This window comes from Amblyomma americanum, chromosome 1 (genome assembly GCF_052857255.1).
Source record: "Amblyomma americanum isolate KBUSLIRL-KWMA chromosome 1, ASM5285725v1, whole genome shotgun sequence".
Lineage (NCBI taxonomy): Eukaryota > Metazoa > Arthropoda > Arachnida > Ixodida > Ixodidae > Amblyomma > Amblyomma americanum.
The window spans coordinates 259,263,613-259,335,701 of record NC_135497.1 but is presented as its reverse complement, the minus strand read 5'-3'; positions in this window follow the sequence as shown (position 1 = coordinate 259,335,701).

The following is a 72,089-nucleotide window of genomic DNA, read 5'->3' as shown; positions in this document are numbered from 1 at the left end:
CGCAGTCTCCCTGCCCTGCTGAATATCTGGCAAGCCAGCACCAGGCTGGTAGAAGGAATGCACGAAAAACAAGAAATATAAACTGTAATAAAGCTTGTTATTGGGCTAGTTGGTGCATATATTAAAAAGGTGGAAACAGCGCAGAAACGTGGACGGAGACGAAGGTGACACAGACACGCGTTGCAATCGGACAGATAAGGTGGTTTCACTGTAATGACTACTGGAGACTACAACCAGCGGGCAAAGCAAGCGGTGAGCGACAACCTTTGCCTCGTAAATGACACAAGTCCCAACAAAGTAAAGGATAAGACACTGCAACTCTGTGAAAGTTTGGTCTAGCGCGAATTGCCTTCTGGATTATGAAGGTAAAACACCTTAGTGTGAATGCATTTTCGCAGCCAAGACACATAAGGTCGGCGCACCTTTTCGGGTGATTGTTTCCGAAATTTAAACGTGGCAGATTGAACTGGGCTGCTACCTTCAAAAGCCTCTTGGGGTGCTCGCTGTGGACGACCCTTTCATGGTGCAAAGCTCCTCTGAAGTGTGCGAATTTTTCAGAACTCAATGCCCACGGAACGTTGATGGCTTGTCTATTGACATAAAATATCTTTATTACTCCTTGCCGCTCGTCGTGTGAAGCTGACAGTGAAGCCATAGACACATTCGGACCCGTCAAATTTCAGAATGCTTGTGGTATCAGCACAAAACATTTCCTCGAGCTGCTTTCATTTTACCTGCGGTAAACCTTTGTCAGCTTCGAAAAAAATTTATACATCCAGCGTCATGGTGTGATCAGAGGTTCGTACTTGGCTCCAATACTCATTGACTTACAGCTACCTCGCTATGACATACAACTGAATGAAGGTTTGAGCGAAACATGCGTGGTAAAAGTTTTTCGTTTTGTGGACGATTTTCTCATTTTGTTTAAGCGTGATGCCTCAGGAAACATCGATCGTGTAAAAAAAAATTGCCGAAAATTTTCAATGGTTCTCCATCCCCTGCAGCTGACCAGGGAGATCCTATCCAATGGGAAGATTCGCCTTCTTGATACCGAAATCACTTTTGGACAGGAGCATGGGTGTTGCTTTTTTTCCCCGCTCTCAAAAGAGTCTGCTGCCTTTTTCATCGGCGGAGTCAAAACTACTCAAGAGAGCAGTAGCCACAGGCGTCATGGCCAGCGCACTGCAGAGGTCATGCATCCACCCAGTAACACCCAGTTTTCTAGCTGAGATCGAACGCTTGGTCTCAGCTGGGTATCCGAGGTACCCGCAGACTGCACATCCACGACACCGCTCTGATGGAAGAGCGCGTACGTATTCCATCCCAGTGGTGATGCGCCCTCTTCCCACGAACATGAACTGTGAGGACCATAATGGTCGGCGCCTGGCGCGGGAGGAAGCCCTGGCCCGCCACTATGGATTGAAACCCGGCGTATTCTACGTGGATGCTTCTGACCCCACCATGGGGGATGGTACACTACGCAGTCGTCCACCAATCCAGAACAGAGAACGGCCTTACTTTCGGAGCCCGTGACATAACACACGCGGAGGAGGTCGCCATGGCGTTGGCTGCATCTCAACCCACTTCCAACACAATTAGTTCCGACTCACGAGGGGCCTGTCGGAACGTCGAGCAGGGCTGGGTACCGTACCTAGCCTACCGCCTTCTCCAAAACAGTGTTTACACCGGGGACCCCGCTCACCGGAATATCGTTTGGGCTCTTGCTCACATGGGCCTTGAGGGAAATGAGACATCTGACGCCGCCGCCAGCGCTTTCTCACTGGGCCATCCTTACCGACCCCGACGATCAGGAACTCGAATTCACTCCAGCTTACTCCTTCAAAGACATTGTTTTAGTTTATCAGTCTGGCCACGGCCTTTATCCCCGTCCGTGTAAAGGTATCTCAAAGGCGGAGGAGCGGCTTCTGCTCCACCTGTATACTTATACTTTGCTGTGCTCGGCAGCTCTCAAACACTTCGACCCTTCTTTCTCGGGCAGCTGTCCGCACTGCGCGGAGAAGTCTTCAGACATCTACCACATGATGTAGGCCTGCCCCTCCAACCCTGCTATCCCCCCTCACCCCAACTCAACCCGGAAGGACTGTGAAGGCGGCCCTGCTCGGCTACTCTGACCTGCAGGCCCAATGTGCCATGGTCGGGCGACGCCACTGGGGTTCCGAACTAGGGACCCCCACCTAGTACGTATAATAGAATGCACATCTCCAACCAAAAACTTCAATTTTAACCCAATGTTTCGAAGCCGACTCGGCTCCTTCATCAGGGGTGACTGAGGGCAGTAGCTAGCGTCTTTTAAGTATGGAGGGGAGGGGGGGGGGTTAAAGAAACGACAGCTGTGATGCGAAAGGCGTGGGGCAGGAGGAGGAGGGCGGGGGGTTAAGGCTGTGAGTCACCTTGTCGCACTGTGGGGAGGCGGTCAATGGCGACTTTTTTTCGCTGAGTTGAAGAGCGAAGTCCCTGTGCATATACTGGGGGCAGGTTTCCTTTTGTGCGGTTGATGTTGTTCGGGGTGGTTTGGTGCGCCAGGATTCGAGAAGAAGCCTTTTGTAGTAATTTGTTTCGGTTCCCAGGATGCTGGTTTCTTCGAAGTTGATTCTAAGGCTCAGTCATCGGAATGTTCGGCTACAGGATTGCGCTCTCTAGCGAAGTTGCGGACGTCATTTTTATGTTGCCGAATTCTTTCTTTGAGATTTTTGGGTTTCGCCGATGTAGCTTGCGTCGCAGTCGGCGCAAGGAATTTTGTAGACAATGCCTTGGGCTCTCTTTCTCTCCGCGGTCGGTCTTTGGGAACAGGTAGGCAAAACGTAACAGTGTTTGTGGGCTTGTGTCCAACCTGGAGACCCCCTTTTTTCAGGATTCAGGCGATGGTTTCACTGACACCTCCGACATAAAGTAGTGTGACGTAGAGGTCAGTGACCCTATGTCATAAGGTAGTGACATGAAGTGACATAAGGTAGAGGTCAGGGACCTTATGTCGGAGGTGTCAGTGAAACCATCGCCTGAATCCTGAAAAAAGGGGGTCTCCAGGTTGGACACAAGCCCACAAACACTGTTGCGCTTTGCCTACCTGTTCCCAAAGACCGGCCGCGGAGAGAAAGAGAGCCCAAGGCATTGTCTACAAAATTCCTTGCGCAGACTGCGACGCAAGCTACATCGACGAAACCAAAAAATCTCAAAGAAAGCATTCGGCAACATAAACACGACGTCCGCAAATTCGCAAGAGAGCGCAATCCAGTAGCCGAACACTCTGAGAACTCAGACCATAGAATCAACTTCAAAGAAACTAGCATCCTCGGAACCGAAACAAATCACCACAAGAGGCTCCTTCTCGAATCCTGGCACATCCAAACCACCCCGAACAACATCAACCGCACAAAAGGAAACCTGCCCCCACTATATGCTCAGGGACTTCGCTCTTCAACTCAACGAAAAAAAAGTCGCCATTGACCGCCTCCCCACAGTGCGACAACGTGACTCACAGCCTTAACCCCCCTTTCCTCCCCCTGCCCCACGCCTTTTGCATCACAGCTTTCGTTCCTCTCACCCCCTCCTCTCCTCCATACTTAAAGACGCTAGCTACTGCCCTGAGTCACCTCTGATGAAGGAGCCGAGTCGGCTTCGAAACGTTAGGTTAAAATTAAACTTTTCGGTTGGAGATGGGCAGTTCATTATAAGTCTTCAAACCCAACCAGACAGGCAAATCTGTCGAAATGTTTAGTTTCCACCTCGTGCTTGTAAGGGCTGGCCCCTTCTGGGTCAGCTCATGCATAAACTTCTGTAAGTGTATCTGCCCAAAAATGCTTTCCACAACCACTGCCGCCACCACCAACACCGCCAACACCGCAGAAATCTGCAGAAAACTGCAGAAAAAGAGAACGAACGAAAAAAAAAGAGTTGCTATTCCTTATATTCACTAAGTGGCGCAAGATCTTAGGAAGATTGCTGGCAAGGCGAGAGCGTGTGTTTTGTCCTCCACACCAGTAAACGTCGGAGGCCTATGCAGAAAAGTTGAATGTTTGCGAGGGAGCCAGGGCAAGGTGCACTGCGCCCTAAAGCATGCTTACCGCATGTGGATTGCCGAAGCAACGTTATATACAGATACCACTATCGTGTGGACGTTGCTAAATAAGTCAGACAGGCCGCTGTTTAAACGAAAGTTTCAGTGAGCGCGCTCGCACCTTACAAGGAACGACCCGGAAGCATTCTGACAATTCACTGTCGCAAATGCGAAGACTGCAAGCCTTTCCTTAAAAAGACTGAAACGATTGGAACATTTAAAGACGCGCGCTCAAGGGAGATATTCAAAGCGTTCCGGATACACCAAGAAGTAGACGCTGGCGTCAGTACCCCCCTGATAACGCTAAAAAAAAAGAAGAAATCGGGTACCTTGGAGGTTAGGAGTACTTTGTGCTGTGTTTAGTCTGTTTCGTTTTCTTTCACCCGTCACTTTTTGCTACGTCTCTTATCCATTCAAGACATGGTTACTGCGCGATATGTATTGCTGCCGTTTCATGCATCCTTTCGCGCCATCTTTCCTTCTTGCTGTATATTTCAAAGCGCTGCTAATAAGAGCGATAAGTTGTTAGCGTGTGTCCTTGTCACCTTCTTCTCCGACCACATTTTTCGAGCTTTTTCCCACCTTTTAAGGGATATAAAGAATGCAATTGCTTTGAGAATTGGCCTGAGTCTTCGTAAGAACAGATGGAGTGTGCGGCGCTGTAGCATAGAGTAGGTAATAATAAAAAAGTTGCCTTAACCTGCCTTGTCGCACGCAGCACAGTGATAAGGCATCTTGCCACGGCAGTGCAATGCCGGGCACGTGCACATGTAGTCTTTTTATGTGTGCCTTGTTTCGGACCTCGAAGCGGACTCCGTGCAGTCAGGCGGTTCACACGCACAGTTGGACTGGCACTGATCTGAGTCGGCAACTTGCGCTCACGGCTGTATGAATTCTTTAATACCGCCGCAGAATTTCCTGTGCACCAAATTACTACTAAAAAGCTAATATTGTTCCTGGCCTGTCCCAGAGCACCACCAAGAGCACCGTGCAGTCAACAACTGCTCATGAGACTTGTGAAGGCCCGATGAAAAGAAATCGGGTGCGCAAAAGTTGCCTAAATATAATGATGATAATAGAATGCATTGAATATGAATCAACATCTGCAATTAAAATTTCCGTTTAACGCAGTCGCACCCGAATGTCTCTGTCGAATCTTTAGACTAATACGAGCAGAACCTTTAGTTATCTTGATGTTACGTAAAATTATTAAAGGAAAAAGGAATGCGGTCACTGGCCAAGGCCTGAAGTTCAAGACGTTTTGGAACCTCGTATGGGTTACTTGAGTGATCGAGGAACCCGTACGTGGTTCCGAAACGTCTTGAATGTCATGACTTGGTCAGTGACCGCATTCCTTTTTCCTTTAATCCAATGCCTGACCAGACGAATTTTCGTCGAACCATTGATTACGAAAAATTTTTTAATGAGTAATTAATCTCAAGTGTGCTACTATTATTATGTACTACTGCCACCCGCCATTGGTAGTGCTTGTAGTTGACTATTTATACCAAATTGACACCTCAAATCGCAGTATAAGGCAAGAGCAATATTTTTTGTGTCGCGGCAGGGCAGGTGATGGGGTCACCGTAGATTAACCTACGTCGGAGTGTCCAAAGGCCGTCTATGCAGACTGTTTTGTACAGAGGGGAACCCATGGCTCCGTAAAACAATCATACACCAGGAACGTTTCTGCATATGTCGACGACGTCTGGAGCGAAGACAGACCTTGGCGCGATTGGAAAGCACAGGGCGGAGGGGAACAGAGGGAAAGCCTCTGAGCGCTGTTCTATCCCGCCAAGCACAAAATGTACACCCCAAGAAACAGCGCCGAGGCCCGGGAGCGAAATCGGTGGCCGCACGCGACGCCTTCTTCATCACGGTTGCCAGGCAACGACGTCGGCACTCTGCTGAGTCTAGAAATCTCCACCGACGCACTTGGGTTTCTCGCCAGGCCCGTTTGAATTATGGACATCGTCCATTCGTGAGTCCGTTCCTGCGCCCGACTGCCAGCACTTCTTGCGGTGTGCGGTTGATCGTGCGCTTGGACCGTGTACACGTGGTTGAACAAGTAATCAAAGCGCCGCCATAACATTCGTCTGAATGTTAAATGCTCCGGAGTGTTAGGACGTAGCCTGACCATGGCATGTGGGCTGCTTGGTTGCAGCGCCGGCCACCGACGAGACAGCGCCACAACAATCGCACAGCCTAAACTTTGGAAGAGAGGAACGAGATGAGAGCGGCCTTACACGCTCCAAGACGATAACGAGGCCTCGAGTCCGGCCACTACGCACCCGCGAAATAAAGCGTTGAAGACATGAGCAAAGCCTGTGCGGCTACCTGAGGTGCGAGAAAATTGCCGAGACTTTCTTGATTCTCTTACACGTACTCTCCTTTGTGGTTTTGCCAATTTTTGGCGGGCTGGTTGGCTCATGATTATAATAAGGTTTTCCACTTTTGGGACGGCAACAGCGGTAACAAAAAATTGGCTTGCGATTACGGTAGTCGGTTCTCTTCGATAGAACCACCTGCCACCAGAGGTGGTGGCAGGTGGCGTGTCACACTGCGATCCACCCTCCGAGATCAGTCCGTGGCAGCCACCTTCCCATTGTCCATTCAACCGCTCTCGCCATGGCAGGTGGCGTTTAGCTCTTCTATTACCTGCTCATTAACACGCCACCTGTAACACGCCTACACACGCCACATGTCAGGTCCCTGTCACCTGTCAGGAGCCTAAGTGCTGCACTCTAAAACGTGCGTCCCTGGCTGGTTGTTTCTTTTCTCTCCTCCGTGGCCCTAACTTTAGTGCAAATCTTTGTTACGGTCTGTTTTTAAGTTTTTAAAGTTCAGTGTTTAATTATGGGATGCAAATCCATGGACTGCATTTTCATTTGCATATGCTGTCGCAAGAATGTTCTGCATGCACCACAGGTTAATTAGCTCAGGCTGTTTCTTTTAGCGGCAGCTGCGAGCCGACCAGCTTTTTGCACAAGCTTGAGTCGAGCCTTTCTGCCCTTAGTCCCCCTCCTCTCCGTCTCGAGGTAATGCGTGAGAAAAGTTGCCAACATGTTCTGCGCTGACGTTGATAGCAATTAGTTGACTGATAACTAGTAACCAGCTGAACCACTGTTGCTTCCTTTATCAGAATTCAGTCGCGCTTACATTCACAAAGCGCGACAGTGAACACGAACAACCGGAAGACGTTGTCCGTGTTCATTGTCGTGCTTCGCGAATGTAAGCGCGGAGCACCAACTAGCCCAGCAATTCGTTTTGAGCGAGTAGCGCTGAGTAGCCGCCCGTTCAAGGTGCGAGGTGGTAGCAGAACGTTAGCGCCCATTGCGCAGCTTCTTGTAGTGAACACCTATTGGAAGAAATTTCTCTCAGCCCTAACGTCACTTGACGGTGCCGCCGCCTAAGCGTTTTGCTGACTGCTGGCCTGTGGACCTCGTTCAACTTTTCTGGCGCTATCGCTTGAACTGATGACGTGAGCTGCAGGAGAAGTGGCCATTACAAACTTTGGACTGATAAATTTTATACGATGTTTCGAGCTCATGAGCATGCTCTTGGTGAACCAGCGACTTGGACAAAGGCAAAGGTTGACCTCACATGACGAGTGCTGGCTGTTCACTGCTGTGTGGGCGACGAAAGAAAAATAAGCTCTGTACTAATCAAAACGCAAAAAATGACATTCAGACAGTTAGTGTTATCGCCGCTTCTATGGATACTGCTTTGCTGTTTCGTAGAAAAAGTGCTGTGACGCGTGTGGCCTGAGTACAGTTAGTTGCGTGCTCTTTCGCCAAGCTCCAAATGTACCACTGGTGGCTGCAGTCTTTCCTTCCTCTGGCTGGGTGTTCTTTCGGAGAAGGAAACTTTCCCTTAGAACGCAAGAAAGCAAATACAGCCAAAGGTTTCTCTCATAAAATATACAACCATCTTTGCTGAAGTGAGGTGCTGGAAATAACGAGGAAATAAGATGGCTTCTACACGTAAGAACATTCATGACGGCTTTCTTATAATCGAGATATATACGCTTTATTAAGTACTAAACGAAGGAGCCTCCTCGTCGGACATTCAGTGTGGGCGCACTGAAAAGCAGCGTAATCTTGTCTCGCTTACAAAAAAATGTAAATAAGGTGAAAGTAAATGTTCAGGAGTGTGGGTAAACGTTAAGGAAAGCTTGAAAGTTGAATTGCGGAATGAAAGGATGGAAGGAGCAAATCACAGGCTCCGATTCTCACAGCACACATTTTTTTAAGACTGCGGAGCTGGAAACACGTGTGTGCCGTTTGTTTTGCTCGTTATGGAATAGGGTGGTCATCACGAAACTCTGAGGCGGACCAATGCCTCCCTGGCGGTGGCATTCCGAGGCGGGTTCTGTCAACAGTTTTCGCTACTCAACACGCATCAGGCACCAGGTGGAGTGGCTGCGCTTTAAGGAAGCCCCATCCTTACTTGTTACTTCGCACTCAGCTTTTCTGTCAGTATTGCTGACTAGTAAAACTTAGCTTCAAACAACAGCAACAACGAACTTGACTTGAATGGGCTTTAATTTAAAGCACAGTTGAAGAAAACTTTCGAACATTTGACTACACTAGCTATGACCTGCTGCTGCTTTAAAAAACAACCATGAGCAGCAGCCTATAGTGGGCTTTAAATTTCGCCATGAACTGTTCTATGATGCACGATATCTAGCGGGGTGTGTGTTTCTTTAACGAATACACATCGGCAAAGCTTCTAGCGCTTTATTTTTCATCACGGCATAAATTTAACTTCTTGTGTGGCGTATATGGTTGCCATATACGCTAGAATACGCAATTTGATTGCTGATGTTATAACAACAGTATAAACGAAAATTCTTTCTCGTCGCATCACGAGTCTCCTGAATGAATGATCTCACTCAATTGTAGTGAATAAAATAAACGGCATACTTAAGCTGTCATGAAAAGTAGGTTCAATGGCTTGGGAGAAACAACAGGTTTCAGCTTGTGCAACCACCTGGTCTGCCTAAGGATACCACGAAAGTGCTGCCAGAAATAACGACCAGTGGAAATAAAAAAAAACGAAAACGTGATGATTTAAAGCATCGTGTAGACAGCATGGCTACAAACCCGACTACGTGTAAGAAGAAAGAAGACGCATTAACACGATGACGGGCGCAGTACATTTATGCACGGTAATAGTTGGTACCTCAAGGTGCCACAACTGTCGTCTTTGGCAGATCAGAGTACGGGCGAGTGAGGTGAGCTGCAGTCGGAGACAGGGTTTGGTAAAGGAGATTAACAGGGAACAAAAGCTCGTTTACAGCTCGATCTACAAGTAAACTACCAGATTTCCGGGCTTCTTTCCCTGCAGCAGAGACATGATCTGACCGCTGTGAGAGGGGGCTAAGTGGAGTTGGAGCAACCGCAAGGTTTTACAATCCTTTAAAATTTTGCGCAGAGCGAAAACTCACTGAATACGCAGAATGTAGAATACGAAAGGCGTGAGCACGCGTATGCTTCATATGCGTAAACTCAAAATCCTGTCATATGACATACCAAGACCGGTTATTTTCGCTCGTTTGGCCAAAATAGCTTTTCCTCCACTGCACAGGTAGATTAAACATTATATACTGCGCTTGAAAATGGCGTCGGACGCCATGGATTCCGAGGCGAATGCTACGCCCTTCAATGTCCTTCAATGGTACGCCCTTCAATATCAAGCCATGCAAAATCCTGCTCGCCGTGTGCCGCACCCCATGACTAGTTACTGCACACAGCTATACCCTTACTCATGGGGCTGATGCGAGTGTAGGGGCGTAAACGAAAAATACACCAACACCTAAAGTCACGAAACGCAACTGCATGGCACCAGCATTTTCCCCCAACCCATCTGTTTGCTGAAATTCGCATTACTACGAAGGTCCGTCCGGGGAATTTTTTGAATAGTGGAAGCAATATTGAAACGAAAAGCTTCACTACGCAAGGTAAAGCAGTCTTCGGGTAGGCAGCACAACGACCTTGAACGACCTTCAGCCCAACCGAGGATAGTTGTGTATGGTTGAGGTGTCCACCGAGATGTCGAGATCTGAGAGCTGCTGCGCCCTTTCCTTTCGTCAAAAACGTTTCCATTCCTCCAAACGTATGCTTTCGCATTCCTCCACGTAAGCAGACTTAAGTGCCCTCAGAAAACCATCACTATAGCTTTAACGCGGCTACACTGCGGCTACACACACCACAGGCACCCGCTGGGCAATCACATCTTGCAGACGCCACTGATCCACAGCTTTTCAAAGTAAGGGAGACCCCGTACGGCTTTCATACCTTCTCCTGGAAAAGCTTCACTACGCAAGGTAAAGAAGACCTCCGGTAGGCAGCACAACGACCTTGAACGACCTTCAGCCCAACCGAGGATAGCCGTGTATGACCATATGTGGTAGTGTGATGGTGTCGAACCCTTGGCCCCCGACCTTGACACATGACCTTTAGTTGACCTTTGACATTGGGTGACCTTCGGGTTGATCTTTGGCCTTTGATCTTTAGAACATCTGAAGGGGTGATGGGAAGCCACGTGATGACATTCGACGGAGTGTCGTAAGAACATATGATACCACGTCATAGCCACATGATCGTGCTTGCATATATATAGAACGGCTGTCGCGAGCGCGTAGCGGAGCTGCCATGGACGAGCGCCAGACGCTTAGCAAGCGTGCTTGCTTTCCGCTTGATTCCAGGCTTAGCCAAGTTAAGCCGCTGCCTATTTTTGTCTAAAGCTGAGTGCAGGCAAACACATCAATATTTGATGATATATAAAACTAATGGATATCTCGCTTTGCGCCAACCAGCGAAAGAAAATAAGACAACCTGTGAAGCAGCACGAGGGACCCTCGTAAAACAGGAGCAAAAAAAAAATACTTGAGGTTAAAACATGCGCAGATGGCACGCTAAGCATGTACCAAATCTTTGTGGGACCTATGCACTTGTATCTGGTTCTCTATTTAAGAGTAGTGGACCATCGTATGCAGCAGCTAGTCTTACGTTTCGCGAGCCGGCTGGTTCCGCGAAGCTTCCTTGACTTTCCACATTCCAAATATATACTTCTCGCTTTGCTTGTGTTTCCGTGCACCTTGTCATGTTTTTTGTCAGTATTCTTTTTTGCCCTTTACGGTGGGGCGTGCCTGTAGGTAATCATGGGCAACAGCAGCTTCGTTCTGTAAGGGAAGGCGTTTAGCTCCTTGTTAGTCTCGGAGCGCGGGCCTCTGAACCCACCTGCATCCGCCTGCAGCCTTTGCCGGCCTCTTCATCCGCCCCTTCATTTTCGCAATAGCTCAATGTCCTATTGTGTACGGAAATGCGAGACAGACCAGGAACGCCAGCCAAGCGGTGTAGGTATCTGGTATCTCTGGCGATAGGTCGGCGATTAGACGTCTGTTTCCATCGCAAAAGATTTTCAGAACTGCTCTGAAATCTGTGCATTCAGTCTATTGTGTCACTTGAAACATTTCAAGGATTTTAAGATCAGCGTATCTTTTTTTTTCATTTTCTGCCCCTCTACTTCTGGGGCCTATTTTCTAACTCAACCCCCCCCCCCCCGCCCCCCCCCCCCGTCCCCGATCACAAAAATGCACATTGATTTCCGACTGAGCGCTTACCGATTTCTTGTAGAGCGCATAAACGTTTAAAAACAAACTCAAATGTTACTGGACTGCCTCATTAAGATGTCAAAACGTCTTCTACTGATAGGTGTCAGCAGGAAATGCATTGCCTACGAGGCGATTGAAAATCAGTTAATTTTGCTTCGAAAAATTTTCTTACACCTTAATTCTCATGAAGCGCTCAATAAAAAAGCCGATCATAAGTGTTGGAGGTAGAACGTTTCAGCAATAGGTATTAAATAGTTATTTCAAGCAAAAAAAAAAAACCACAACAACGTTACAGTCAAGCAGAAGTCGGGATCAAGCGTCGGTTTCAAGAACTGATTTAGGCTTTTTTTTTCGCTATTCATTCTGTAAGGAATGAACTAGTCTCTTCTCTTCTATAACGAAAAGCACTGCAAGGACGTGAGTGCAAAGGGTACAACACGGGCCTGAAAGCAGAGAAGGGAGAAGGTGGAGGGGAACAAAGGCTGTGTGAAAAAAGCGAGGATAGCGGAGGGGGCTTTCGGCATTGGTTGCAAGCCCATCCAAGAAAGGCAAGGAAGTAAGTACGCGGCAGAAGAAAGTAGTGTGAGAACATTACGGGATGTCTGATGAGGGTGGTGACGGGCAGGCGGGCATCAGCATATTCGCTTTGTGACAACGCCAAGCGGTAGTACTGGAAGCGTTCCCTCTCTAGAGCAGAGGCTAACGATGCACTTCTGCATTAGAACCCCTTGTGCCATGGAGCTCTCTAGCCACGCTTCCCTTCGTCATCAGAAATTCCCCACCGTCAGCGCAAGTGGGACAGACTTGAACAGATATCTCCACTGAACGACGAAATAGACAGATGAGGTAATTTTTTTTTCAGCTGGAATAGGTCGGTGTTGTTCAAGCATGCAGTCCGGCCGCAAAGAGTTGAGTTGAGTTGAGTTGAGTTGAGTGGTTGTAAACTACCGGTGGGATTAGCCTTGCATTTGCTGCCGGCAATTGCTCCACCGTAGTGACACTTAAATAGAAATCACAGAAACACTGTCCGCAAAAACCCAAATAGACACTCCTGAGGTCACCATGTGGAGGCCAAATCCGTGTCCTGCAGATAAAGTAGAAGAAGGCGAGAAGCATCCCTTCTACTCGACTGGCTCCCGCGCGGGAAAACAATGTCCTGAAGAGAACTGTGAGGAACTCCTGCCTTCTTGAGGGATCCGAATAACACAGCCCGTTCCGCGTTGTACAAAGTACAGCACAAGAGGTAATGTTCTATGTCACCACACACACCACACGTTGAACACAATGGTGACAACGCTAGGCCAGTCTTATACATCCACGCCGGCGTACGAGCAGAATCCGTGCGAACGCGGTGCAGCAAAGTGGCTTGGTACCTTTTGAGACCCTTGGTCACACATGGCTGATGAGGAAAGCTCCACAAAGAACTGAAGTGGCACAACACCACATCTCTGAACATTTGCTTGACTTCATGAGGGACTCCATGTACTGGAATCCCGGAGAGAGCTGTATGGGCGAGGTTGTCTGCTATCTCGTTGCCTAAGACACCTATGTGCGAGGACACCCATTGAAAGCGCATAGAGAAGCCTTTGCTATGTAGATTCTGCACCAAACGTAGGGATCTAAGACTCAAGGCATCAGTGTGGAACCCGTAATCTAACCTTTGAAGGGCAGATTTTGAATCCGTAATTATGACAGTAGGTTGAGGCGTACAACACCGTAGTTTCTTTAGACTTAATGGCAACGCTTTCGGCCATTGTGGAGGACACGACTTTAGTAAAACGAACAGACCAATCATACTTCAAAGACGGAATATGAAAAGCAGCTGCACTAGATCCTCTGACCTTGTCCACAGAGCCGTCTGTAAAAATTTGAAGATGACTGGTATATTCGGTCTCAAGATGTTCCAGTACGAGCGAACGCATTGACGTTAAAGGAGAATTCCGCTTAGCGCGAACGTGGGGAATTGTCAAGGAACAATCGAGGCTCGGAAAGGACCAAGGTGGCTTCAACGTCTTAGGTCGATCTCGAAGGTCGAGACCCAGAGAACGAAGAGTATTTAAAGCCAAGTACGCCCGGGACTCAGATCTCTTTCGAAGGCGCTGTAGAAGCGCTCTCCCGGCAACAGTCTCTCTGAGGCGGCCAATTTGCAGCAAAAGTCTTTGTGAAGCGGCTAGCCGAAGAGGTTTCGATTGAGACTCATACATTACTGCATTGTTTGGAGCAGCCTGCGGAACGCCGAGAGCCCTCCTTAGTCCCATTCTGTGCAAAACCTCAAGGCGTTCCAGCTGCGATACCGAGGGGGAAATTAAAGGGAGCTGGTACATTATGCGACTTGTCACCACGGCATCGTGAAGCCTGATCATTGAAGCAGGATGTTTCCCCATTGCTCACTAGCAACTCTACGAAGCACATTGAGACGCGAAGATAGTGAAGCCACAATCGAGTCCACAGCTCGTCGCCACTGTAGACGTGAGTCAATAGTGACGCCCAAAAAACGTATGTGGTTAACCTGACGAAGGCAAGACTGATCAAGGTCTATGCTCAGCCGCGCATACCGTCGTCCCCTACCTGGAAACAGGACGAAGCCAGATTTTTCCACCGAGAGAGTCAACCCAACACCTTGAAGGTAACTTTTAACTGAAAGCACGGCCTGTCGCGCTAATAGAGCTAAGCGTTTGCGTTGATATCCGGTTAACCAAAGACAAATGTCGTCTGCAGGACGACAGAGCCTTGAAGACAACTTTCAACAGGCTCAACTCTGCCATTAGACGTCATGCGAACAAGCTCTGTAGGTACCAGTGGGTATCCTTTTGCGCTAGTTTGACTGTTTTCTCACCGATAACGAGAATTTGGCGTGTCGTTGGCAGTCTTGCTGGTGGCTCTCGTCCAAGTAAACCTTTCGAGGCGCTTGCATTGCGCACGCAGAAACATCTCGTGTGCTTGGCAGAGGAATTTGCGGATGCATTTGTAAATTCCAGACCAGGCATTCATCCCTGCGCTCTGCCTGCTACGTCTCCGTCTGTTATGGACGCCCCGTTCACACTTCGAGAACTACAGACAGCGCTCCGCAGCCTGCGGCGTCGCTGTGCACCAGGTCCTGACGCCATTACCAATCAAATGTTACAGAACCTGCCTCTGGAACACCGGAAGATGCTCCTAACCTATCTCAATCGAGTGTGGGAGTCTGGTGACGTTCCCCCTTCATGGAAGGTGGCTTGTGTAGTCCCACTGCTGAAGGCCAGCAAAGAGATGACAGACGCGGCCTCGTATCGTCCTGTATCGCTGACGTCGTGTGTGGCTAAGCTCATGGTGAAGATGGCAAGTAAGCGTTTGTCTTGGTGGCTTGAGGACAGAAGGGCACTACCAACATGCATGACTGGATTCCGCACAGGTTTAAGCGCGCAAGATAGCGTCCTGGACTTGATAAGCCACATTGAACATCAGAGTGCTTTTGGACTTTCAACACTAGCTATTTTCCTAGACGTATCAAAGGCTTATGATAGCGTCCTCCAGAGCTCAATACTGAATAGTCTGCAGGTCATAGGCGTACAGGGCTATCTTCTGCGATTCATTCACTCATTTCGAGTGCGGTTAGGCAGTACAATGAGCTCCGAAAGGGCGGTATCGCGAGGGGCACCTCAGGGTAGTGTCCTGTACCCAACGCTCTTTAATGTTGTCATGGCTGGTCTTCCCGCAAAAGTGCAAAAACATTGTAGGCATGTCCATATGTCCGGCCGCAAGGAAAAGCTATCTATCTGCCGTGACCATGCGGCCTTAATGCGCCCCTGCTATAAAACCTCGATTACTCGAGGTAGGGCGCAGAGATGAACTCAAAGACAACCATACGCCCAGTATTTCTTAGTTATCTACGTCTGAAGTTGATTTTACCGCGGAGAATTATTTTTCGAAACTCTAACAGGAGCTATAATGACCGTGAAATCGTCGCAAGGTGCCGCGCATGCACTGTATGGCACTAATGTCCTGCCATTGTGCCCGTATGTCATGCGCGTTGATGCGCCCTTGTGATGTGATATCAAGTATAAAAGCTTATATGCAAAGGGTATCTTTATCAGGTTTATTACCATAAGAGGTGCAGTTGTGATACTAAGCCCACGCTAAACCATGCAGTTGAGGAAACAATTTATTATGATATAAGAATAAAAATCGCATGAACAATGCTCTGATTACTAGTCTTACGCAACATATCTGTCGAATTAGTTGTGCTTATCTCATAACCTAGTGCACTTGTTTGCTGTACTTTGTTGCGATTTTTTTTTAGTTTACATATGTGATGTGTTTTAATCATTGTATAACTGGCAAGTGTCTGCCATTTCAAGTAATTTCCGGCTGTTTTGTATGAAAAATATGTTATGATACGCCTCAGGGCTTAATTACTTGATTTCAATGTTTGATTACATGATTTATTTATTGGGGCTACAATGTTTTATATACTACATACCTTGATTTTTGAGCGCTTCTGTAGCGCACGTGTGAACACGTCGTTTTCGTTGTTCTGCTATGTTTATTTCGAGGTGTCTACCTTGAAGTGTTTTCACGTTCACCACGCCCTACCTTGTAATGCTCACCTGGGCCTCGTCAAACTGCCTCGAGCAGCTTTTAGCCCAGGTGTTCCAGCCAGTAAATATCTGATGAAAATTAAACAATTTGATTTGATTTGATTTTTATGGGATGCATGTTAAAAATGTGGAATGCCTTTTATGTGTGACAGAGGGACGCAAATTAAGAAAAACACGTGAGAGGTAGCGTGACCAAAACAGTCTGATTTTATTGTCGCTGTGGCAAGTGCCAACAAAACACTCCGCGAGAAAGCCGGTTCAACTTGAGAGCTAGCCGAGTGTAGGATGCCACCAAAAATTGAACTGCACGCTATGCGCATGGCTTGACCAGCGTCAAACCTAAGCCGCAGTACTGTACGCCCTTTCCCCGAGTCAAACGCGCTTTTCCTGGCACCAGGAAAGGTCTCTAAAATTTCGCAAGTGGGACATCTGAAAGAAACTAAAAATACTCTGTGCGCTTTTGTCTGCACTATTTTAAACAAAACGCTCTCTGCTAACAGAATATCTGATCCACACGCGTCTTCGGCCGAGCCGATGCTGGAAACTGCACCCGGCTCTGTAACATTGGCGTTGAAAAGCGCGAGTATATGCCGCGATTCAAGCATCGCATATTTTAATCAAGAGGATAGCAACGCAGCTGTCTTAGAGCCGCGTGTCGTTATACTGCAGTGCAGGCAGCTGCTAACACCGGCAGTCACAGACGTTTGGAGTGCCATAGCGCTAGCTTGCTCCACGCCAGCACTTTAAACATGACTACACGAAACAAAACAGCCATACCGTCGAGTGGGTGAGTATGCAGCTCAGTACCCTCGGCCAAGTGAATTTCCATCCGCTCAAAAATAGCAAAGCGATGATAGCATCGACGATAGCATAGCGACGGTAGCATAGCGATGGTAGCGTAGCGATGGTAGCGTAGCGATGGGGATATTTCAGCGAGAACGTCACATGGTTCGACTCTATCACACATTTCCGAGTGCCAATTGTTGCCACCTTCAGTTCCAAGCGAAGCTGAAAACGCGCGAGAAGCAGTTACTTTGAACGCTGCCAGCGTGACTAAACGACATCAAATGAGCTACGTAGGTTTGGTAACACATGAGCGGTAAAAGAAGCGAAGCGGCTGAGGCCTGTCTTATGAAATTCTGCTCATAATATTCAAGAGAGCTTTGCCGGTATCAAGAAAACATGCGTAGCAGCCGGTTCGACAGACCCAATGTGGCGACCGGTAACTGCAGGCGTGATGTTGCCAAAGTTCTAAGCTATTGCGCATATCGTCTGTTTGGAGGACAGTAAAAGGCATATTCTCTTTTTCTTTTAATATGTGATAAATGCCTATCGATCGAAGAGCGGCAGTTGTCGGGGTGAAAAAAGCAGGACAATAATTGGGGCGAATGTGCTGGAATTTACTAAGGCCGGTAGTAACTTGCCCGAAAGCGGAGTTACTGCGGACTGTGCCAACCAGGGATTGATGCGTGCAGTCTCCTGTAGTCATATTTTTTGCTTTCATAAGTTTGGTAATTCATATTTTAGTTTTGCGTTGCCCTAATTCAGAAGACTGCTGAAAATGTGGCACCAGTTTCACAAAGCGCTCAGCCGTAGGTTCGTATCGTCAGTGACTTCTCCACTCGCTCTTCTCATTTTGTTACTTTGGCGGACGGCGTTACCTTGTCACTCAGTGTCGATGCTCGTGTCCCAGGGCTCACTCGGAAACACCAACATTCGCTAAACGCGAGCCGCTTTATTCGAGACATGTCAACTTTTTCGTCCTTAATTTTAGCTAAAAAAGCTCCAGGGAGCGCTCACGACGTACTCACTTAGTAGCTATTTCCCTGATAGCTTGTTTTAGCCTTTTACTGAAACTGTTAAGTTCATATACGAAATGACATATAACTTCCACTTTGAAGCTTAGTCTTATATTGGTTCAATACAATCTGGCTCGTCGAGTATGTTCCCTGCCAGCGTGTGAAAGCTATCGTATTTTGTTCCACAAGGAGACAACAGATATTTCTATGGCGAGCAGCCCTTACAAAAATAGTTTGAGTTTAAATTGACATTTAATTCAATAAGCTCAGTACAACCTTTTGACAATAAATTGACTCGGTATAATGTGTCCCGTTCGGCAACTATAGCAAACTGGTTGGCGCGTTCGAGTTGAAACACAGTACAGAGTGGAAACTGAGACTCAACTGAGCTCACTGTATACGTTCTATCGGACGGAAATTGAACGTGAACGTTTCGAGAACGTTGTAAAATTATTTCTTGGGGCAAAAATAGCCTACCCGACATATATTATAGCCTTACTGAAACATCACGCGTACACACCCCGACGATGCGATTTTAACTTTCCACGATATATCAACGACGCACGCACAACTTTCGCTGAACATCATGTGTTAACCGGAACTGTCGAATTTTACAGCAAATACCCTCTGCCAGTACTCTGGAAGAAGCAAGTAAGCGGTCGCGGAGACGGCATTACAAGACAATATAAACATGCTACACTCACACATATACCTGAGTGACGCAACCTGTGGGTGGCGCAAAGAGGGTTAACTGGAAAGCTATGCGAGTTAAAGTAAGTACTTAGTGCACGAACAACGAAAACAAAAAAGATGAATGAGTTCTTGAAATCGATGCTTGACGTAGATTTTTACTTGACTGGAAAGTTTTTTTTTCCCTTTGCATTCATGTTTCAATGTTTCAAGTCAATGTTTCATAAATGTTGTGTAAACGTTCTTTTTCTAACAATGGCGATAAAGTAATTATTGAGCGTTCCATGAAAAAAAAAAATTAAGCTTTTAAAGATATTGTTGCTCTGCGAAATTAACTCAGATTGAATTGACCTGCAGGCATTTGGCGTTCTGTTGGCTCACATTCAAATAAAACTCAATTGACTTAGTTGCCTACAGCTTACTTTCTTCTTGGTGGCTCTTTAAAATTTTTGGGACCACCTAGAAAATATTTTCCAATTTTGTCATACAAATACCTACACTCCGTTTATTGGTGGTATTCTAAATATTCACATATGTGAGACTACGTCGAGAAAGGCAGGGGTAATGGCTGTTCTGGAATCTTATAGGCTCATTACCGTGATAAAGTTGCCAACACGTACAACAACAACTACTACAACGGCAACAATTATAGATCTGTTTCACACCATTTATGCTGATGAGACCGTATTCGGAGGAGTTATCAAGAGCTGCTTGAGCAACCACTTGCCAGCATACCTGACTTGTAATATTAACAGAAAAGGGCATTAAAAACATCAGTCCACAAAGCCAGAATACAGCTGATTAACCCAGTAACACTAGACATATTTCGGCATGACATCTGAACCTGCGACTGGGAAGAATCATTCGCGCGTGATTATATTAATGAAATGCTTCCCTCTTTTATAACCAACTTTACCTTAGCATACAAAAATTGTTTTCCGTATAAGATTTGTAACAATCTAAAGCGAGCCAGAAAGCGATGGTTGAGATCTATAATTCATAAAATTATTTATAAAAAGGCAAGTTTAACGAACTTTTTACAAACACGCAATAAAGACGATTTTCACCTTTTAAACGATACTGGAATCAACTGAACTCTAGCTCCATTAGGGAAAGTCAGAAGCTCTTATCATCTCAACATGTTTTAGGGTGTTAGTAAGCAAAACCAAGTGTGGAAGAAGCTTAACCTGCTGTAAGCAGCAAATCGTCAAATCTGATTGATGTTGCTACTATCGAAGGCATGAAATGCACTGAATGCAAGCCTAGCCAATCAGTGTAATGGCCGTTTTTCTGTTTTAACGAAACCGAAACCGAAACAGCTTCTCAGAGAGATTCGAATATAGATTATTTAGCAGTATCAGGTGCATACCACTTGGTAAGCTATGTATACTAATGCCTTACGCATCATTACCAACAAGAAAGCATGCACCTAAAAATTAGGTGTCTATACTCATTTAATTGTTATTTGAGTTGCCGACGACAATACGTTACCATCAGCAATTGCACTTCAACATAAACAAAAATACACCTTGATGTCCAACAAGGAAGTATCCTAGGCACCCTATTATATAGGATATAGGATATAGTATTAGGATATCAGGATATAGTACAAATAGACACTGATGTACATGACACCAGCCTTTTCCTTTCAGAGCCAACGAACTGCTGGCAAAGCTTTGTTCCTGGTCTCGTTGAAATGCACTACCAATCAACACAATGAGGACAAAGGCCATATTTGTGAGAGCAAAAAATATGCAGGTCTCGGTTGTGCAGACATACTCTTGGGTGGTAACAGAGTTGAAATAATCAGTACAGTTGAAACGTTGGGAGTTTATTTCAACGAACATGTACATAGAGATAAGCATATAGATTTATTACGAATTAAATTAGCTAGAGCTGTAGGAGTCATCATCATCAGCATCAGCATGACTACGCCCATTGCAAGAAAAAGGCCTCTCCTTTATATCCTTTTTTAATTTTTAATTGGTTTTTGGAGGCAAGGATATGGTGCAGTATCTGTCTCATATATAGTTGGACACCTGAACCGCGCCATAAGGGAAGGATTAAGGGAGGGAGTGAAAATAAGAAAGGAAGAAGAAGGTGCCGTAGTGGAGGGCTCCGGAATAATTTCGACCACCTGGGGATCTTTAACGTGCACTGACATCGCACAGCACACGGGTGCCTTAGCGTTTTTCCTCCATAAAAACGCAGCCGCCGCGGTCGGGTTCGAACCCGGGAACTCCGGATCAGTAGTCGAGCGCCCTAACCACTGAGCCACCGCGGCGGGGCCTCCTTTATATCTCCTATTGAACCTGTCCTCAGAAGGTGCCAGTGGGTGCTTCCTACTGAAGTAAAGCATATCCTGTATCATGCTCTGTTTGGATCGCATGCCACATATTTGCCACTTGGTGTGAGGTGACACTACATACACTAATATCCAGAAAGTTCCAAAACAGGCCCTGGCAGTTATAAAAAATGTGGACTAATCATGCCCTGCACGAGCATTGTTTTGCAGGCACAGGGCTTTTCTAAGCGTTCTGCGTGAGTTTCAAGGTTTACAAGTATAGGTATAAATCACAACTTCGCGATCGGGTTACCCATTTCACTAATATAGCCAACATACACATTAATCCAATGCTTCGGATGACGAGGCACAATGAATACTGGTACATACCGTGTCCAAGAACTAATTACGGATTTCAGTCTCTAAGGTAAGTGCTACCGTATATGATGAACAAATTTGGACCTCCTGATGATTCAGAAGTGTTAATTTTTGGGCTAGTTGGTACTGTATTTGGGACCTATTCGTAGACTAACAGCGCAATGGCTCTAGGCCAAAGAAGGTATCCGTCCTTCTTTCTGTGTATCTTCTTTGGCCTAGAGACGTTGCGCTGTTAGTCTACGAAGGTGTCCCTGATGATTAAGTTTGCTCTATTATTGTCAGTGACATCCGAAATCTGTTGCTTTAGCTTATGGCTATTGTCTACCTTGGCAGTGTTTTGTGTAAAATTATTTGATGTTCAGTTTTTATCTGTACTTTTCTCTCATTAGTTTTAGTTAGTTTCGTTTTTTAAACTGCTCACAAGTCTGTGTATTGTAATGAGCCAAATGTGTTTATCATTGTGTTTGTTGCGCAATGCCCGTTTTTGAAATGATTCGCCCATTTGTATTCTTTCCGCTGAACTGCTAACCGAAGCAATCGGTACTGCATGACTGGAAAAAAATAAACGTTGAAACTTGTAAGCAATTGTCGTCCTGTTGACTCATATCAGTAGAGAGCATTTTGACATCTTAACGAACGACCTCAATAAAGTTGGAGTTTTTATTGAAATATTTATTACTCAACAAAGACTCAATACTGGATCATATGAAACTCAATTTGCATATATGTAAGGCTTGACAAGGTCCTTTGAAAGATGAAATCTTCCTTTGGCTATACTTCGTTGAAACCAAAACCGAGTTACTCGACTTTTACGGATGAGGTTTCCAGTAAAATGAGTCGATAATTCACTGTCTGGTACACCTTCAGGCAATCAGTCGTATGGTCTTTTTATACACTTTTTCCTTCCAGTACTACTACATATGAAGCTGTGCCATACCGCACACCGGGATGGAATACTCATAGAATGATTGTGCGCCACAGCTCTCCTACACAATAAAGCCGGGTCAACTTTTAACGAGCCTGACGGTCACGCGGATTGCATTGGTTGTATCCGCTGTTGTGAACTCCCCTAACACATCCAAAAATCACGGAGGACACTTAAGGCTACTTGCATGCTTTGAATGCGAAAGCATTTTTTTATTATTCTTATTTCGTTTTTGTGTTGTATTTTTTTTATTCCGTTGTAATGACACACCTACTCATTAGCGTACAGTCTTGGTATACCTCCGCTCACTATGAAACAACGCGGTTTTGTGGCCTATGGGTCGTGCTCGCCTCGAAATCTGCAGCTTTCAGTTTCCTGTTATACCACGATGACGTCATCTCAGATTTTTGGTACCACTGCTGCTGGTCAATGCCAACGCCGGGTTTCTTTGTCGATGAACCATACAATGCTTTCTCATTAAAATTACTAAGACCGCGAAAAGTGGCATTGATTTCATAAGAACTGCACCATGCGCATCTAATTATTCAAGGCAGAACCAACCGCGGTTCTCTCTAGGCTCTCCAGGGCGATCACGTTCTCCTCGCCGACACCCCTGCTGCCAAAAATTTGCTTTAGGGGCCGGATGTAAAAGTTGGTTCAAGAATACACGGCAGCTGGTGGCAGGTCGGCCACAGTAATCAGATTCCCACTGGTTGAGGAGTGATCGTACTTTGCGTATAGCGGCTTCCTTGTTGTCTCCGCACGAACATAGACATCCGAGCAAACATCTGGCCAGCTTTGCATGAACGACGCGTTGCCGCAAATCTGCATGCGTCTGATCACGTCTGTTCTAGACAGCGGTTCTATCGTTCCTGGGCACGTGGAGCGACGAAAAATGCGCAGCGCACATGCACACAGAATGTATCAGCCGCAATGTCTGCTATCTGGCGCTGCATGTAAGTACATGCCAGTAGACCAAAAAGTGGAGCCGACTGGGTAGGGGGCGCCACAGCGTGGCCAGCAAGGCATTCAGGGTTCTCAAATCGTTGCCGTTACTTGATCCACGATTATGCGCAGTAACTGCTGCCCCCGCTTCGGGGGCTTTGACCAGGCAGTGCTTGACCGGCGGTTACCGTAAGTTTCAATGCTGTCTTTTTATTTTCTTTCCGGAGCGGTGTCACGGGGCTGACAGACGCTCCACTGTCCCCGCGCTTGCTGCGCAAGTTTTCCAGCTTCGGGGCCTATATATAGTTCCCGATGCCGGATTTTATTGTAGCTGAGACGAATCACCATTGTCCTAATTCATATCTTGACGGTAGCACCACTAGCGTTCGTTGTATCTGCGGTCGTTATAGGTGGGCTCTACTGTGTATGCTGTTGAAGACGTTCACTTAGAAAACTCTTTCAGCCAGTTGTATCCTTGCTTCTTGTTGTTCGTCCTCAGTTTGTCCCATGAAGTGTGCTGAAGATGTTGGATGCCCATCTGCGTATTCGGTGCGTCTGGGACTAATCCCGGTAATAACCTTTGCGTCAAGTCTGACTATTGGCTGCTTCATCTACGAAAGCCATTTTCCAGCTCCGCATCAATCTTCGGCGTGTAATCATATCTCGAACATCTTGCCGAACAATGATAAATGGCATGCCGAGCGAATCTTACTTGAGTGACAGGAACGTCGATTGGCATTATCAGAAGCTTGGTCTAACACATTAATGTTCAGTTTTCTTTAAATATTCAGACCCCTCCAGCCCAGCCAGCCCAATTCTGTCAATGGCTGTGCATGGATAAGCTAACGGCTCATTCACGGAAAGAACAAAACGATTTCCAGAGGAAATCATACAGAGGCTTTCTGTAACTATACGCTTTTACTGTGATGGCGATATTTATACGCATGCTTATAGATCAGCCGAATATCCTGAGCGGTGCTGCGGCGACCTACTTAGATGTCACAAATCTTCAACTTACGTGTAAGTCTTTTCACTCAAAGACCTATGGGATTTTGTCTAGAGCAAAATATGTCAGGTAAACGCTGCATAGAAAAACAGTGTATTAGGAATATGTTATAGGCTGGTCAAGACATATTAACAATGGGTTTATTGTTTCTTTTTTTATTGTTATAAATTAAGTGCCACCCGGAGAAGTCTGACGACGTAGATGACTCCTTTGTGGCTGCATGCAAGGCAGGAAAGAGTGTAATGTTTCCTAAAGCACTCCAAAGTCTTTCAGATACAAATAAAGTAGAAAACCGCAGTGATGAGGTCGACGTTTGGGATTTAAAACAGCCGAAAAATTAGTTGGATTGATAGTGAAGCAGACAGATTAGGTCAACAACGAAGAAAAATAAATTCAAATGATCGTTTGGAAAAGAACACGTCAGTATTTATATTATTTCTGAAAAGTGCGAACTTTTAACTGCCCTATTCAAAGCGGAAACTCCGGCCGCTTCGAGTAGTGATGTCTGCAAGCGCCTGAAACAAAGTTGCAAGTACAAAACATTTTCTGAGCACCGAAGCAGCGCCTAGTACAGAGCAAGGGTCCGAATGCTCGTTGCGCACCAATGAAATGGTTTTCGTTTGCCTAAGAGCAGCTGCAATTTCGCCACGACTTAATCCTACTCGAATAACTAGAAATCAGAGCACTGCAAGTATGTAGTGCTTTTAGCTGTCATTGTTTGGTCTTGTGCCCGTAAAATTCAGGAAATGCCCTCGAGCCGGCTAGTCACAATATGCAGACACAAGAACGAAGGTTCCCTCTATTCCATTAGAGAACCAAACATAGATTGATTTAGTAGCTTTGACAACACGGTGGAGTGTATGCATACCGGAGAAGCCGAGTGCGTGCTGCGCACGCGCACTGGCGCTCGTCTCCATCTGGAATTTGAGCATGCGCTTCGCAGTGCTAAAGCTCTACAATACGACAACATGAAAAAAAAAATTGCTACGGAACAGAGCACAAAGGGTAGGTCACTAATTCCGTAGTATCAGCGGAATGATGAGGTTCACTGGTAACTGACTAAGGTCAACAAAATAATGACTTTTCGGGAGCGCTACGGCTCCCTTGTTCACAATGAGCAACCAGCTGGACGTCCCGGGCTTTTTGTAGCGGTTACTGTTGTTCTGAGGCATTTCGCGTAGATAGGGTGCAATGTGCCGTCATTCTTATTTATTGTGTTGGGCGTAGTCTGGATGATTAATGACTCGAGATTTCGGCGGGCTGATACATTCTTTTCCGTTGCCACTATATCTGCTTCGTCCCAGTTAATTTGTTAATTTCGTGACCAGTCTCTTGCGCATGCTCCGCGATTGCGTTCGTTGTCACTTTTCCTTTTCGTACATCGTACTGATGTTCTTTCAGGCGTCTCTTGAAGTCTTTCGTTTCGCCTATGTAAACCGATGAACAGTCGGCGCAGGCAATCTTGTAAACCAATCTTGTAAACCGGGAAAATTGGCACGAGAGAGCTGGTCTTTCACGTTTACAAGCTCATTTCTTATCTTGCTTGTTGGGACATGTGCAACATGGACGCCGTGCTTGCGGAACATCCGCGCCAGCGCCTCGCTGATCCCTGATACATACGGTATAGCGGCTCGTTTCGGTTTCGGTGCGTTAGCACTTTCGTCTTCCCGGGCAGTAGGCTTACTTAATAGAGCCACTCTTTGCGTGTTCCGAAGACTGGTCATGAAATTAACTGGGATGAAGCAGCTATAGTGAAAACGGAAAAGAATGTATCAGCCCGCCGATATCTCGACTCATTAATCATCCAGACTACGCCCAACACAATCAATTAGAATGACGGCACATTTCACCCTATCTACACGAAATGCCTCAGAACAATAGTAACCGCTACAAAAAGCCCGGGACATCCAGCTGGTTGCTCATTGTGAACAAGAGAGTCGTAGCGCTCCCGAGACGTCATTATTTTGCTGACCTTGGTCAGTGACCAGTGAACCTCATCAAGCCATGATTCCTGACCAGGCGGTATGCCGTCGAACCCTCGACAAGTATCAGCCGATGGTAAAATGTTGAGATTTTGTTTCTGCGCGGATTTTAAGTTGTTAATGGCAAGTGTTTGTTGGGATCCCAAACGACACAGCCGTACTCTAGAATTGGACATATCAGGTTTTTTGAGTCTAGCGGGGGAAAAGGACAAGTGCGGCATAGGTATCAGGGTCTTTAAAGAACGTTATTAGAAATCAGATTAATGCAATTTCGACACTGAGTCAGTAGGTGTGAATTTTATACCGATATAGTTATATTCGAGTGCTCCTTTTTTTTTTAAATAATTGCCTTTCAAAGAATGTGTGATCGAGAAATTAGACAACTGCCGGAACATGAACATGTACACATCTTTAGAGAAATTTGTCTTCACTTGCTAGGTATTGTACCTCTTACAAGAGTTTAAGAGACTGTTCTTAAGCAGATCATTCTCTCGGACTCAGTTAAATTTGTGACAAAGCACGCGGCCACATGCGCTGAGCCGTATGTTTGTCATGGTTTGTAGCGGTGCTTAAGGATTCCCCTGAGACTCTGGTCTTTAGGATGCCCTCATTACATATGCGATGCAATTAAGATATCATGGACAAAATCAAAAAAAGAAACCGCGAAAGACCCGTACCTAGAGCCACTGCGCTAAAACTTTGCTTTCAAGCGACTGTTTCAACGGCCGCATCCGGTGCGCTGCCAGAAGGATCCCATTTTGTCGAGCAGCAACAGCAACGGCAGCAGCGGTAGTCCGCCAGTCGTTGCTTTTATTACGCACAAAGGGGTGCTCTAGTAATTTTGCGCGTTTGACTGCACCGCGTTGTATCCGAGGGCCATCTGCTACAGTTCACTATGCTTATCTAGTATTTATTCTGCGGTTTTTTTTCTTTGTTTTTTACCGTGTCAACCAGAATTGTTCTCGGTTAGAACGAGTTTGCTTTTATTGCTAATCAAATAGCTCTTCGTTCCAAGCCTGTTCTATGTCTCCCTCTCAGCATCGGAGAAAGCACTGGCGCAAATTGGCAAACTTACCCTGTGGCTCCCCCACCCGCCCCCCTTTCTTCTAACGTAGTCAGCACCAAACAATCCTGCTGTTAAACTAAAAAGCGAATGCTTGCTCATACAGATTCGAGCTCGCGCGCTGAGAAAAAAAGATGTCCAAGTCTGGTCTTGGTCAGGTTTTTGTTGGCAGAAATAATGAATTTAAAGTAACATTAATACTAATTGTCTCTGAACAGCGTTGGCAGTCTTGACTGCGCTCGCTGTCCCTGTCAAGGTAGGAGCTTAGTTTATCCTTTATTCCTTTGCACGCCGGCCAAATGAGAAAGAAATTATTCATGCTGGTGGTAAAGCAGAAAAAGAAAGGACCACTCATAAGAATGTATTATTACTGGCCCATTTCCTAATTGCAATAAATTGCTTGCGTCGTAGCCGAACTTTATTGTTCAACGGAGCACCCCTAGTTTTAATTGTCAGCATTAGTTATGCTAGGCCTCTCGTAATGAATATTTTAAGCTCTGATTGGTGGTACTTGTAAAAATTGTTTCCGGTGGAGCCATAACTTGCTCTCTTCGCCTAATCCCTTACCCTCTTCCAACGCGCGCGGAATCACCGAAACAGGTTGCCGTTTGCCGCTATAAATGATAACAATGCGATGTGCTGCACTGAATTTAGTACCTACAACCATTAAATTTTGGCACTCCGGAATCGGCACTGCTGATTGGCACTGCTGATTGTGCAGTCTTGCATTTGTCAGGTGTGCTGACTGGACAGCTGTACCAAAGTATATTCGAGCAGCTATCCCTATGATCTCCCGTCGGCTCCAGCGAACTCCTGGCAATATCGGCACCGATTTGCCACATCATTTGCGACTGATGGCTTCGTAAGACCTGCTCCTGCACCAGTTATACGATTTTCAAGCTTCTACGATGTCCGAGTTGGCTGTTGGTATGAAATGAGTCTTATTTAGAAAGTTCGCAGCCGTCTTTAAGTTGGGCGCGACCGGCATTCTGACCTTAGACGGCCTACTTAAATAAACTCGAAACATTTTGAACATATAACCTCATGAAATACCATTAAAATATATTTAAACTTTGATTCCGGTTTTATTATGTTCTCTTTTTTCCAGCTATCTGCTCGTTAAGAAAAATATATTTTCGTTACAGCTCAATGAAGACATTATTTGAGCGTACTTATTCTACTATTGTCTAAGGAATTAGCTGTCAGTCTGTTTTGTGTGATTCAGGCCGTTTTCCTACAAAACACCGATCATTTCCAAATTGTTACGATGCCAAATAGGGCGCCATTGTTTTCATTTACTTGCCTTAAATTGGAAAGTCCTTTGCATAGGTGAATGCTTGAAATCTTTCTCATCATCATCATCATCATCATCATCATCCTAACTACACCAACTGGAGGGTAAAGGCCTCTCCCATGTCTTTCCAATTAATCCTGTCCTTTGCCAGTTGCGCCCACCCTTTGCCTGCAAACTTCTTAATCTCATCCGCCCACCTAACCTTCTGCCGCCCACTGCTACGCTTACTTGCTCTTGGAATCCACTCCGTTACCCTTAAGGACCAGCAGTTATCTTGCCTTCGCATTACATGCCCTGCCCAAGCCCATTTCTTCCTCTTGATTTCAACTAGGATGTCATTAACACGCGTTTGTTCCCTCACCCACTCTGCCCGCTTCCGGTCTCTTAACGTTACACCTATCATTTTTCTTTCCATACCTCGCTGCGCTGTCCTTAGCTTAAGCTGAACTCTTTTCGTTAGCCTCCACGTTTCTGCCCCGTAGGTGAGTACCGGTAAGATACAGCTGTTGCACACTTTTCTCTTGAGGGATATTGGTAAACTGCTATTCATGGTCTGAGAGAACCTGCCATATGCGCTACACCCCACTCTTATCCTTCTAGTTATTTCCCTCCCATGATCCGGATCAGCTGTCACTACCTGCCCTAAGTAGACGCATTCCTTATTCTTTTACCACTTCCAGCACCTCGCTGTCAATTGTGAACTGCTGTTCTCTTGCTAGACTGTTGAACAATACTTTTGTTTTCAGCATGTTAATTTTAAGACCCACTTTACTGCTCTGCCTAACTGAATGATCATGATTTGCAGTTCATCTCCTGAGTGACTCAGCAAGGCAATGTCATCAGCGAATTGCTGATTACTTACGTTATTCTCCATTAACTCTTATCCCCAACTGTTCTCAGCTCAGGCCTCGGAATAGCTCCTGTAAACAGGCGGTGAATAGCATTAGTGAGATCGTGTCTGCTTGCCTGACGCCCTTCCTTACTGGAATTTTATTGCGGACTCTATGGAGGACTATGGTAGCTGTGCAGTTTCTATATATATTTTCCAGTATTTTGACATATTGCTCATCTACACCCTGATTCCGCAATGACATAGATTGTCATAAGTCTGTAGAATGTGACTTTATGGAAATAAATTTAAATTTGTTGCATACAAGGCTGTTTTTTTTTCAAACCCGGTGGACAATCGCGCAGCACCGGGATTCAAATCCAGGTCCTCTTCCACGTGAGGCGGACGTTCTACCTCTACGCCATTGCTCCAAAAAAAAAACCCTCTTTCTAGACTTACATAAATAATGAGAACGCATTGGTCATTTTTAGGACAATAACTTTTACAATCAGGTAAACTCACTTTCCTTTTCCTGCTTTAAAAAATTTTCTTTGAAACGGCATGAGAATTCCAAAATTTGAATAATATTTTATTGTTATTCAATATTTTTTCGCAAAATTTCGACAGTATTTTCAAGGTTGATGTATGACATCAGCCCCGAAAATGTCCAAGTCGAACAAGTCCAAATTTCCCATTTTAGCTCCTCCTTCCTCTTAAGCGCATTTTATGTCGTGATTTTATCCATTTAATGCCTCGCTCAGACTAGTCAGGAGTCACCATTCTTAAATGAACTCTCAGCAACCTCACTTGTTGTTTACGTCATTAAATCAAAATGCTTAACTTCTCATTAAACGTCTCTAATGTGCCGCAAAACCGACTAATCCCCTTAGAAACCTGGTATTTAATGTGGGCTATTCACTGCTCATACTTCATTGAAAACATATAGGTTAGGCAACAAATGAAATTAAAGATTCTGATATTCGCATAAAAAGCAAAATAAACAATGCTACCTGGAACATGTTCTTAAAAGAGCTTCAGAAAAGACCGTTATGGTAGTGAAATGACGCGTTGCTTTTCCGATAACCAAGAGCAATGGCGCTCCATAAATTGTTCTTTTAATGCGACCTGAATTAAAACCATAGCTATTGTATCATTCATTCCTATGGCATTCCTTCTACTTTCCCGCGCCGTCTTTATAGCACCCGCGAACACTTTGCTATTGTTTGCAATCATTCTTTTTTTTGTTTGTTCCAACCGAACCTAAACAAGTAAAAACCACAATTTTGAGTCTGCACCCTTTCTTGCATGTCCTGACAACATCCATGTGAGTCACGTAAAAGCAACTGTCGGCAACATATCTGATGTACTCGTTCAGTCGACTGCAATTTTTAAACCGGTACCTTCTCTCGAGAATTAAAAAGAGAGCCAAGTCATGCCTGCATTCCTGAAAGTCGACGTACGCTTAAACGTTTTGCCTGTTTATAGTATTTTTCACTTTTTTAGCAAGGAAGAAGTAAACAACTAATTCATCTCAGGCTCTCCGACTATACCTAGAAAAGCTCTACTTCTTTCATTCTCCCTTCACCCAAATAATAATACTTCGACCCAGATATTCAGACTGCATTTGAAGCAACTCCAACGATGTTCTTTTCTTTATTCTTTGAATATCCAAAACGCCACTAGGGCATTATAGCGGGACACAAAACTGCATAAAAAAAGCTCCAAAATTCTGCGGTAAACCACATCTTCAGGAAGCACGTTTCAAGCGCTAATGATACGAATAAAACATGAGTGTTTAAACAAATCTGTGCGGCAGGAGTATAGTCGAGCTATCGATCTGTGATCATTTCGAGAAGAAACGCAATGCGGTTGCTTTAAGTAAATTGAGACACTAATTCCTGTTTGATAATGATAAAGGTTAAAAACTCTTGTAGTTCTAGATTTTTCCTGTATTCGTTTAAGGAGTACCAGCTAAGTTTTCTTTTAATATTGGTAGTACTGAGAAATCTGTAACTTCTGAGAACTTCTCAATAAATCGTGCAGCAGCAGACTCTATATGCTCAACTGCGTTATCATGCACACAGTGTAACGGGTCCCACACAGGGCAGGCATACTCTAATATCGGCCGCACATACGCCTGATATGCAGCCTGCTTTGCTTCCAGAGACACATTCTTGAAATTTCGCTGTAACAAAAGTTAAGTGCTTTTTCCGCCTTACTAAGTACACTATGCATATGTGGAGCCCACGTTCCGTCTGCGGAAAAATTACTCCCAGGCATTTGTAACTTGATTTATATGCGATAATTTGGGTATCCAAGACATACGTATTTGAAGGTTTTTTGGGTGTCTATGTAAAGCTAACATGAACACACTTCTTGCTGTTCAGAAACAAAGAATTAGCCCGACACTACTCATCTATGCGCTAGATATCGTCCTGAAGCTCAGTGAAACCCGTCTAACTTGTAACAACAGAATATAGAATCCAATCATTGGCATACAATCGCATTTTAGGGATTATTCCATTTGTGATATCATTAATGAAAAAAAGAAAAATAGAGGGGCAAGAAGGGGCTCCTGGGGGACGACAGATATAACAGGAAACAAACTCTAGCAAGCGTCATTTAATAATGCCTTGCTTTCGATAAGTTCAGTGGTCTGAAATCCAAGCGCTAATAGTATCATCATTGTTAAGAAGTTGAAACTCCTGTAAAAACACACGGTGGGATACAGTATCGAAAGATTTATGGAAATATAAAAGTGAACAGTCAATCTTACCGTTACCATCAATCGCTACAGCTATATCAGAATAGCTTCTCCGGCAGCTCGAATACCATTAAGGAAGGGACGACGACAGACAGGGCAAAAACAGCGCTGATTTCCAACTGTTTATAATGTTGAAGATGCCACGCATATGTACAAACACGAAGCACCAGCAGGAAAGGGAAAGAAAGAGCAAAAAAAGGAGAAAAGGACAACCATCTACAAGAATGGCACACGGTGATAGCACCAATGTTCTAATCACCAGCTATCTAAAAATTAGCCCTTTCCTGGTCAGTGTAAGTGATGTCATGCTTACCCACCCCTCTCCTGCACGAGCATTCTTAGTCGCCTCGATTATCTGGTTTGGTTTATGGGGGTTGAACGTCCCAAAGCGACTCAGATTATGGGGGACGCCGTAGCGAAGGGCTCCAGAAATTTCGACCACCTGCGGTTCTTTAACATGCACTGACGTCACACCAGTACACAGGGCTCTTGCATTTCGCCTCCATCGAAATGCGACCGCTCCGGCCGGGATCAAACCCGTGTGTTTTGAGTCAGCAGCCGACTGCCATAACCTCTGAGCCACCGCCTCGATTATCTCTGTGTCGAGCATCAATCCCGCTTCTTTTGAACGCAACCACGCATGACTTGGTACGACGACGCAAACTCTCCAAACTTACGGCAGTGCAAGCTAAGCTGGCCCTGGTTATCGGCAATGTTGTTGTGTTCTTTGACACTGGTGTCTATGTGTCTGCCTGTCTGACCAATTTATTCGCGTCCGCAAGATAATGCCATGCGTTATACGACACCCTCATCACAGGGGACAAAACGATTTTGGTGTCGAATAGTGCATGATTTTTCCCTTTGCTTTTGCAAGGGTTTGTTTTCTTGCAAAAAAGTTGATAGTTTTAGTGGAGCAGAAAATACAACTCCTACACGTTTTCTAACCTTCCTCAGATTGTGGGAAGCCTGGTGGATGTACGGAATAACATCTAATTTGTTGCGTGCATTCGCACCTGCCAAACCTTTGATCTCAGATTTCCAGACTTTCTTTTTTTTTTAAACTAACAGTAGGCAACAGAGACCGCAAGAGGTTCCGAGTATCCCGCCTCAGACAGCCATCTACATTGCAGTGCTATACTTTCTTGGAGCTTGTGTTCGCTGGATTTTCTTAGAGCGTTTGTTAAACAGTACTTAACAACGCTTCGCTTCAATAGCTTGGAGTGGGCAGATATGGTGGGTAATAAAGCTTTTTTTGCTCGGGGTTCATAACCGCAACATACGTGATCATTAAAACATTGAAGTGCTAGCTCTGAAAACCTAATGGATCTCCTCTCAGGCATTTCATAGGTCAATGCTAAAGGTGTTAAGTTTCCCTTGAATATACCAAGCACGCCATCAGCTGCTTCGTCACCAGCAAAGAGCTAAGGTTTTTAGATGGTTGGTGATTAGGACCTTGGTGCTATCACCCTGTGCTATTCATGCTGATGGCTGTCCTTTTCTCCTTTTTTTTCCATTTTTCTTTCCCTTTCGTGTTGGTGCTTCGTATTTGTACGTATTCGTGGCATCTCCAGCAGAATAAACAGTTAGAAGTCAGCACTCTTAACGCTCTGTTTCCTTCGTCCTCCCTTCCTTAATCTTATTCTCGCTGCCATACATGCTACTATGAACCAACTAGCCCAGCAAGAGGCAATTCTATATCATGCGTCCATTACTCGGATATGCTGACGTAGTATGGAAACCGCATACGAAAATGAATTCCAAATGTATAAAGCGTGTCCAAAAAAGAGCACTACGTTTCATTTTGAATGCCTACGGAAGACAGGTATATATATCTGATCTTCTTAGCCGTTCCGGTATACCCACCTTGGAATCTTGTCGCAAAACACATCGCTTAAAAATGTTATTCGACATCGTCAATAATCACACAAGAATAGACTTTGACAATTATATGCAGTACAACAGAACACGACAAACTCAGCACAAACATGGTAAAACAAATGTAATGCCCAAATGCAGAACCACTACATACAAGCTGTCGTTCTTCCCAAGAACGATAGCCGATTAGAATGCGTTACCTCGCGAAGTGGTCACCTAATCTTCAGCCGAAACATTTTTATCTGCAGTCAACCCCAGCCGGTCAAGTTAGGGTCTTTGGTTAGTTTCTGGAGTGTTGCCCTTGTCGCTCTTTGTTTTTAATTTTAATGTAGAGTGTTTGTTATTCGTCCATTATTTGAGTTGTTCACAGAAGCTATGCTGCCCGCCTGTAGGCCTTTTTTTCCCCTTTTTTCGTTGTTGACAAAGCACTGTGCAATTGTATCCCCCCTCCTGCCTTGGCCACCGAAAGGTGGCTGGCAGTATTAAATAAATAAATAAATAAATAAATTAATAAATTACATTAACTAAGTGGCACATGAAAATTAACTTCTGAACCCATTTGGGGAGGGTTGAGAAACGCAGTGAAAGAAAGATGCTGCATTATGGCCGAATACAATGTGTTCAAGTATTTTACAGCTTAGCGGTGTGAGAGAAATACTTCGGTAATTAGACATGTCAGATTTGCTCCGCTCTTAAAAAGGGGTACGACATGAGATTCTTTCCATTCATCTAGTAGCTTGCCCTTCGCAATAGATTTCTGACTGATTGCATAAAGATACTGAGACATTGCCTGAGGGCGATGCTTGAGAAGCCTTGGTGGTGCACCGTCTGGACCTATAGCCTTAGACTCCTCTATTTTATTCAAAAGCTGAAGCTTGACTATTCACTTTCGCTGCAAAAATCTAGCGCCAAACATTGTTAAATAGCTCACAATGCTTCAAGAGACTATGAAGGAGACCGCTGACATAATAGCTTTCAGCTAAGATGTCAGTGGCCTATTCTGCGGCATATTCTGTGGATGTAAGTGGCCTCTGCTGTTGTAGAGATACACCAAAAATAAAACAAAAAACTAGCACTTTATATGCAAGTGATTCAGAGAGCATGTTGACTTTGGGAACTGTGTCTGCAGAAATCTGATTAATGTCCCTCACTTATTAAAAAAGTCCTCAATCAACCAAAACCAATGTTCTTTGTTTTTGTACTGCACTTGTTTCCGCTCGCTTTGCCTACGTTCGTTTTAGGCCTGCTCACAACGACCGCTGGAAACATGGCTAACAAAGAAGGCAACAAAGAAACAAAAAGAACAGAATAATACTTTCAGAACTTGGCAGAAACTACCAGTTCATATCTGCAAACGCAAGAACTCCTCCGGCCCAGCTGATTTACTTAGGCTTGTAGAAAGTTCAAAATATTGCGCCTCAAATACTGCGAGACTGAATGCTTCCAAGAAAGAATACTGCTCGAATTGTTGATGACGTTCCTTGCGCTGTTTGCCCATGGAATTTTTCAAGCTCTCCTTTTTCGTCTCCGAGAGTCGACGCCAGAAGCAATGCTCAGATGCGTACCGAAAACAAACACATACCCATACATGGGCGCACAGAGCCTGTGCGTCTGCAAGCACCCACGAGGGCACACTCACTAACGCACACAGGTTTCAAACAATATGCATTATATTCACAATTATGTACACAATATTCAACTTCGATTACTTCTTGTACTGCATAAGTCAGTGCTTGATTACGCATCTTGCTACCACGGTATCAGCGGGCGCTTTTCCCCGTTGTTCAGATAATTTTGTTGAAGCTCCGCCCCTCGGAGGCGCGTAGTCCACTCAGGTGCTTGCCGCTAGCGTCAACGTTAATTTGTAATTTTGGCAACGTTTTAGAAATCGCTAAGATCGGCTAGTTTCGTTTTATTACCTTAAAGACCCCTTTCGGGGTACTACATAAGGGGTGGGTTACATATCATGGGTGAGATTACAATTATTGAATGTGAGGAGGAACACTCTCCGCAAACGTCGATGGGTAGGTGATGGCAGCAGTGAGGTGGGGAAGGCCGTTCCAGATGATAGCTGTTCGGGGGAAAAATTGTTTGGTTTGGTTTATTGGGGTTTAACGACCCAAAACGACTCAGACTATGAGGGACGCTGTAGTGAAGGGCTCCGGAAATTTCGACCATCTGGGGTTCTTAAACGTGCACAGAAATCGCACAGTACATGGGTTTGTATAATTTCGGTGGAGGCGAAATGAGCCAGCAAACGTGGCGGTTCTAGTGCGCGGTCGAGCAACATAAAATAGATGCATATGGTCCGGAGGGATATGCGTGAATGTGGTGCTAGGTATGAGGGATGATTAAGCGAACTGTGAAATATCTTATGAAACAAGCAAATGCTAGCTATATGACGGCGAGTGCTTAGGTTCAAAAGTTTGGACTGAAGTTTTAATGCTGTTACGCTGGTATTGAAAGAGTTATCGGAATGAATGAATTTTACAGCGCGATTTTGCAAAACTTCAAGGCTGTTAGCTAGATTAGTTTGAAGCGAATGCCAGATAGGAGAACCATATTCTTGACTAGACCGGACGATCGACTTATAGGCCAATAGTTTCACGTGCGGTGGAGCATGACGTAGGTGATGTTTCAGAAATCCAAGAGATCAGTTTGCTGATGATATGACGTTAGTGGTATTAGTGCGCCAGGAAAGATCACTGATTACTGTTATGTCAAGGTATTTATTAGATTGTACAAGTTCGATAGCACAATTGAGGAGATCGTATTTAAAAAGGAAGGGTTGTTGGCGGTGGTGGAAGGAGACAATTTTGCATTCGTTAGCATTTATCTTCATGAGCTATTGGTCGCACCTGCGATTAACGTGATTAAGATCGTTTTGAAGAGCTGCTTGATGAGATATGTAATTATTGTGCGATAGATGACACAATCGTCGGCAAACATGTGAACGTTACATGTTAGATGCGTTGGTGAATAGTTAATATAGATTAGAAACAGCAGTGGACCAAGGACATAGCCTTGTGGGACGCCTGATGTTACTGCGAGAGGGGTAAAATTTTGGTTGCTAACAAAAACAAACTTGGAGCGGTTTGTTAGAAATTCCTTGATCCAAGCAAGAATGTTAGGATGTAAATTTAGCTGCTCTAGCTTTAGTAGCAAACGTGCATGAAGTACGGTGTCAAAGGCTTTTGCAAAAGCTTAGAAAATGGCATCAGTTTTGACATTACGATCAAGATTAGTATGCAGATTATGAACGAAAAGTGGGAGCTGGGTTTCGCAAGAAAGGCCCTTGCGGAAGGCATGCTGTGAAGGATAAAAAAACTTGTTACTATCAAGATGGTGCATAATATGGGAGTAAATGACGTGTTGCGTGATTTTACAGGGAACACCGGTTAGAGAAATGGGGCGATAATTAAGGGGAGATGGCTTGTCACCTTAATTGTGCACTGGAACGACCTTCCCCACTTTCCAGTCATCCGGTGGGCTTCCTGTAGCAAGGAATTGTGTGAACAATGACAGGTATTCAGCAGTGATGTACTTAGTGTTATTTAACAGCTTTAAATTGATTTCGTCAATGCCAGATGATGACGAGAGCTTCATATTTCATATATTCATATATGTGCAAAAGCAAGTGTCTTTAATTTCATTTGATTGCCTCATTTGCATGTCTTTCATTTACTAATGCACAAGCCGCCGCGGTGGCTGAGTGGTTATGGCACTCGGCTGGCCCGAAAGACGCGGGTTCGATCCCGGCCGTGGCGGTCGAATTTCGATGGAGGCGAAATTTTAGAGGCTCGTGTACTGTGCGATATCAGTGCACGTTAATGAAACCTAATTGGTTGAAATTTCCGGAGCCCTTCACTACGGCGTCTCTCATAGCTTGAGTCGCTTTCGGACGCTAAACCCCATAAACCATCAACCAAACCATTTACTAATGCACAGGTGGCCGTCGACACGGACGCAACCGCCGCCGCAAAGGAAAGCACCAGCGGTGCGCAACGAGCTGCAGCCTGCAGAAAACTGTCCTCTGTTCTTCACTGGCACTTAGGCGTCTGACGTAAGAGTGCTATATTTGGATAATGGTAACAAATCGCTGGCGTATATCACAATTGCATGTGAACTTTATTGACGACCTTCTTCTTATGAAGTCTGAATTTCATTAAATTACCGCAGTGCCGTTTTTATTTGGTAGCATATTCATGCCTTCAAACTGCACTCACCAAAGGAACGGCAGCATGAACGCCACGGGAAGTAAAACTTACAGCTATGCGCAAGATGACCATGCAATATGAACCACGTAACTTGGATGTCGCTGGCGAGGCCTACCTCAGAAGAGTTACGATGGGACGTACACGCAAGTCATGCTTAGAGAAGTGCTAAAGAAAAAAGGATGCGGTCACTGACCATGTCATGAAATTCAAAGACGTTTCGGAACCTCGTACGGGTTCCTTGATCACTGAGCGGGACAAGAAATTGTCGCGACTTATATACGTAACACGTGGCGCAAGGAGCGTGCGTAGATGGGTGGCATGGTTCCTTGCACCCGGTTCATGGTAGCTGGTGTCGATTGTATGATTAGAGATTCCATCTGCCGCCGTGATGACACGTTCCTTTCCTTCGCGATGACAGTGGCGTGGTCCCAGTAAGTCGTATGAGTATGCTGTTGCACATGCTCGGCAATGGCGTTCGTCGTGTGATTATTATTTCTGACGTCACGTTTGTGGTCGTTCAGCCTTCTGGGGAACTTTCCTGTTTCGCCAACGTAAACCTGGGGGCAATCAGTACATGGGATCTGGTAGATGACACCTGTAAATGTTTCAATCGGCAGTTTATCTTTCACGTTCACGAGCTGGATACGGAGCTTGCTGGTCGGGATGTGGGCAATGCGCATGTCATATTTTGAAAACACGCGGGATAGTGCTTCACTGATTCCCTGCACGTAAGGAATGGCAGCACGCGCCTGGAATGTCTTGTTGCTTTGTGTTTCCGGCTGTAGGATCCGCTTCTGAATATTGTGGACAAAGCGACTAGGGTAACCGTTATTAGTCAGTTCTCGGTGAAGCGTCCTCAGCTCGTTTTGCAATGAATTTTCATCTGAGCATATGCGTACGGCACGTGTTAATAAAGACGATACCACCGACGTCTTGTGGCCAGCCGGAAGTTCGCACTTGCACTTTCCAGAAGTGCAGTTGCACGCGAACTTTACCGCTACTATGAGGGAACGTCGCCATAGAACGTCACAAGATAGGAAACTGCAGGCACTCCGACCAGAAGGGTCCCAAGGCGCACAAGACGTCATCAACCTTTCCTCCTATACGCCGACGGAGAAGGAGGCTGTGGTGCTGTCCCGTGGTTTGAATTTCAACACACAAGCATCACCGAGGCCAAGCGAAATTGTGTGCGCGGTCGAAAGAGTGGTTAGTCAACTTCCCTCTGCCGTTCGAGAAGAGGCACGCACACGTGCTCTCCGGTTTGCGGAAACACAGTGCAAGAACGCGGTCGTGGGTAGCAGAAAAGCAAGCCATTCGCAGCCTGCGGAATAACAGTAGCATCGCCATCCTTCCTTCCGACAAAGGCAGCACCACAGTCTTGCTTGACAGGAGCGACTACAACAAGAAATTGTTGGCCCTTCTCGGAGACCATCGGACTTACACTCCTCTAGCCCGTGACCCAACAAGCAGACTACAGACCAAGCTGCAACAACTGCTGGCCAGACTGTTCAGTTTGGTTCCTCCGCACCAGAAGAGCCTTTATTACCGGCTGCTGTGCACAAACGGTTCAGCTCCTGCAATTTACGGCCTGCCTAAAGTCCACAAGCCTGGGGTGCCGCTTCGACCTATTGTCGACTTCACCAGATCGCCACTTTATAGACTATCAGGCTATCTTCACCAGGTGTTGAGTCCTCTAGCCGGTAAGACATCAACGCATGTCGGAAATTCGTCCACGTTTGCATCTAAGTTACATGGCATCTCGCTGAGTGAAGACGACATTATGGTTTCGTTTGACGTGACATCGCTTTTTACTAGCGTATCAGTGGATTTAGCAGTAGCTACATGTGAAAAAGCCCTGGAAGCTGACACTGGTCTCCCTGGCCGCACACCCTTCGACGTTCCAGAACTTTGCGAGCTGCTGAGATTTTGCCTTGGCAACACTTATTTTTCCTACGGCGGCAGTTTCTATCAGCAGACACAAGGCACGGCAATGGAGGCGTCAATATCAGTTACAACGGCCAATTTAGTAATGGAAGCCCTGGAAGAAAAAGTGCTAGCCACTTTCATTCCTGCACCCAAAGTATTCTACCGCTACGTAGACGACTGCTTCTGCATTTTGAAGAAACAAGACATTACACGCTTCCTGGACAGCCTAAATGCCCAGAATGCGCATATACTGTTCACCCTTAAACTTGAGAAAGACGGCTCTTTGCCATTCCTGGATGTATTGGTTCGCGGGGATGAGGGCGCCCTCACCTTCTCGGTCTATAGGAAGCCTACGCATACAGGTCGCTACCTCAATTTTATGTCGTGTCATCCGGCTGGCCACAAGATGTCGGTGGTATCATCTTTATTAACACGTGCCGTACGCATATGCTCAGATGAAAATTCATTGCAAAACGAGCTGAGGACGATTCACCGAGAACTGAATAATAACGGTTACCCTAGTCGCTTTGTCCACAATATTCAGAAGCGGATCCTACAGCCGGAAACACAAAGCAACAAGACATTCCAGGCGCGTGCTGCCATTCCTTACGTGTAGGGAATCAGCGAAGCACTATCCCGCGTGTTTTCAAAATATGACATGCGCATTGCCCACATCCCGACCAGCAAGCTCCGTAACCAGCTCGTGAACGTGAAAGATAAACTGCCGATTGAAGCATTTCCAGGTGTCATCTACCAGATCCCATGTGCTGATTGCCCCCAGGTTTACGTTGGCGAAACAGGAAAGTTCCCCAGAAGGCTTAACGACCACAAACGTGACGTTATAAATAATAATCGCACGACGAACGCCATTGCCGAGCATGTGCAAGAGCATACTCATACGATTGACTGGGACCACGCCACTGTCATCGCGAAGGAAAGGAACGTGTCACCTCGGCGGCTGATGGAATCTCTAATCATACAATCGACACCAGCTACCATGAACCGGGTGCAAGGAACCATGCCACCCATCTACGCACGCTCCTTGCGCCACGTGTTACGTATATAAGTCGCAACAATTTCTTGTCCCGCTCAGTGATCAAGGAACCCGTACGAGGCTCCGAAACGTCTTTGAATTTCATGACATGGTCAGTGACCGCATTCTTTTTTCTTTAATACAATGCCTGACCAGACGAACTTTCGTCGAACCATTGATTATGTTTGAGAAGTGCATAGGAGAGCCCAGAGGACCTACGCCTAGCGCATAGGGCGAATGGGCCCGCTTCAGGGCGAGTCCAGCCGGCATAAGGCATTTCAGGGGCTCGGCGACGTCCGGCAAAACTGCCAGTTAGACGTGGCCGTATAAGTACGTTTCCTGCAAAGCTAAAGTTTCGCGCTAGCCTTCTGCACAGATGAATGCAGGACACGCCGCGAACAATATCATTCCTTGTAGGCCGTGGACCCCGTGGCTAGAAAAATCCCTCTTCGGGTTGGCTGATTTCTTTCGTTGTCTCGAGCGCATGAAATGGGAGCGATGCTATGTTAGCAGCCGCGTGACCTCTGTCCTTGAGCGTTTTACACTCAAAGTGCGGTCCATTATATGCGATAGCTCTCACTTTCTCTTTTTGCGTCCACTCCCGCCTCATGCCTTCCCTATATTTGTACTATGGGGGAAAAATTCTTCAAGACCCGCGACGAGTGGTTTTGGCTAATAGCTGCCACGTTTTTTAGCGACACCCGATATGACTAGCACACATCACACAACACGTGTCCGACTTTCACCTCGACAAGTGTGGTTTCCAGTCCACTGCTAGTCACAGAGCTATAAGCTTCGGTTCCCGATGACGCGTCCTGGAGAGTTTTGTCCTTGACAGTACATCGACTACGAATGTCCACTGTAGAGAAAGAAAGCGTGCTTCCTGCTCCATCGGATTAGCAGACTAGCCCTGTGCAAACAGAGTTTCTCATGTAAGCGGTATGTCATTGCACGGACCATTTTTTTTGGAGGCAGAGATACGAAAAAGGCGCCTGTTATATTCGACCCAACATAGCAATATCCGTCCCGCCTTAAGTAGGTCTGCACTGCACAGGTGGGAGTGATATGAAAGAGAACACAGCAGTGCTTGCCTCAGAGGGCCAGTCACATGCCATAAGCTGTTCTAAAGATTAGAGACACGCCCCGTTACTCCTAACTGTAACCTGTTTTTGAAGAAAAGAACAATGATACAGTTACACCGAAGTGCTAGTTCGTCCGTTTTAAAAATTGGAGGCACTACTTCAGGTTTGGACACAGCAGAATCAAAACAACGGGACGCAGAAAGGAACACACAAAACGAGGACTAAGCTCCACTGACAAATAAAATTCTTTATTGGAAACCCGCGCTTTTTGTTCCCTTGTCAAATCACTTGCTTTTCGTCGGCCTCGTGTTTGATTCAAAAAACAAATGTCTTTTCTTGAGAACGATATTGATGGTGTGCTTACGCACTGCTCTCCTTTTTCATGTATCACCCACGCTTCAAAGATTTCAAGCGTTGGCTTGCCCCTATTCCTTTCCAGGACTTGCACGTCATGCAAATTGGTATTACACGTGCGTAATTGTTTCCTTTGTTTTTTTCCTTGGTCCCAGCCAGCAATCTGGCCAGCACTGCAACGACTGCGAACCAAACAAAAAAGACTAAAGAAAACAAGAACGCACGCGTAATCTCAATTTGCATGAAGTGCAAGTCCTGGAAAGTAATGGAGACAGGCTAACACGTGCGATCCATGAAGCATGGGTGATACATGAAACCACCAATATCGTTATCAACAAAAGACATCTCTTTTTTGAGTCAAGCACGAGGCCGATGAAAAGCAAGAGATTTGACAACGAAACAAAAAGCGCGGGTTTCCAATAAAGAAATTTGTTGTCAGTGCAGCTTAGTTCTCGTTCTGTGTGTTCCCCTTTCTGCGCCCCGTTCTTTTAATTCTGCTGCACCCAAACATCGAGTATGCATCAACTAGCTCAGTTATCCACCATTTTAATGGAGGCACTATTTTTGAAATTGTTACCCTGCGTGAAACTGGAGGCGCGCACCACCACAACAGCGATGAGGCGAGCCCCCGCTGTTCGAAAACAACAGGCGTTCGTCATCCCACATTGACGCGAGATTCCATGTTTCCTTTCACATTGCTTGCGGATGTACCTTGAAGAGTAGCTGCGATGAGTAGATGAAAAGGAAAGATAAAAGGAAAGGAAGTTTGTTTTAAACGCGAGCATGTTTTTTAGTCCAATCGTGCAGTATTATCAAGCCTTTTGACCTTCCTAGCAAAGCGAAGTGCTCTTTTAAAGCTAAGCACTATACAGAAATGCAAAGTTGACGAAGCAAATGATAAATGTGCGACTTATTACCTGTTTTCTCCTTCCATATTTAGCTCTCCTGTAAGCTTCTCAGCAATGTGTAGTTGTAGTGCACGGTTTGGGCTTTAATCAGTGTAGAAAACTATATTAGACACAAGCTCCCAATGCGGGATAAGGGTTAGAAGTAGGCATTATGAAAAAGACAGAATAGTAGCATTATTGGCTGCACCTCCAGCGTTACATGCTAAATCCTTCGCGGGCTTGTTTGGGCTAGGCGCTAGGAGCTTCCGTATGAAGTGTATCGTTGAACAATGTGTGTTGCGCCTCTTTAATTGGGCAAGGAAAACCTATTACGAAATGTTAATTCATTAAGCTTACTACGCTTGATCGCTGTGACGAGGCTTTCCTCATACTTCATTACGAACAGAGAGAAAAAATGCATGTTATACGTGGCAGTGAAAGAAATTGTGACATGAGCCGACTTAAATACGAAGGGTCTTTCGGATGAATGTATTCCCAAATGTCAAAGTAGGAACTTGGCGGTCGTCGAGGTGACAAGCAGTCACAAAAAGACAAATCTGTAGACAGTCAAACCTCGCTTAAACTGGACGGCTTATAACGAAATAATGAATATAGCAGAGGATCAGCCATTTCCCTTGGAAGCTCTCTTAAAAGATCATGTACATTGCAGCCCACTTATAACGGCCGCAGTTCTAACAAACGCTTGCTTATTACGAACGAGGGTGATGCTACCGTAACACTCTATATGAAGGCAATGGTACCATGTCCAAAATAAAGCGAGCAACCACGGCTGCACTAGTCGGTAAGAGCGAACGATGAAGTTCGTAAACTTGCCCCTGCAATAAAAAAAACTCGCGCTTTTTGCAGTCGACGTGCTTTTCCCAGCTCCCGAAATCACCCACGTTTTGCTCTGAAAGAATTTGGCGACACCAAAAGGCAATAAAAATGACCGGCATTGAAACTGCAGTTAACCACCGTCCAAGGGCGCAAGGCCAATTGGTGCGTGCGTGTGCTCGGCAAAGCGTGTGAAGTAGAAGCATGGCAGCACTGAAAGTGTAACTTGCGCAAGTGGTCGGTGATCAAGCGATGGAAGCGATTTGTGCACTTTGAATACATGTCAAAACTACTCCCGTGGTACGCCTTGCTAGCGTGAGTCGTCTGCCGAATCGGCTGTCCACCCTGTTCACTGGCGTCGCCTGTGGGCAGCGCGCAGACAGCAAACAGTACGTTCTGCGCACACGTGCGCTGCGGTAGCTTTGTCCCTGCATTCTCACCACTTTTTCAAGGATTGCAGACGACACGGCCGACCTACCACCAGCTGCCATGAAGGCTTCAGTCAAGACTGTTAATAATGCACGCCTAAAGCAGCTCATCGGCATCAAGGGTCCCGGCGAGGAGTACGTGACAAAACTAGAAAGCTTGGAAAGCGATGTGATAAGTTCTGCTCTGAAGAAACAGACGCGCATTAAGAGATTGTTTAATAAACAAATGGCATTTCTGCCTGAACTTTTATTCACACAGAGGAGCTGCACTTACTACGGAGTTCGGATAGAGCGAACGTAATCCGCGCGGCCGTCTGTTTCGTTGTGAGCGTGCTCTATTGCATTTGATACCGTGTTTTCACGAAGTAAAATTCCCTTAAGAAGGGATATAACGAACATTAATGAACCTTTCTGGTTTAATGAACCTCTCCCAATACCGTGCCTCAGGGCTCTCTATTGGGACTATTACTCTTTTCTTTGTACATTATTCATCTGCCAGATGCTTTGAATTATGCCCAAACTATTATGTATGCTGATGATACAGCCGTTCTGTTCTCTAGTCATGAGCATAATATGGTCAAATGGCACGCTAATAGTGATGTTTCTCTAATGTGCCAGTGGTTTTTACAAAATAAATTAACAACACACACCTCAAAGACTAAATACATTGTCTTCTCCAGTCCATATAAAAATTCACATAGCTCAAATGAGTTACGGATAGGCGCAAACCCCCTCGAACGAGTCGATCAACAGGTACATCTTGGTGTAACTCTGGATTTGGCTTTAAACTTTAATCTTCACATAATTCGTGTAAGCAGCAAATTGAGACGGGCTTGCTTTGTCCTAATAAAAGCTACAACGTTCTTCTCGCTTCCCACATTAAAAAGTTTGTATTACTGCCTTTTTCAAAACAATATGGCTTACTGCGTGGAGTCCTGGGGACTTACGTATAACACGTACTTAAATCGAATAGCAATTTTACAAAAAAGAGCCCCTCGTATAATAAAGCATAGCAAACACACGGATAGATCCGCTCCACTCTTTCGTGACCTCGACATTACACCTTTCTTTGCTATGCGGGATTTTAAACTAGCTTGTGTGGTTGTACATATACTTAACCATAACATCCCACTATCATCATCTGTTTTCGTATATCCATCTAGTCCAAATAGAAATTTATTTTATTGTCGTTTTAAGCTCCGAGCTGTTAATAATGTGTACTGCAAAAGAACTGTTGCGTATGCCACTGCTAAACTTTGGAACCAGCTGTCTGCTAATTTAAAAATAGGTCAATTGTCAATCGCCGATGTAAAAAAATATTTCCGGACCAGCAATATTCGACTGCAGTATAAATGAGTGTTTTTCTTGGATGCATTCATTATTTTTTTTGTCCTCTAAACTATTGTATAATTTCTAGAGCATTTCGCTTTTCTTTGTATATAACGTTCGCATAACTGCTGTGCATGAATTTTGTGTATAATACTGAGTTTTCTCGCTATAATTATTTTTTGCACTTCCTGTATGAGCCAAAGTCTAGCCGAGAAGGCTAAGGGTCCGATGATTCGCGTGTACTTTTTACTAGCCTTTTGAATAAAACTGATTCGATTGATTGATTTGATTGATTATTTCATGCTAAGTATGTCGACGGTCAAATGTTTTCGGGGAATCCCCCAAGGTGGAATAGATTTGTAATAAGGGAGTAATTAACTCATTGACGTCCACCCGAGCGCAGCCATACGGCTGCAATGAATAGCTATGCAGCATTCTCAGAATCTTCGTAGTTAAAGAAAAAATAAGCGGCTGTATAGCTTTCCTTTGCAGCCATATGGCTGCGCTCGGGTGGACGTCAATGAGTAATTACTTCCTTATTATAAGTATGTTGATTTCTAAGTGTGCTCATCACTGTTGTACACATCAGTGCGCCAAATTAAAATTACCGCGTATAATCCGCGCTGTCGAGCACGGCGCGAAACATGCAGAAAGAGTATCCTGCCAGAAAGAGTATCCTGCCAGAAAGTGTTTGCCCCGCCGCGGTGGCTCAGTGGTTAGGGCGCTCGACTACTGATCCGGAGTTCCCGGGTTCGAACCCGACCGCGGCGGCTGCGTTTTTATGGAGGAAAAAACGCTAAGGCGCCCGTGTGCTGTGCGATGTCAGTGCACGTTAAAGATCCCCAGGTGGTCGAAATTATTCCGGAGCCCTCCACTACGGCACCTATTCTTCCTTTCTTCTTTCACTCCCTCCTATATCCCTTCCCTTACGGCGCGGTTCAGGTGTCCAAAGATATATGAGACAGATACTGCGCCATTTCCTTTCCCGAAAAAACCAATAATATAATAATAATATATATAAAGTGTTTTGGCTGGTGTGCTCATGCGTAGCGCGAGGAAGCCAACCAAAACTAGTCTGGGTGGTAAAACTGGTCTACTAAGTACCCGCCACGTGCGCTCTTTTAAAACGGCACTGATGGGCTTCAGTGCTTAGGAAAAAGGAGATATTCTCCACAGATCTCTGCCTAGCCTTAAACGACATCATTCGTGAAAAACCCGTTCCTGCAAGGCCGACATATTCGGTTGGCATACGCATGTTCTACCGTATGGTGGGCTCTCGGTGCACGTGTTGAAAGCTTTCGCAAAACGCATCAGCTGCGAACTAAACGCCAGCTTCGCTGTCCTCGTTACACACGGTGGCAGCCAGGCCAACTGGCACTGGAAAGGCGTAGTAGCCAAGGCCACGTACGGCTGTAACGAAGAAAGCTCAGGGCCGCTTCGACTTCATTATACAGCACTTCAACTGTATAAAGTTGTGGCTTAAGCCGGCTGCTACGCACGCTCCCCACCGCATATTATACAGATTGAGGAGGAGATTTAATCACCGGTCACGGGGAGCAGTAGTCAGGATGCAGCAGGGCAGAACAGCCACCCGCAAGCAGCCGCGTTAGCGCGAGACTCGCGCCCCCTGGCGACCAGCAGGGCAGCGCCGAGTGGTCCTCGCCTTCTTCGTTACAAGATAAACAGGCCGTGATCGCAACCCTTCTGCAGCCCGTGCTTCCCATTCGGACCTGGTAGCTAAAGAATAAATTTTCACAACTTCTCGTAAGTTCACACGGCGTATCAGATACTCGCCGAGGATTCGCACGAATGACACTGCATTTAAAAGTGGCATCTGCTAATTGGCCAGCCATTGTTATTGCACTGGTCCTGCTCTCAATAAGTTGGACATTACGTACAGCGCCTTCAAAGGGGCAACTCACAGATAGAGAACGACGAAACGCGGAATGGCTTCGAAGGCAGCGTAGAAACGCGACCAGGAGCTCCACTGGGCGTTCAGTCGGTGCCTGTCGCACGCCTTGCCGACGAGGCACATTCTGATCATTTTCTCGCTGCAGGCACGAGCAATAGAAAATGTCAAGAAAAGATATTTCATACACTTCACACTAGAAGCCCTTTGCAACCCCCCCCCCCCCCCCCCCAACCCCAATCCCTATTTTCTGTCTTCGTGGTGGCGCATGCCGTACAAATCTAGCCTACGCCCTTAGCCCCCCTCCCCCCCCCCCCCCATTCCTCTACGATCTTGTTTTTCTTCATCCGGTGTAAGCGCAATTCTTTTCACGGATGCGGTGACCGCCATTTTGTCTGCGGGTTGAGGGCCCGGGCGAGCGCGAAGACCCGTGCGCCGATGCGATAAAGGCGACTACGGAGAACTCCACTCAAAATGGCTTGTCAACCACAGTGTGCAAGGACGGCGTAAAAAAAAATAAGGGAAGGGGCAAATGCCGTAAAATAAACTGCCTCTCGCGTTTCGTGCGCTTCCTTCCTAAGGGCTCGATTCATCCTAAAAAAGTAGTCGGGACTTGATGCACGCGCAAAGAAACAACAAAAAGGAAGGAGGTCTAACGTTGAGAAGAATTTAAGCGCTCTCATTTCTATTTATGTATTCAAAAATTTCTTATTAGACGGAGCGTAACCCCTCGGCGTTTTTGCATGGAAGCCGCGCCAAGGATGCCCACTTTCTGGGCTAGATGTGACCCCGCGCTCTTGAGTTCAGACAAGCGAGGCGCCCGGGCGAATAGCACGAGCGCGGAGAAAAAGACAGAAAAAGAAAAGAATCGAAGAATAGTTATCCTTAAGTAGAGCAAGGCCTTCCTTTTTTCTTTCCTCGTCCTTCAATCTACGGCGTACTTCCTTAAAGCCGGCTTTACTACTGATGCGCGCAGTTTTTCCAACTCTGAGGGAAGCCAAATCAGGATGCGTGTACGCTCAAGTCTAATGCAAAACATAATCCTTTTCAGATTGCTTAGTCTGCCGAAGAGATTTGGCTTTGAAACTCACTTTGCTCACGTAGATATAAATGGCAACTTCAGTGCAGGGCGCGCGCGGCGCGCCATCAGAAAAGAACGCCACTGCGCGAGTGAGAAACCGAGCGCGATGTTTTTTGTTAACATTTTTGCTCTTCACGGTTTTGCGGGGGCTATCTCAATTTGTTAATGCAAATTCCTGTGGCTTTGCCAGTGATGACGACGTTTTTCCAACCGAACGGCGCAGCGGGGCCACTCGTTTGCGCCCGGAGATAGTCGGCTTGACTTAACGACCAGTTTTTGTGTGTGCACCAGCGCACAGGAGCGGGGACCAAGGAAACGTGGGCAACCGCGAAGGATTTTAACGCCTCACTTGTTACTAAGTTGTGACGCTCATTTTTTTTTTTGCTTCGGTGCTTGGGGTGGTTGATCTCACAACACATCGCTTATTTTGGATAGCTGCAGCTGGAAGAAACTAATGCTATTAACTGCTAGCGAAATATGATTATAAGGCTACGTTCCTTTTCTTTATTCGCTACTCTGAGTTGCAAGCAGGGTTAGCGTGATCTGAAATTTTGGCTATGTAGCGCAGTACTTGGCGGCCCGGAAAATATATTTGCTGAAGGAGGTAGGATGTTGCAGAACGCCGCTTAACGAAGTGCGGCTGTATGCAGATTCTAGAGTGTGAATAAGAAAAAAATGCTTGGTTCAAGTGCTCTTGGGCGGAGCGCACCATGGAACGTCACATATTTAGAATCGCAAGAACAGGCAGGCGGGCCGCGGTGGCCGTCGAGAAAGTCTAGAAACTAAAGCAGGTATTCAAAAAAGAAGCAAGTAGGGCTGAGAAGGTGGTTGGGGGGGGGGGGGGGGGGGGTTATCGAAAGAGTGCTGGTTGAAGTCGTAATGAGTGCGAGGACTCTTTTGGGGCAAGTTGTAGCCCACGTGACAGGTTGTATGTGGTAGCTAGGCGTAAAAGGGATAACCCTGTCGGGGTGCACCCACACCTCGCCTGTTTCCTGTAGAGACTCGTGATCGTTCGGACTAAAGCGCTTAGAGGCCTAGATCAAAGACAACTAACCGTTCGTTCAGCGTCTCTTGGGCCACATGGGAAAATTGGAGCAGAAAGTGTGTCAGCAAGGCAGGCGAAGGGGCTTTGAGATTTTAGCTTCGCGTACAGCAGCAATGGAAGACTTACCGAACGGCGTAGTGTTTTCTTTATTTTTTCCCCCGATCATGAAAACACTGCTCTAATTTGTGAGGTCGTGATGAAGTTCGGCCAGAGCAATAATATTTGCCATGTAAGTCCTCTCTTCCTGTTTTCCAACTTTGCCGAACTATAAAGTGCAGTCAGACTTGCAAAACAGCGTAAAAACGACCGCACCATTAAAGTTGTATTTTTTCTTTACTACCTGTATATAAAATTAGAGCCTGCGCTTGACGTGTTGCACTAGTACGTGGTGTGCGTATTCATAGATTTTGTTGCCTGAAAGCCGCGACGAAAAAAGTGCTAAATATGAACAGTGTTCATTTCTTCGTTGCTGTTAGCGCTGCACTGTGCTTTGCTACACGAAGCCGCAGTGTAAAAGAAAAGAAAAGATGGAGAGAAAGAGAGAAAAAGTAACGGGTACACCAAATTAGCCGCGCAGCTTTCTGAACTAAGAGATAATTTCACTACTTTATATTACGCTTTGCTTTTTTTTCCTCTGGGGCTGATTCCGTTCCACGAAAGTTGCGTCCAGCACCTAAAAAGAACATGTAAAGAGGAAAGATCAGACCCGAGACAAGCTTCGAGGCAATTACTGGCGCATAACTAGGCAGTGGTGACGACGTGCTGTGAACAGAGCCTAATCGCTCTGCAGCCTTCCCGCTACTTCGTTAGAGCTGCACATGCTTTCCTTCGCACATCCTGCGTTGAACAGTGCGGCCTCGCTAATGGCACGTTATGGTTTTTCGGTTTGCGCTGCGCTTAGTTGTTTTCAGAATAATACCGCGTAAGGTCGAAGAGGAAAACCGGGTTTGCATTCTTACGGGCTGAAAGGAACGACTCGGCCAAGAGCTAGAGGCGTTGTCAGAGTAGAGGCAACCGCAAAATGAAATCCGCGAGGTGCAAAGCAGCAAAGGACACGAATTACAGCCTTCACGAGCAATTAGTGAAAGCTAAAGAGAAAACAAACTGCTCGACGTTACACTGTGAAACAGTACCAAACTCGCGACTGAGATTCGGACGGCTCACGTGCAGTGAGCGTCTAAGAAGCTGGAAATTTAATACGTTAGTTCGCTTAGAACGACCTTAAAGTCAGTAGTGAGCATGAGAAAGAAGCAGCGGCAACTTGCGTTAAAGACCCTATCTTGAGTCGTATTAGTGTGCATAAATATTTTCCCGGCCTGTTCTTTTTTCCCGCCGCGCCTTCGATATCGGGCGCAGCATGTGGCATTGCTCGATGAGCATAAGTGACGCCAGTCAGGGCCAGCAGCTGCCAACGACAAACAGGCAAAATAATTAATTGCCAGAATAGTCTCTTTTTTTTTTCCTGCAGCTTGATATCGCCCTTGACACGTGCGTTCCTATCTGCGCAGAAGACTGGTCAAAAGAGATTGGTTTCGGAAGCAGTTGTGGGCTTTGCTGGTGAAATTTGGAAGCTTTCGTCTGCTCATCAGCGGCTGTGAAAAATTAACAGCCACAATGCTCGCTTAAAGAGCGCCTTTTCTTGCTGGTCAATTCGTCTCGATCTTCAAGTTCCAGCGGCGTGTGTCCACTGCGATTCACATGCCCATTTTTCATCGTTTTTGTTGTTGCCGAACGTGTTTATAGTGTCGCACTCTAGCTCTAGATTGGCAAATCGAACGTAATTCTGGTCATCCAAAGTTGTACCCTAAAGTGCATAATTTTTAATTTCTGCATCCTGTCAGTCGCTCGGCCATGCATGTCGATGAACTTCGTGACAAGCGATTGAACTCATTTATGAAGCTCGAAAGAAGTGGAAAATATTAAATATTAAAGCCTTAGATTTAACGATGTGGCTAGACGCCCACGATTAAAATGCAGTATTTTTTGTTGGGAAATTTCAGCAATGAATATTACCTAGAAAGTTGGGCACCATCTCCTCCTAAAAAAGAAAGCGCCTATTTCTCCGCACGGCCGGATGATTATGAATGTTGGTATGCATAAGACAACGTTTACTTTTAGGAGATCAATGACTGTGCCACATATGCTTGCACTAAGGAGAAAATATACGGCCCATTCCTTGCGAATAGTTAGATCTGTAATTTGCTCATGGAGTAATTTTTCGCACATGCAGGATTAGAGTACCTCACACATAAATGTCGACTGCCTATCGAATGGTTTGCAACTTTCAAACACTAAGATATTTTCATGTTCTAAAAATAGAAATAGCGCTCTATACGTATTTCTATACGTGGTCCTGAACATCCAAACCCAAACTTTGTGCCAACTTCAGCAAAAGCGGCTTTTTCAATGCTTTCAGATTCAAGGTTGCTCCTAGTGCTGCTGCAAATTTGTCACCGTCCAAACAACCACGGCCGCTCGATGTCGCGTAGGAGCGGCCCGCCGAGGGCGCCGTGCCGCTGGTGATTGAGAAAGTTCCAGTTTGCGCCTCCGAGGCTGCCGTGGCGCTTTCCATCGGTGGAGTCGGAGCGCTGGTTGTGTACCGGCCGCATATGTAACCGAATTATCACCTGTAATTTCGCGGTATGCACTGCGATTCCCAGTATGGTTTGTTCTAGTGTACGAAATGAATTCTGAAACCCTGGCAGATCGATGTCTGTGATTAGCGTAGTTAATGTGATACATTGAATCTAAAATAGATTTCTACGGGTAACCCACTGGCTTGCCTGGGTCCCCTTAATTGTGCCCTGCGATTTTGGAACTAAAAAGAATTTGTCGTTTAAATAGTTTTTTTGTGAATTAATAACGACAGCAATGACTTAGAGTATAGAACTAGCCGAGCACTATCATTTCATACTTTTGTAAGCGGAACATTAAAAAATGACGACGAATACTCACACTGATGATATTAGCATAAGATGTTTATTTTTACGGCAGATGAAGTTCTACAGGAGATGTAATTTAACGCGTTTTATTATTTATTGACGCTGTTTAGAGTACGCTCGATAAAAGGTTGTCTTTTATTTACTTTTGCACAGAACACACTTATTTGTTTTTTCGTGGGCAAAAGGACGTCTGTAAAAAATGGCGAGTAGTAATTTCCGGAAATAATTTCAGCCATGTAAGCGCCTATCTTCGGAACCAAGTGCCAAGTTCTTGTTGTTCATTAGCGCGACAGTCTTTATTTCTCTTTTATCCTCTTATTTTCGTCTTTTTAGCCGGAATACTTTGATAGCGAGACACTGGTTCGCAGCATGGCTTTCCGCTGCATCCGGAAGCATTCCGTGATGTTCGCTTTCCCAGTTTTCCACAGTCACAGGTGTGTGTCTGCGTTTGTTCTCAGCCTTCAGTGCTTTCGACATACCCTGTTCTGACGCACCGTCCACATGAGATGTGAGAGCGTCAGATCGGTGTTGTGCGGTTCTTGGAAAGCACAAGTTGTTTGTATGTCGAATAAAAAAAACTGAAACTGTCGTAACCGCCGTTTGCGAAAATTCGACTAGCCTGTCGTTAGTGCAGCGAACCAAACTACAGCACGTAGAAAAGTTTGACTACAGCGCCGCTAGTTTCCGCCACCATCGCTTCAGGCGCCTCCCGAGCGGAGTTGCGAAACTGAGCTTGTCTAAACATGTTGCTCTCGAATGCGAATGGAAACACGTAGCGCAAAGTGCACACGTGGCACTCGGTCAGTGAAAATCCGGCCGCCAATCCCTACAATTCGTTTTTTCCCAAGAACATAAAATTTAGAATTTTAACTATAATTAAAAATTCAATTCGGCCATGCGCACTCTTGGTCTCGTTCCGAGGTTTTGTGCGCAGGGTACTATGCCGTTTTCGGTCAATGCCTAAATATAGAAATTCTGCGTTCGGCATACGTTCAATAGATGGCAGCACTGCCTCTGATGAGCGATTTAACGCAAAGCGTCACAGATTTCGTGTCTCTCGCCTCGTCACTTCTCCGGCAGCGTCTATCAAAACGATCTAACACTACCTGAAGTGAGATATGGTGTAACTTCCTTCTGCTGAAACTTACTGCGGGACTTGCTATGTCGGCTGGTAGATGAAGAATTGTGCTACCATCTAGTGCTATCGCCTGCAATGACAGCGGCAGTTGATATTCGGACGCTTTCTGGCGCACGCGAAAATTGCGAATTGAAGGCCAGTAATGAAGTTCTGCATCTATATCTATAACAGAATAGGACGTGCGCTATCTGACGAACAATAAAGCAAGGAAAAAGTGAGGACAAAATCGATTAAATGACAATTTCATCTTGCACATCTGGTTAATAGAACTGTTCTGTACATAAATTAACAGCAAGAAGGAGAACAACGGCATGAGGCAGTCGGACCAGGATATATTGAACGGACATATCGAATTATTGTTTACATCGGACAGTTCGAACATCCCCTTAAAAATACCACGCAAAATTATGCCACTGTTTTCACTTCCCTATAGTTCATTTTATTAGGCATGCTATCAACATGCGGGTCCCAGTTTTAGGTCTTGAAAAACACCACACCCAAGCATACTACAGTGCACGCGATCTATATTTCCTTTCCATCGATAACAAACTATATGCAGAAAATACCATCACGTTTACATCTTTGATGACCACTCTTCGAAAACTTACGTTGATAAAACAGCAAGTAACTGCATGAGCACTCCAGTTTACCTGCGCCAGAGGTTTTCTTCTTTTCTCAATAAGATGAAACTTACCATGTCTAACGGTCTTATCCAAACTCAACTCGAACAGATGCGCCTCGGCAGATTGGGAGCGTAACATGAACTCGCTCATCCCTGAAATTGAAACCATTCAAGTTTGTGCTATACATTTACTTTTCACGAACTTTTCACGAACCACTAGCGGAACTGCTATGAAATCTAAACTTTCCAAATTTGTCAACATGTTCCAAAATACTTTTTTTTTATTTTCGAAAACCCAACTTACTAAGCCGGTCCTTAGCAATTCGCTGCTTTTGCCACCACTTTACACCTCGTCATGCAGCGATCCCCAATACAAACCTGGCGTTCTCAGGAGCCACGCAAACTTATTTATTTATAATCATATAATAAAATCTTAAATAAATACTCCACTCAAGCTAGAAGTACTGACTGAAAACACGTCCTCACCTTCATCGTTTCTATCAACACCATCGCGTTCAAGTTAGTGATCTAGAAGTTCCTTGTCCCTAGGCGCGAAGATGTAACGAAACAATGCTGCATTAAGTGTTTGTACTGTTGGAACTTCCTACGGTCCTCTATTCCTATATACATAAGAAGGAAGCCAAAAGCCACCGAAACCAAGGAGCATAGGTTAAAGTTTCTTTTTTTTTTACTTTGTGGTGTTGATAAATGCAATATTAGTAGTATAGTTATTTGATCGCTTCAAGATAATTGATTAGAAAGCAGAAAAAACAACCACATGCCACCGGTGGAATCCGAACCCACGGCCTCCAAATATCGCGTCCGGTGCTCTTACCAACTGAGCTACGGCGACAGCTGTCCAATCTGCTGCTTTCGTGGGTATTTACGTTTTGCGTGTAAGCGAACCTTGAGAGTGTTCACCAGCGCCACCCTCGTCCATAGCGGTGGACGTAGCACGTCCTGTAATACCGCAAGTGTGCCGTAGAACGTCTTCTAACGGCGAGGGCGGAAACTGTGCGAGAGCCCTCTTATGCAACCTTTGGCATAAAGACTGCCAGAACCGAGGCCCTCGTTTAGCTATTAAGCAGGCAAAGGAAGGAAAATGACGGTCTCGTCTAGGGGCTTCTCTACGGAATGCACCGTGCGCTGAGAATAAATGAATGAAATGAAATAAGACACTGCCTCATTTTGTGCGCTCTTGCATTTTAGATTCCTTCTGGTCTATTCCGCCACCAGATGCTCCGTCATAGCACTTTTTACAAGAGAGAACAGCCGAATGATTCCCTCCGTATCGTCGTTGCCGCTTCCTGTATTGTCTCCAGTAGAGTAGCTCTAGAGTGTTAGACCAATCTAAAATTTGCCGCAAGCATTGTAATTAAAGCTTTCCACCGCTCTGGTCTCGCTGGCACATGAAAAGAAAAAAATGCACGGAAAAATGCAGGAAAACTATCGGCGCACATTTAGCGACAGCGTACACGAACATCACGGCAACAATTTCGTGCGTCTTTCCTCTTCTGCGTCCTTTTGCTCTGCGTGTTTGGCCTCAGCCTTGCGTTGTCGCAGCTCGGAGTCCACATGGCGCTTCCGTCGCATTTGCTGTTGGATCACACTGTCTGGCTTCGCGCTTTGCTGCTATGTCACGTTCATGTACCGCAGGATTCTGACGAGACCATCGCTTGCTTTCACCATCCGCGGCACGCTTCATTTCCGCCGGTGTAATATTCCGCCCCATTGTTGGCTCTGGTTACATGACACCCCGGGACGCATCGAATATCACAGGAAGGCTGGCAAGAGCCCGCGCTCTACTCGCTCTTTAATGCTGTCATGGCTGGTCTTGCCGCAAAAGTGCAAAAACATTGTAGGCATGTCCATATGTCGATATATGCAGACGACATTTGTCTTTGGTTAACCGGATATCAACACAAACGCTTAGCTCTATTAGCGCGACAGGCCGTGCTTTCAGTTAAAAGTTACCTTCAAGGTGTTGGGTTGACTCTCTCGGTGGAAAAATCTGGCTTCGTCCTGTTTCCAGGTAGGGGACGACGGTATGCGCGGCTGAGCATAGACCTTGATCAGTCTTGCCTTCGTCAGGTTAACCACATACGTTTTTTGGGCGTCACTATTGACTCACGTCTACGGTGGCGACGAGCAGTGGACTCGATTGTGGCCTCACTATATTCGCGTCTCAATGTGCTTCGTAGAGTTGCTAGTGAGCAATGGGGAAACCATCCTGCTTCAATGATCAGGCGTCACGATGCCCTGGTGACAAGTCGCATAATGTACCAGCTCCCTTTAATTTCCCCCTCGGTATAGCAGCTGGAACGCCTTGAGGTTCTGCACAGAATGGAACTAAGGAGGGCTCTCGGCGTTCCGCAGGCTGCTCCAAACAATGCAGTACTGTATGAGTCTCAATCGAAACCTCTTCGGCTAGCCGCTTCACAAAGACTTTTGCTGCAAATTGGCCGCCTCAGAGAGACTGTTGCCGGGAGAGCGCTTCTACAGCGCCTTCGAAAGAGATCTGAGTCCCGGGCGTACTTGGCTTTAAATACTCTTCGTTCTCTGGGTCTCGACCTTTGAGATCGACCTAAGACGTTGAAGCCACCTTGGTCCTTTCCGAGCCTCGATTGTTCCTTGACAATTCCCTACGTTCGCGCTAAGCGGAATTCTCCTTTAGCGGCAATGCGTTCGCTCGTACTGGAACATCTTGAGACCGAATATGCCAGTCATCTTCAAATTTTTACAGACGGCTCTGTGGACAAGGTCAGAGGATCTAGTGCAGCTGCTTTTCATATTCCGTCTTTGAAGTATGATTGGTCTGTTCGTTTTACTAAAGTCGTGTCCTCCACAATGGCCGAAAGCGTTGCCATTGAGGCAGCTCTAAAGAAGCTACGGTGTTGTACGCCTCAACCTACTGTCATAATTACGGATTCAAAATCTGCCCTTCAAAGGCTAGAGTACGGGTTCCCCACTGATGCCTTGAGTCTTAGATCCCTACGTTTGGTGCAGAATCTACGTAGCAAAGGCTTCTCTATACGTTTTCAATGGGTGCCCTCGCACATAGGTGTCTTAGGCAACGAGATAGCAGACAACCTCGCCCATACAGCTCTCTCCGGGATTCCAGTACATGGAGTCCCTCATGAAGTCAAGCAAATGTTCAGAGATGTGGTGTTGTGCCACTTCAGTTCTTTGTGGAGCTCTCCTCATCAGCCATATGTGACCAAGGGTCTCAAAAGGTACCAAGCCACTTTGCTGCACCGCGTTCGCACGGATTCTGCTCGTACGCCGGCGTGGATGTATAAGACTGGCCTAGCGTTCTCGCCATTGTGTTCAACGTGTGCTGTGTGTGGTGACATAGAACATTACCTCTTGTGCTGTACTTTGTACAACGCGGAACGGGCTGTGTTATTCGGATCCCTCAAGAAGGCAGGAGTTCCTCACAGTTCTCTTCAGGACATTGTTTTCCCGCGCGGGAGCCTGTCGAGTAGAAGGGATGCTTCTCGCCTTCTTCTACTTTACCTGCAGGACACGGATTTGGCCTCCACATGGTGACCTCAGGAGTGTCTATTTGGGTTTTTTGCGGACAGTGTTTCTGTGATTTCTATTTAAGTGTCGCTACGGTGGAGCAATTGCCGGCAGCAACTGCAAGGCTAGTCCCACCGGTAGTTTACAACCACTCAACTCAACTCAACTCCACTCGCTCATTGGTTCGAATGCTTCCAAGTGACCCTGAGTCGCTCCGCGTATGCTTCGAATGGCTTCGAGTGATGGCGTTTTATGAAGTCACACGTCATTGTGTACAAGACAACGCATTCTCTGCAGTTTGAGATTTTCGCCTTTTTAATTAAGGGTAATTGCCTTTCACTAAATATGCACTGATATGATACATTTTTTACTTTCTGCATCCTCATGACACATCATTTTACACAATTCGGCTTTAAATTCGTCATAATTATTCAAAAACTGTGATGTTGACACCAAGAAGGGGTGTCGGGTTTCTGGATTTTAGTTTGCGGTGTCTGGTGAGGCCCTTATGCTGCGCATAAAAGACAGCAACATGAACATTGTATTAAAGCATCTAGAGGTAAGTGATTTTTTTTTCACTTTCCAAGATGCATCACATCAAAGGCCGGACCACAATCAACACCTATACTCGCACTCAGTAGCCACAATTGCAGCGTGATTTTAAAATAACACGGAGTACATTAAAACACGCACATATGAGTTAGTTTCAGCCCTTCAGCCTTGTAAGCCTTGTAACTTGAATAGAAAGACTTCCTCTGGAGTCGGTATTTCTTATATATAAGGTGTGTAAACTCATTAATGTTTAGTCAGAATACCTAACCTTAATATCTGTACGTAAAAGGCATGCGTGGTCTGTAGAAGACAGAGAGTACTTTGGAGTGACAAAGCTGAAATTTTAATTTGGAGCAAATGCTGTGCGGAGCCTGCAGTTAGCAGGGTTAATCTGCCAAACTACACGCACAGGCACCTGCTGGAAATGTCGCTTCCCTGCGCATCACGGACGCGCGCGGAAAAGCGGCAATCATGTATTGGCGCGCGATGCGGCGTTACGATGCGACGGCGCTGGCGGCGGTTTTTGTGCTCGATGGCTAAAATAAATACGAATGAATGTGACCAGCCAAAAATGAAGACCTGAACTTCGCCTTAAGGGTCCCCGTGGAGAGCCATGGCCTTTTGATCATATCAAGACGGTTACTCGGGTCCATCAGGCGATGGATACTTTGGAGCCCGTGTTTGTGGTGAAAATATAGCTGGATAGTTTCGTTACACATGACTTGTTTTTTCTCACTGTTGTGGGAACAAGCACCCCATAGTTGGTAGTCAGATATTCAATAAAAAGATTTGAGCTATATAAAGACATTTATAATACTATTCCTACTGAGCTCAATTCTCGCAAGCTCAAGTAGTGAATCTGAAAAGACTGAACTTGTGTAGCGACAATCTTCTTTTGTAAGCAGAAAGAAAAAACTTATGTACAATATGTATTTTTAAAGTCAGTATAAAACAATAAAATTTCTTTTAACATAGCGCAAAAACATCATGAAAGAGCGATAAGTTAATTTTGAGTTCGCGCGGTGTATTAGCTTTACACAAAGAACGGGCTCAAATTATCCCTCAGGATGCCTCGAAGAGGAGAGAGAAATTTAACAGAAGGATATAGAAAATTTTGCAATAGGTGCAAGCGTGTAAATGAAATGCGCGGAGTTTTTCTCCTGGCCAGCTGCGCAAGACAGCGACCTAATTCCCTCTGTGCGTCTTCGCAGAGAGGTGCTGGCAGTGGCAGCGCTGTTCGCACTAACGAGGCTGCCCAGTGGAGTTGAAACGCGTCTGATTTTTTTTCTACTTCTGCAGGCGTGTAATGTGAACCCGTTGGGTCTACTTAAAATACAAATGTTTAGCTTAGGCCGGATTTCGAAAGTGTGTTCCTAATGCATGCCAGCTGTGCCTACCGCACATGGAGATAAAAAGCAACAGCCTCCGCTTCCTTGCACCTTGTAAGAAGTGTTTGCGCAGGTGTTGAAAGCTACCTTACGGGCCTTTTGTAATACAATAAATCTTCAGAAAAATTAGAGGTGGGAGCTTCTTTATCAGTGTTGCTTCTCTGATGCATGCTAAGCACCTTTTTATAATGTTTCATGGAACTGATGTGAGGTTAACACCTTTTAATCTCGAGCCGACACAAGGAATAATAAAAAAAACACATGTTTCAGTTGAGTACAGCCATGTGAAGCTTCTAATTTTATGCTGTAGGTGATGTGCGGTAGGTAACGGACGTGGAGACGCGCAAAAGTGGCCATTCTTCATTACTTGTAAATCACCTCGTTTGCTGTGTTCGAGAGGCCGACTAAATGCACATATTATAATCCGCACCGTATTTGGCTGCAACATAGTAAAAAGATGTAGGCAGGAACACTGTGCTGACTATTTCACGTCACTGATCCAAGATGGCATGAGCTTTTGTACACTGAAGGCCGACATACCTGAAGAAGACACCAATATTTGTGGTGATTATGACCAGGAAGGGCTCATTGAAGAAGAGCGGAAAGCGCTTATCGTTAGAACGAATCCTTAAGTCGTATCACGATGCTCAAAAAGTAGATTCTGCTATGCGCAGGCGCATGCATAAATTAGACACAAAGCGCTAGCGTGAGTTCTGCGGCACATAGTCACCCCAGACACTAGTACCAAAAATATTGATGGTAATGAAATCCTTAAGTGAGTCGGCCATTCAGAACCACCCGTTTCAAGGATTTGCAATAATAGCTCGAGGGGTCCTGTAACCAGTGGTTGTTGTCAAATGTTTTCAGACTATTGCTCCTCTTAGTGCTTCGGTAGGATGTGCAGAATTTGATAAAAAAATCAACTGTTAATGCGAAAAAAAACTAAAAAAAACAACGCCTGCTTTCGCACAGCACGCCTACTTAGGAGTGAATTTTTATTCGGTGAGGTTAGCCGTCTTTTCCCTCTCACCTTTGTCTTTTCGCTGCCTCGTAGTGTACAGTTGTGCAGGCGTACAGCTGCTAAGTTTATCGTCCTAATGTTACTGATGTCTTTTCTTTCGAATTGCATTCAGTGTTGCGGCTGCGTCATGTTGCGTTGTGTGCTACGCTGCCAATAAATCTTAATCTTCGATCACGCATGAGAGAAGAAGCAGCCGGCGCTGCTGTCGGGAACCAACTTCTAATGGCATGTACGAGAAAAATGAAGAAAATCGTACATTGGAGAAATTATGTAGATTTTGAGCACCGGAAAACTGCACAGTGGAAGTGTATGACTGACCCTTTGGTATGCTGAAGCATACATCCTACCGCAGTTCCGGAGATTTCTGAATTTAAAGCTAAATTTCAAGTTGGGTCCGCATCAGCCACAGCAGTGAAACTGAAGCTGCATTTTTGTTCCTGTAGGCCAAGTGTAGTCAACAAAAAAAAAATGGCTACTTTGTATTTGCACACATATACGCACACTTTTATTCTGTCCCGAGAGCAAGGGAACAAAGAGAGTTTCTATCATGCCTATATTGCTTCTGATCGATGAAGCGTTTGCCGACTGCTTGAGATGGTCTCCCTAAGCACTGACGCTGCAAGAACCTTCTTTGAAGAGGAAATTAAGTGCAGCACTTATTAGCGTAGCGCAAGGGTTCCAACAACTGTGCATTGCTTTCACCTTTGAAACGACTGGCATGCATGCTTCAGGGGTAGAGACAAGGCCTTTTCTTATAATATAAAAGTTGTGTCCGATGGATCAAAAGTTAATTATCTCCTGATTCACATTCCCTAGAACTGTCTAAGAAGTCATGGCAAAATATATATGAAGCAGGAGTGACACGTGTAAAACAGCCGACGCTACACATGAACACTATATCAGCGGAAGCTTGCGCAAGAAATTATGCGCTCAACTCCAATCATGAGCCGCATCCAAGTGGCTTGCACTGTTATTTATTTGCTGCAGCTTTTCATTGCTTACCTAAGACTACAGGCATTTCGTCCGGAGTATTAACGGACCACCCAATACAGCCGTTGAGGCTGCGGGTATTGGTACAACGAACATGCACCAGGAAACACCTTCGTGCACAATTTACGAAAGCCAGAGCCAATGTTCTATTGGACTCTGTGAGAACCTTCGGTACAATCACAGCATTGCTCTAACATTCCACATGAAAACCTTCCTGCCTACCTCCGAAGTACTGGCCAAAACTCGAAAAGAGACATCCGTGAGACGCATTTAAAAAGTTTGTAACACCTAAAACCGCAGCCGTAAAACCGTATTACGCGAGATAAAGCAGCACGGCAGACAATCGGCGCAGACGGCGTGTAATAATAATTGGTTTTTTGGGGAAAAGAAATGGCGCAGTATCTGTCTCGTATATTGTTGGACACCTGAACCGCGCCGTAAGGGAAGGGATAAAGGAGGGAGTGAAAGAAGAAAGGAAGAAAGGGGTGCCGTAGTGGTGGACTCCGGAATAATTTCGACCACCTGGGGATCTTTAACGCACTGACATCGCACAGCACACGGGCTCCTTAGCCTTTTTCCTCCATAAAAACGCAGCCGCCGCGGTCGGGTTCGCAGACGGCGTGTAAATGCACTCAACTATCTATAATGCGCTTTGTGAAGACTGACTTCAATATTTCATGAAGCCAACTTTAAATGAACCTACTGCGTGTTGGAGACAAAAGAAAAAAAACAACAAAACTTTCCTACCTTAGCGGCGAAGTCCGTGGCTATAGACTACACTTCAAGTACCTGGCATCAGCTCGTGTGGTCACTTTGCGCATGACTATATTGGGTTTTATTCTAATAACTTATTTGAAGAGCGGAATCTGTAATAACTATGAGTGAGCCTCACAGCCTATTGTAAGGTTTCGAAGTTTCCAACTTGTGGTCACATTTCGTTGACTTTCCAAGAAGCGAACTGTGCAGCCTGCCTGCATAGCCAGTTTTTCGCCCTTCTGCTTTTCCCCAATAGAATGGCCATTATTCTCGCTCTTTCTTCATTAAAAAAAAAGGGGGGGGGGGGTTCTCCTTGCTCAAGTTCAGGTAACGTAGCTTCTAGCCATGAGCAGAGCAATCTATCGCGATAAGTCACTGAAGTTGCACTGAACCCGCGTCTTCTGGCTCGCTTTGGGGCCTGGCCCTTACTCGCAACATCTGCTCGCCCTTTGCGCGGTAGTTTGAAAATTACATTTGTTTGGAAGGACAACACGGAAATTTATTGCGCATTGAGAATACCTGCTGCACGTTAAACACGCAGAGTGCTATATTGCAAAATCCTCAAATTCTTCGCGCCTGATTACTGAGAAGACATTCGAAGAGAATTTTTTTTGTGCCCGTGATTTGCAGAAAAAAATTTAACGCAGTTTAAATGCAGTCTCTCGTCATGTAAGGCTGCTCTTGGGCTGCAAGAAGCCGTGGACGCCTAGACTATTTTATTGGTTCATTAGCTGAATGTGGGCAAAGCAAAATATAATAATAAAAAATTAAACACAGACAGCTGTGCTTCCGCGGTGAAGCCTCTGTCGGCGTTCCCACCTCTGGGCACCGCTTGAGGGTGCACAAGGTCTTCATGCACACGAGTGCAATGCTTGATACACGATGCTACATACCAAGCAACACAGGTAAATGGCTCAACAGTGGAAATGTATTGACAAAGGCTGGTCCTACAAAGGACGCAAGTAAAAACATGCAATTGCAGAGTTGGGCCGATTACCTCTGCTGCTTCGCCCTGAAGAACTTATGATCTAATTTCAGCTGCGCTGTCTATGTGTTGTTCAGTAATGGTGCTGCGGGGTGTCGAGTTCTTACAGTGGCGGCATGAGCCGGACGAAATGTTCAGATAAAAAAACACATAGACACGCACCCACGCTTCCACAGACTGCTCTAGACACTGCACACGGCGCTTCTGCCTAGGTTTCCAATTTCGGTGAGCTGTGTGGTGTCACCGTGTGAAGAAGCGCAAACACGGCCCTTGCCATGAAGTTGCATCTGTAGTCTGTTCTTTTCTTCCCGGGGGGCACTCAGTAAACAGATGGCATCGACTGTAGACGAAGGGCATCAGAAAAAGTTCCATTGGATATATACCCACTGCAGAGGGGAAAATAGGGGCACATTGTGCACGCTTGTCACGTATGACCACGCCCCATGTTTGGTGAAAACACTCATTTTTGTTAGGAGTTCGCCCTTATGTGGGACGTATTAGTGTTTTTCGCGTATATTGTTTAACAAAATAAAATTTTATTTCAGTGAGCTGTTTTGCCTCTTTGTCGCGTATGCATTCAGAGCCAACTTATGTGAATGACAAACACGTAAATACTATAATTCGAAAACTAAACTTTTTGACAGATTTGCCTGTCTGGTTGGATTTGAAGACTTATAATAAACTGCACATCTCCAACCAACATTTTAATTTTAACCCAACGTTTCGAAGCCGACTCGGCTCCTTCATAAGGGGTGACTGATGGCAGTAGCTAGCGTCTTTAAGTATGGAGGGGAGGAGGGGGTCAAAGGAACGAAAACTGTGATGCGATAGGCGTGGGGGAGGGGAGAAAGGGGGGGGGGGGAGTTAAGGCTGTTAGGCACGTTGTGGCACTGTGGGGAGGTGGTCAATGGCGACTTTTTTCATTGAGTTGAAGAGTGAAGTCCGTGGGCATATACTGGGGGCAGGTTTCCTTTTGTGCGGTTTATGTTGTTCGGTGTGGTTTGGATGTGCCAGGAATCCAGAAGGAGCCTTTTGTGGTAATTTGTTTCGGTTCCGAGGATGCGGGTATCTTCGAAGTTGATTCTATGGTCTGAGTTATCGGAATGTTCGGCTACAGGATTGCGCTCTCTTGCGAAGTTGCAGACGTCGTTTTTATGTTGCAGAATTCTTTCTTTGAGATTTTTGGTTTCGCTGATGTACCTTGCGTCGCAGTCGGCGCGAAGAATTTTCTAGACAATGTCTCGGGCTCTTTCTCTCCGCGGCCTGTCTTTGGGAACAGGTAGGCAAAACGCAACAGTGTTTGTGGGCTTGTGCGCAACCTAGAGACACCCTTTTTTCAGGATTCGGGCGATGGTTTCGCTGACACCGACGTATTTTGGTGGTGGCGTTGTTCTTTGTGCGTTTATTTCCTGGCGCATGTCGTCTTGTTTTTGACGTCGAATGGTTTTTTGAATAAAGTATTTTGGGTAGCCGTTCATGATTAGTTCTTTGAATATCGTGCGTTGTTCTTTTTTTATGTCAAGTTCTGTGCTGCAGTGTGTCTCAACTCTTCTGAACAACGCCTCCACCACTGATGCTTTATGGACTGTCGTGTGGTTTGAAGAGAAGTGAAGATCCTGGTCTGAGTGAGTTTGTTTGCGGTATACGGATGGTTGGAGATGTGCAGTTTATAATATATACTACAATTTGCAGCTACCAGGAAGGTGTGCAGTAGGAGTAAGAGTTCGTGATCTTAAAAAAAAATGAATGGTATCTTTCGAAACTGAAATGCAGGACAGTTCGTGCATGCTTGTACAGGAACTCTCAGCGCGACAGACACAGCTTCCAGGAAGAGACACAGGACGAGTTGCACACTCATAACTGAGACTTTTTACAAGAAGGAAAATCGTATAGCTCTAGATGCTAATATGACACATAATTAGCCTAAAACAAAGCGACCGATGAAAACCTATGTGCTAAAAACAGCCAGCTACTTTGAGCAACCGAGTATGCATCACACTTGCTCCAAAGATGTATTATTTATTTTAGATAAAGTCACATGCGAAGTATACAAGCCTCATCCTTTTCATGAATAAAGCTGGCGTTTTTGGCGTCACGAGTGATCCTAGCTCAGTAACTGAAAGAATGCACGTGTTTTGAAATACCGGGTGGCATGCGCATTTCGAGCAGTGAGCCAGAAAGGGCTGTCAGAGAGATTTCTGGCGTCGATGCTTGATCCTTTAATCGCCAGTAACCACAACGACACGCCATTTAGGCTTACTCACTCATAAGCTACCGTTCAAAAATTGGTGCAGTACACGAACCTGAACACGCGCATTTAAAGATTTTTATTGCTAGAGGGCACATTCTTCATCGGAAACGTTTTTAGATATTCTTTTCATCATGGCGCGGCCACAAATGTTAGCACCTGATGGCTGCACTGCTTGTTCAGGACTGGCCTCCACTCTTCCGTGTCCTCGATTTCGTGAAGGTGCCCTCGGGCACCATGGTGCCCGTTCGTACCTTGTGCATTGAAATCTTAGCTGTAACCTCTGCTGTATAGTGAGCGTTTATTTGAAATAAATTGCGTGGCGTCGTTGCGCCCTATTTTTTCCTTGTCCGCAGCGGTGCGCACAACGGGGTCGAAGTGAACTTTTGAAGGTGAGACCGAGGATGGCGACACAGGACGGCCACCTTAAATCCCGCTTCCGTGCGCCGCTTCGTTGCCAGTGTTGTCCGCGTGTCCCATCCTCCAATCCTTCCTAAGCTGTACACAAAAATCGCTTTGAAGCATGGGAGTTGTGAGTTGATTTCAATGGCGATTTCGCCCGTCGTGGGAACTCTACGTCCCGCGAGTCCTGCCTGGTCGCTTTATTGTTTCTCTATAGCTTACCTTGATTCATTGAATAAATGTTCATGAATGCGGATAGGAAGATTCCTATCGAGATAGTGGGGTATTAGGATAAGGGTTTACAGTTCGACCTGGAAGACTTGCCTTTTCTGAAGGCGCTGGTAGAGTTGAAAACACCCTAGTGGGTTCATGAGAGCCCGTCAGGTTAATCCAAGTCACGTAGTTGGGCGGTGGCGCACGTAGCGATTGCAGATGGCGCTTCCGGGCCACCCAGGGCATTGAGCACATTCAGATGAGGCAAGCCACGCCATGCCGTGTGGGCTCATGGCAGTAAGGACACGTCTGTCAAAGCGGCAGGACTCGTTAGGTCAGGAGCAACATCGAATGCATCGGTGCTTGCATCAGTACCCCTTGGGCGGTAGGTGCCCCTGTGTTGCAAGATATACGGCGGCGTAAGAGCGAACCTGGATCTTAGCTTGTACAGAAGTTCTTACAATACTTGTCCGTCTTGCGACGTGCCGGTCAGGACTGAGTTTGGGCAGAGCGGAACGCTGGTTCGCAGGGCGCATCTTATGTTTGCGGCCGTTCCCTAAATGGGAGCCTGGTCGTATAGTCCGCATGTATCCAGCACGGATGACGGTTCCCAAAGTGTGACCACTCCTTTGGGCACAGCTTCGCGAGCTGCCCCGTATTATAAATAATGACAGCGGCGCAAAGAAGGCGACAATGGACGGAAAGTAGACAAGGACGGGCGCTGCTATCGTCATTTCTTAGTATGTACCAACACGCCCAATTCGCATCATAAATCAAGCCCCGTAGTAACCTCTTCAGTGCCAACATGTCCGTAGCGCCGGGAACCCAGAGTGCAGCCAGCGCGTGCCAGCGAGTTTGACTGCGCGGCACCGTGGTCTGATGGCCAGTAGCGTCGAGCTGCTGTGGTTGGAGCAGCGGAACTCTCGCACGGTGGCTTCTCTGACTGTGTGCACACGGATGTCACTAGTTTCTGCGTAGGGGGCATCCCTTCCTCGCTGTTGCAGCAGCGAGGATTTCCAGCTCTAGTGTGTCTTCCTCAATGACAGTCGAAGTTAGAGTGTGTTAGGCCCTGAGAACATGGAAGGCAGAGTAACCCCCGCGTTCTTCGGTGGCGGCTTCAGTGCACACGCGCTCAACGTTCTCTGGAGTGTAGTGCACGAGGTCTTCCTAACTTGATGCGAAACTGACGCGTCGTATAAGTTACCTTACGTTACGCTGACGTCGCTGCCTCTGACGCGTCGCCCGCGCGCCTTCAAGACCACGCGCGACATCGCTTACAATTCTAGTGAAACCGAAATGAGCCCGCGGTCGTAATGATGTGCATGTGTATGTTAATTCCATACGGTGATCGCACTTCTACGTTACCCGGCGGAGTGGCCTGCTCTCAGGCGATGCTCGTAAGCCCTGCTTTATTTCTATTATTGCCACTGCGGACTGCTGGCTGTTCTGTCTCGCCGCGGGCTGGGCAACGTTATTTTTCTTTCTTTTTTCTCTGCCCACACTGATATATGTCTTAAGGGCCCCAACCTAACGAATGTCTCAAGTGCATACTTAGTGGCACGGGCATGGACGTGTGTGTGTGTGTGTGTGTGTGTGTGTGTGTGTGTGTGTGTGTGTGTGTGTGTGTGTGTGTGTGTGTGTGTGTGTGTGTGTGTGTGTGTGTGTGTGTGTGTGTGTGTGTGTGTGTGTGTGTGTGTGTGTGTGTGTGTGTGTGTGTGTGTGTGTGTGTGTGTGTGTGTGTGTGTGTGTTTGTGTTTGTGTTTGTGTGTTTGTGTGTGTGTGTGTTTGTTTTCGTTGTTGTCTTGAGTGTAGCAATTCTTTATTTAAGGCAGTCTTAGGGAGTTGTGTCATATTTCGCCAAGGACGCCAGCCACATACCTTATTTTGCCCTGTAGGAACAAGTAACACAGCCGTGTTATGTATTTACATTTTATTGTGAAGTGGCTCACGTAAATGTGTGACCATCTTCCCGTTACGATACTGAGAAGGCACAGCTAGAAACAAACGAACCGTACTCGTCAAAATACCACAGCTCACTGTGGCGTAACCGAAGCAGTCGCTGGGTCTTAAGGTGCACCTCTCGAGTACTGATCCCGCTCACCCCGATGCCCTTGACGGGAAGGGCACCAGCTTTTCTCATTGTGTAGAGAGAGCACCGAAGCGCCAGAAATCAACGCAGGAGGTCAACCGCACTTCTTGTCGACCACTCGATAAGTGCACACACTGGCGTGGACAATTCTGACAAAGACAGTATAAATAACTAGTGCGGGTGACAACTAAGAACGGCGAAATTTATTGGTGTCATTGTATCGGTGAAAAAGCCCGCTACGCATCGCGAACGTTATTGTAATGGTGGAATCTTTTATAGCTCCTCATATGGATAGCATAGGAAAAAGTTAAGTTTTGTGCAGTGCGGGCAACGAATGGTGTCAGCAAGTACAGCTGCCTCCTGAAATTTGGCGACATCAATATCTCAGGAGAGGAAGACATCAATAAAACCATCAATTAACAAAAGGCGTTTCCACAACGTCTTTATTAAAGCAAACTGACAAGCGCATAATATTGGCTGCCGCCGAATGTCAAAAGGAACTGCTGAAACATACACATCAATGTGCTTCAGACTCCCGCTATCCCTGGTATGTTTAGAAACTATAATGATCAAACTTTTTCTTTCTCTTTTCGTCTTTTATTTTTTTGCGGCCTTGAGGAGGAAGCATCGCCGGGCGAATCGAGGGGATGCTCAAAGGAGAAGTCCGGGATTCCATTCGTTCTCCTCAGGAGCGTAATTAGCCACTCAGGCCGACTTTTCTTTCTTCAGCGACCAATCGAGCCCACATGGATAACGAGAGATCAACTTCTAGATTGGTAGCCTTAAGGCCTAATGGAGAGTCCCTGCCCAGCCTGCCTCTCTCTTATCTCTCGAATCCACGTCGCCATGTTAGCTGCCTTACACAAGCGCTTAAGGCCGGGAAGGGTATCAAGAAGATAAAAGTACAGGATATGGAAGTAGCGGCAGAGAGAAATAATTAGGGTAAAAACTAAATTTATCGGACAGGACCGGTGCTCTATGCTGCGCGAAGAGAACTGAAGACTCTTGAGGATCATTTCGGTCAGTGAGTGCACCAGTGCGTGTAACCGCTATCCACTGACAGACGTCGCCGTCGGACACGGGGTTCCAGAGAGCAGAACTGCTGTCGATAGCTGCGAACATGAAAGTTCTCTCCTGGCCACGTAGGTGGCCTCTATTAATTGAAACCGAATGCAAGGAAGGTCGCGCGTACTTAGAGTGTTAGTGCACCGAGAAGAGCAAGAGCATATTCGTGTGCGACACTGTACTGATGCTCGCCCACGAGTCAGTGCATATGTTTTGAAAACTCGACAAATAAACGCAGCATTTATGTAACCCTTAAGCGAATGTCAGCGCGACTAAATCAGCATGGCCTTATTGGACAATATAAAGGAATATCAGAGGGTTTGGTTACCTTCAGCGCAATGAGTGATAGAAGGAGTCTTAGCCGGTATTCTACATGCAAAATTACAAATGAAGTAAGTAAGTAAGTAAGTAAAGTAAGTAAGTAAGTAAGTAAAGTAAGTAAGTAAGTAAGTAAAGTAAGTAAAGTAAGTAAAGTAAGTAAAGTAAGTAAGTAAGTAAGTAAAGTAAGTAAAGTAAAGTAAGTAAGTAAGTAAAGTAAGTAAAGTAAGTAAAGTAAGTAAAGTAAGTAAGTAAGTAAAGTAAAGTAAGTAAAGTAAGTAAAGTAAGTAAAGTAAGTAAAGTAAGTAAGTAAGTAAGTAAGTAAAGTAAAGTAAAGTAAAGTAAGTAAGTAAAGTAAAGTAAAGTAAGTAAAGTAAGTAAGTAAGTAAGTAAAGTAAAGTAAAGTAAGTAAGTAAGTAAGTAAGTAAAGTAAAGTAAAGGTAAAAGTAAAGGTAAAAGTAAAGGTAAAAGTAAAGGTAAAAGTAAAGGTAAAGGTAAAAGTAAAAGTAAAGGTAAAAGTAAAGTAAGGTACAGTAAAGGTAAAAGTAAAGTAAAGTAAAGTAAGTAAAGTAAGTAAGTAAGTAAGTAAAGTAAAGTAAAGTAAGTAAGTAAGTAAGTAAGTAAGTAAAGTAAAGTAAAGGTAAAAGTAAAGGTAAAAGTAAAGGTAAAAGTAAAGGTAAAAGTAAAGGTAAAGGTAAAAGTAAAAGTAAAGGTAAAAGTAAAGTAAGGTACAGTAAAGGTAAAAGTAAAGTAAAGTAAAGGTAAGTAAGGTAAGTAAGTAAGGTAAGTAAGTAAGTATGTAAATAAGTAAGTAAGTAAGTAAGTAAAGTAAGTAAAGTAAGTAAGTAAAGTAAGTAAGTAAAGTAAGTAAGTAAAGTAAGTAAGTAAGTAAAGTAAGTAAGTAAAGTAAAGTAAAGTAATAAAGTAAGTAAAGTAAGTAAAGTAAGTAAAGTAAGTAAAGTAAGTAAGTAAAGTAAAGTAAAGTAAGTAAGTAAAGTAAAGTAAAGTAAGCAAGTAAGTAAGTAAGTAAAGTAAAGTAAAGGTAAAAGTAAAGGTAAAAGTAAAGGTAAAAGTAAAGTAAAGTAAAGGTAAAAGTAAAGGTAAAAGTAAAGGTAAATGTAAAGGTAAAAGTAAAGGTAAAGTAAAGGTAAAAGTAAGGTAAAGTAAGGTAAAGTAAGGTAAGTAAGGTAAGTAAGTAAGCAAGCAAGCAAGCAAGCAAGCAAGTAAGTAAGTAAGTAAAGTAAGTAAGTAAAGTAAGTAAGTAAGTAAAGTAAGTAAGTAAAGTAAAGTAAAGTAAGTAAAGTAAGTAAAGTAAGTAAAGTAAGTAAGTAAGTAAAGTAAAGTAAAGTAAAGTAAGTAAGTAAGTAAAGTAAAGTGAAGTGAAGGTAAAAGTAAAGGTAAAAGTAAAGGTAAAAGTAAAGGTAAAAGTAAAGTAAGTTAAAGTAAGGTAAAGTAAGGTAAGTAAGTAAGTAAGTAAAGTAAAGTAAAGTAAGTAAGTAAAGTAAGTAAGTAAAGTAAGTAAAGTAAGTAAGTAAGTAAGTAAGTAAGTAAAGTAAGTAAAGTAAGTAAAGTAAGTAAAGTAAAGTAAAGTAAAGAAGTAAGTAAGTAA